This window comes from Elaeis guineensis, chromosome 9, assembly GCF_000442705.2.
Source record: "Elaeis guineensis isolate ETL-2024a chromosome 9, EG11, whole genome shotgun sequence".
Classification (NCBI taxonomy): Eukaryota; Viridiplantae; Streptophyta; class Magnoliopsida; order Arecales; family Arecaceae; genus Elaeis; species Elaeis guineensis.
In genome coordinates this window covers 13,394,824-13,466,912 of record NC_026001.2, presented here as the reverse complement: position 1 = coordinate 13,466,912, position 72,089 = coordinate 13,394,824, and the positions used below count along the sequence as shown (strand labels likewise).

The following is a 72,089-nucleotide window of genomic DNA, read 5'->3' as shown; positions in this document are numbered from 1 at the left end:
TATGAACTAAGTTAAGAAATTGATCAAACTTAATTAAAAGTTAATTAAGATTAGGTCATTTCTATAGATCACTTCAATAGTTGTAGTTAATCAAAGTTCATATATCTAATAAATGGACACTGAACGTGGCTCAACGACTGAGCCTGAGTCTTTAGGCAGACCAAATCAAAATTGATAAATAGTTGGTGTCTAAGGTAAATCAGATCGATGATTTTTAATTGCAGCCCACTTATCTGACCATTTCTTATGGTGTTTAAGGCAAGCTTTGGCAGACCCTCCCATCGATCATACTTACTTGGCCAATGTGGTTAATCAGGTCTTGATAGGTTGCTCATTGATTCGTGCTAACCCATGCCATATAGGAAATCAGTGAGTCTGATTTCATTCAGTGAGACTGATCTAGGTGCCCATAGACCAAAATTGATCCTAGTCCTTGTTAATGACTTGAGAAGTCAGTGGGAGGACTTGACTTGGTGAAGTCAGTGGGAGAAAATTGATCCATGTCCTTTCTATCCTTAAATCATTAATAATTTTAAATCTTCTAAAATTATTAGGTTCTTAAAATGACAAAGTTATGGAGATAATTGAATCGTAGCCTCCTATTAAGGTGTTTGATAATAGATCCATTAACTCAATAATCATTGCAGACCCAAAGGCCTGGTGCTTGTTGACTAATAAAATTATCACTCATCATATGACGACTTGAAAGTGTCTCTCTAATGGTGGTTAGATTGGCCAACTAAAGTTGGACTTAATCATTCATTGGTTAGATGTACCAGGTATGGTCATATTAATGATTGGACCTAACCGGATTCTTACAGTGGAAGCCAAAGCCTAATGATTAGGTTTCTGGGGTAAAATTAAATTACTAGAAGTTGTTTGAAGAAACAATTGGTTAATGAACCTACCCGTTGATGCAGATGGGTTAGCCGACTAAAGTCGGGCTTGTGTGTAGTCTATGTAAATTCTAGTACCTACTAGAAAATTAAAGTAATTCCTTGAATTGGAGGTAGAGACTACCAATTTGAATAAAATAGTGGAAGAACCTTGAGACTAAAATCCAAGTCTCTAGGCTTAAAATAATTCATATACATTAGGTCATTGTTCTCTTTTCTCAAAATAAGGCTAAACCTTAATTGCTCCAATCACTGTTAGACAGTGATGATTTATGGGATCCAACTTCGATAATTAGTATCGAAAGTTGAATTTAGTTCAGCAGTACGAATGGATTCGTATTGGGACTTTTTAGTCTAGTCAAAATAATTAGTCCAAAATTGATCCAAATCAGACATGTTGCTTCTACTGTTAGAAGCAGGATCATAGGAAGAAGAATTGTCTTGCTTTCTTTGACCATAATAGGCTGAACAGGAGAAAGGAGCAAGAGTTGCTCATCAAGGATGTTATATGATAATACCTTAAAGTTTTTCTATATAATTCTACTACCTAGGTATTAGATACCGATGGTCTTATGTAATTTATTGCTAGGACTACAAGTAAGTGGAATGTTTGAAAATGGTGAGAGATTCTTGAATGTTAGGGATGAAAATCTTATTCCAATCCTGACTTTAGAAATTGTAGAGCTTATTTTCAAATATTGTCATTTAGAGTAATTGTTACTATTGTCCATTGTTTATGATGAATTTAATCTTTGTTAGCCTTTTGGCCAAAGATGATCATCATTCATTAATAAAGAAAGATTATTGTGATATTATTATGAATAATTATACAATAATACATGGATAATAAAGAAATGATATTTAACATTTACACAGCCTGTTAAGTGTAATGTACACACCCAAGTTAGATAATGCCATGGATGTCTATCTTTGGCATTATAGGCTTAGTCACCTTGACAAGAACAGGATAAACGGATTAGCTTGAGAGAAAAATCTCGACATCTATGATTGTAAATTATTGATAGCCTGTGAGTCTTGTCTTCTTGAAAAGATGACAAAATCATCTTTTAATGAAAAAGGTGAAGGAGCTGATAAAGTTCTAAGTCTCATACATAGTAATGTATGTAGACCTGTGAACTTAAGTGCCAGAGGAAGATATTAATATTTCATTACAGACGACCTATCTGGGCATAGGTGCGTCTGACCTGAATCATTTAAATGTTCAAATGATTCAATAATGAAATATAGAAACAAACTGGATAAGGTGTTAGAACTCTTCGATCAGATCGAGGCGAATACTTATCCAGTGAGTTTGTGACATATCTAGGAGAGAATTGAATTCTCTCTCAGTGGATTCCTTTTCAGAACACAGTGTATCTGAAAAGAGAAGTTAAACTTTGTTAGACATGGTTCAATCTACGATAGGGTTCACTTCTCTGTCTATTTCAAGATTGTGCTCTTATGTGACTACCTATTTTACTCTGAAAATATACTGAGTAAGTCTGTTGTGCAGATTTCATATGAGATATGGATCGGACATAGACCTAGACTCTCTCACCTTTAGGTTTGGAGTTGATCGGCCTATGTCAAAGATTTACATACAGATAAACTTGGTTCTTGATCCAATAGGTTTAAGGGTTACTAATTCTAACATGCTGAAGAACATTAGATGCTCACCAACAGTAGGGCATTCTTTTTGAAAAAGAGTTTCTTGGAGAAGGAACTGATGCCTATCAAGTTGAACTTGAAAATTTGACTGGTAGAAAATAAACCGACATAATCTAGTAAACCTACAGAACTGAATTTGATTAGATCAAACTCGAAGCCCATTAAAGTAACACCTTTAAGGAGATCTGATAGAGTACCACATTAGCCGGACAGACACTTTAGTGTTTAGGTCTGGGATGGCGATCCTGTTGAGCTCGATGAGATTAACAAGGATCCGATCACCTATAGGGATGCAATACAGTGGTCCAACTTTGAGAAGTGGCTTGGAGCCATTAAATCCAAATTGAAGTCCATGAAAATCAATAGTGTATGGACACTAGATGATTCACCTGAAGGGATAAAACTCATTGGGTGTGAATAAATTTTTCAAAAGGATCAGAGTAGCGTAGATGGAAAGATGGAGACCTATAAAGCCCATTTCGCTATTATCCCAGAATTAAAATATACGTTTTGAACATATATCTTTGTTATGAACAAAGAAGAACCCTGCATTTATAAGTGGACAAAATATTCTGTAGTGTTATTCCTTGTGTTGTCTGTGGATGAAATTTTCTTAATCGAGAATGGCATTCCAATATTGCAAGGAATAAAGTTTGGGTGTCATCTAGTTTCTCCATATTCAAGATCAGATATGGTATACTCACTAATGGTAGTGAGCAGATACCAGTCTGATCTAAGTAAGAACCACTGAAAGATTGTATAGACAATCTTTAAGTATTTAAAAAATACTAAAGTCCAGTAACTCAAATACGAAAATATTGACTTTAAACATGTAAATATTTCAATTTCAATCAGATCAAGATGACAACAAGAAAGTATCAGATCATACCCTAATTGTAGGAGCAATTGCTAGAAAGATTTCAAGCAGGATACTTTAGTCTACTCAGTTAGTGATGTAGAGTACATCATAGCATATGATGCTGCTATGTAAGCTGTGTAGTTACTGAGCTTCATTAGTAGGTTAGGAGTAGCATCCTCCACCGATGGTCCAGTCCTATCATAGCACTGGAGCCATAGCTCTCGCTAAAGAACCGAAGGACCAGCATACTCTGTATTGCTATCACCGTTGATTTTAGATCAGGGTGACATCGATCTTTGGAAGATCGATGAAAAAGGAGAACTTGACCGACACATTTGCTAAGGCCTCGGAATTAAGAAGTTTTTTGAACTCAAGTGGAAGATAGGATATTTGATATCATTCTGATTGACTTTAGTATAAGTGAGAGTTGTTGAGAAATGTATCCTAAAATCAATCATCTAAGTGGTAGATGATTGAAATTAGTATATAAATTATCTAATAATAATAGTTATTTGGCAGGTTCATCATAAAAGTTCTATCTTCCTTAAATGAACTCCTAAATTATGATAAAATTCTTAGAACCACAATCAATCGATAAAGGAGAATTTATTGGATGGTTCTTAAATTGTTCACGACCAAATGATAAGTTATTAACAAGGACGATAACTTATCAAGTGTAAGTCGTTGTATGCCATATGCGTTGGTTGTCCTCGTAACCAAATGGTGTGGAGACACTGGTATGGCATCCAGGTGAGATGTAGGAGTACATCTGTACTGAATGTGATCAATGTAACACTCTACTGTCAAGAGTAGCTAGCTAAGGTCAATGGGTATAAGTGTCCCTCTGACCTGAGATCATCACGGTGACTTGCAAGCAACTCACTGTACTTTGGTGCCGGACTGTCTGTATTTTTAATATAGGTTCAAAAATTTTTGGGTACAGTCAAGTACTTGTGAAGTCGGTGTGTGAGCCAAGATGAGATTGACCACTCCTGATTAACTTCAAAAAGAGAATGTCTCGCTATGTTTCAATTTAGTAAAACTTAGGCCTGGATAATCCTCGTGAGGAGTCACGGGATTTACAAAATTTTGAGACACAATAGAGATGACTTGTATGAGTATTGACAGCATACTAGAAGTCGTCTTGAGCATTATTGGTCAAAGGGATGAATTATACGGTAACCATGGGTCAGGATTCTTAGAATATTGCTTTGCATACATTCGATCTATCTGGACGTTGGGAATCATTGCTAGATGGTTACTTCGACTGATACAGAAATTAGTTCCTGTGCTATCAGCTTAGGATCGAACCTATAGGATCACATACATAAGAGGTTATAACCTAATCAGATGGTTAATCGATGATTGAGAATCATTCTAAGGTTAAACGATCAATGTGATTGATGTTTGACCTAATGCAAGTGTTGTAGGTGGATCAATTAGCAATTGGATTGCTAATTGGCTCAATCTGATTGATCAATTAGGCTGAGATTAAGTCTAATTAAATTTGATTCAATTAGAATTAGTTTGGACTTAATTGGATTAAATCTAATTGATTTATTGGATAGGCCAGTTGCAAGGGAGAACAAGTCCTTGTTCGACTAGGACTTGTATGCACCTAATTCTTAATTAAGTTAGGATTTAAATCAAAATTAAATATAATTTAATCTGATTTAATTGGGCTTCTAGTTAGACTAGAATCACTCTTAATTTAGTTGTAATTAATCTGGATTGGGTTTAAAGAGTTTGACCTAGTCTACATGAGAATCCTAGTTAGACTAGGATTCCATCTTCTCCCTTGCGCCACCTAAGAAAGCCCACATCCACATATTTATTTTCAGATATTTTTTCTATGATATCTATATCTAAGGAATGTTATCTCACACTATTTATTCTAGAGATTTGAATCAGATTTGATTTGGTTCATTATGGAAAGTGGTTTGGGTTTATTTCTTTTGAAAAAGTCTCTCTTGGCAAAAACTCCTCTCCTCTCTCTTGCGCCAACTTTCTCCATGCCTACTTTTTCTTTTTGTCATCTCTTTTGTGCATGGTTTTTTGATCTCCATGCAGATAATAAGGGAAGGAGCGTCCAAGAGTTGGACTCCCCATAGTTTTCTTGTTTGACTAGGTCATTTGACCTAGTCTACCTTATCTAGTGGTGCCTCTTATATGATAGTAGGTGGGAGTTAGAAATTTGTGATATTTTTATAGAAAAAGCAGAGAAGAAAGAGAATAGCATAGGTTTTTTGAGGTGCAAATTTCTTTGGAGGAGAGTCTTCTATCAAGACATCAAAAGTTGATGTCTTGTAGAGACAAAAAGTAAGAGAGAAGATTGTCTTCTCTTATTATTTTTCTTTCAGTTTATTTTTTTTTTATTTTTATGATTTTTATATGATAAAAATTTGAAAGAGAAAGAGGGATGGCGTGGTGGATCTATGCTCCAATCAGTTGGGGCATGGTGATCTGATTTTAGACATGATCTGATCATGTCCTGATGAGAGAAGAAGAAGAAAAGAAGGTCATCTCTTAAGGTTTCTTTTAGAACCCTTCTTCTCCATCAATCATGAGATTTTTCTATGAGAAAAATCAGATAACATAAGATCTGAAAGTTTGAGAAACATCTAGAGGAGAAGGTCTCCTCATGTCCTAGCATAAAGATGTTCTCAGAACATCAATCGTTGATGTCCTGAAAGAGAAGATCTGTCTTCTCTTAGGATCTTTTCTATTATTTATTATTTCTGATTTTAGGAAGGTCCAAGGATTTGACTTCTCCCTTATTGTTTCTCATATTCTTTATCTCTTGAAATGTCCAAGAGATCCGAAGAATATTTTTAGATTAACCATCCGGAGGGATCCGCAAGAAGCTAGTACTTTGAGTGGATCTTCGTTCGACGAACCTTCGATTTTGTTGCAGCCTCATGTGGATCTTCTGTAGAGGTCGGACGTATGTGCGGGTCCAAAGATAACAAAAAAAATCAATCATGGAGTTCTCAACCCGTGCGAAGGTAAGAGATCCGATCTCTTCTCTTACATAGATGTGATCTAGGTTTTAGATCTAAAGCTGTTTTAGATCTAGGATATTGATTTGATCAATACCAAAGCTTTTATTTTCTGATTTATAAATACAATATGACATGTTATAGATCCTAGTTGTAGGGTTTAGTAATCTGATTACATGCATTTGTAGATTAAATTATTTAATTTATATATTTCATTGTATTATATTTCAAAAATATTTTGAAATTCATGCATGAAATCCTAAATTTTTTCCATCACTCGAAGCATTTTGTTGGCTGCTCCTTGATAATGAAAGGGCACGATTAATGGCTATAGCTGCTGGCGTTTCAAAGTTGGATGCATGGTATGACCTGATTGTTGGTTAGTTGGGTGTATATCACTTGAAATCTATATAAACAGCCTGCCCTTCTTGCAGTAGATGCATCCATCGAAGAGCTTTTGTTGGTCTTCCTTGGGTAACTCATAGTGATGGAGCTATCGTCAGACTAGTAAAGGAAGCAGCAAAAAAGAAAGCCCAATACTTGAGGGGGAGGCCTTCACCTAAGAGGGTGAAGGCCACCTCACCAGAGCCTCCAAGCATGGGTTGGGCACCGGCTCCTCTGAGGGCCCCAGGCGAGGGATCCTCCACTCCTGAGGGAGTGGCCTACCAGGGCACCACTGTTGATGCCTTTGTTGAGATGCAACTTTGCTGCATCATCAAGTACAAGGTCTCAAAGGCTTTTAAGGAGGAGCTCCTCGATGCTTCGACTGTCGGGTTCATCCAGGACTTTGAGAATTGCAAAGTCCGTATAAACTACATGATGCCTCAATTAGACTTGCGCCGCCTCTACCTAAGGAATAGCGATGAGGAGGTCAGAGCATTTTTCTCAGATGAGGATTAGGCCCTCCTCCTCATTTTCTTTGTTTCTACCTTTTTTTTTATTTTTCTCTCTTTCTTCTTTTGTACGATGCCTTTTTGGTACCATTTTTTTAAAATATTGAATGAATGGGGAAAGAAGGATTTTTGTATGTACCTCTCCAATGGATGACTTCTCCTTTATAATGGTAGTCTTCTCCAAAGTTTCTGAAACCACACCATTGCAAAACCATTAGGTAGCGCCTTCGGGATAAACCTGATCTCCATCATTGAGTAGACTCATAGATTAATTAGGTCTTCCTAGAAAATCATTGCTCATCGTTAAGCTATCATTGAGACTTCGCTCACAAAAAGTCTCATCTGGGGGATCGAATGACTTCATATCTTCAGCGACTAGCTGATCCACATCCAAACTCGTGAGGATTTGATCAGAATGCTTTTGGTAGGTTGATTGGCTGATCCATTTAATGATGTTCAGGTGTGTACCCAAATAATCCTTGCAGTGTTTGGGACAACGTCAGACACCTTTTCTTGGTTCTTCTTGGGGATTCGCATTGGGACCAGATCTTCTCCCAAGGACCAAGTGTTGGCGAGTTGTGCTCCTCTGGCTTTTGATGCAGGTGTCTCTTTGGTGATGGTGATATGTTGAAAGGGGATGATTGGTGCTCTGACTCCTGACAACATGGCTCTCGAGACCCCTCCCCTGGTGACATGTGTCTCATGTTAAAGGGGGGTAGTTGGAGGAGTTAGAAGGCAATCTCTCCATAAATAGAGCTTCCTACTACTTGTAGCTGAGACCATCCAGTTGTTTCTCCAAGATGTCACCTCTATGGTTGCTGGAGTGCCATCGTTGCTTGCTCATTCTGAGCACAGTCCTTTTGTACCTCTATGTGACCAGAGTTTGCCTTGAAGGAGTGCGTTGGAGAAGAGTGCATCTGATAGTGTCTCGCCTTGGCCTAGAAGGTGTTAGAAATTTTCACAGATCTATGGCAGCGGCTGTCAGAGCCGCTTTTGGTGTTGTTCTCTGAGAAGGCTCTGAGTTTTCTCTGAAGGACTCCCGAGCGGTCCGTGATTTTTCTCCTCACCACCGCTACTATCAGTCTGTAGTGGCAGCTGTCTTTTGTCCCTCCATGAAAGTTTGTCATGACGGCGAGCGCATCTTGCTAGGCCTTGAGGTCGATATCGTCGAGTCCCATAAATTTTGTGGTTCCGACTTGATGAAAGACCTCAAAGGTGGTAGGGCTTATGCTTCTTTTTCTTTCGTTGTAACAGACTCCATCTGGCTAAAGTCATCTTATAATGAGACTCTTTCTCTTAATGAAATATTCATTTTGCTATCTCTCTCGCATCTGATTCGGTGTTGTTGCAAACTTCTGCTTTGGAAAGTCTTCCAAACTTATTTGAGACCATCCTCACTCCTCGCCCGATTTGCTTATAGCGGGTGGTCATATGGAACTTCTAGTGATCTTTGGCTTCATCCTGATGATCCACTTTTGGCTTGAATTTGGATATTTATGCATGTTTGAGAGTGGGTTCTTCTAGTTGGGGGGCATCGGCTTCGGTGCTGGCATGGCAGCAGTTAATCGCTCGCTACCTACATAATGCCATTAGGCCTGGAGCTCATGCTCCGATAGCTTGTAATAGGTATTTGGCTCTGACCCATTTGTCAGTGTGATCGGCCATCAAGATCGGTTGCATCATTTATTCCGGTGTTGTTGAGGATGCTCGCTCTTGCTGAACAGGATCCTTTGCATTCTCACTTTCTATCCTCTTACTGCTAATAGGTTCCAAGATCGCATCCTAGGCTTCAGCCATCAGATTTTCACTGGGGTTATCGTACTCCACATCGATATTTGTCCAATATTTTCGAGGCATTCCTGGTGGGTGAAGTTCTTTGTCTAGTCCTTCGGCTGGTGACACCCCTTGGTGTTGTGGCCACGATCGCAGTGAAAGCAGTAAGACTTTTGGATCTCCCAGCTCGTGCACGCCTCATCTTTGGTATGCGAAACTTTGCCTACGAATCTCTTAAGGGTTGGGACGCATGAAGCTGGAAGAAGCTTGGTCGTCAGTACTATATGGAGGATTCTTCCCCCTCCTTTGTTTGGGAGCGATCTTCTCCTCCTTCCGTAGCTCTGCAATCATAGTCATGGGGCCATTTTTATTGCCATTCTTCCTCTCTTTTCCTTTTCGATGATGTGTTCTACCTTCCTCAGCCCGAGCATGCTTTTGAGCTCAGATTAAGAGGTCAACTTGATCTTCCAAAAGGTTTTCATTGGGAGAGAAAATTAAGCACTCATCTTCAAGTCCTCATCACTCTGTCACCACGGTGATGGACTTGTCAAGGTGGGGGACTTCAAGCATGGCAACGTTAAAACACATCATGCATTCTCTTGACAGCTCGCCTTCTCTCTATCACATAGAGAGGGGGGCGTCGTCAATCTTTGGTTGTGATCTCCAGCTACCGAAGCGTATGGCGACTATAGCATCGTCAGGGCCTCAGCGATTCCTAGCATGCTGTACAGGTCATTCGTGTCATGTTCAATGACTTGAACCATTCGACCTCCTAGGGGGGCCTCGAGAATCTCGAGAAGCCATTTCTAAAAAGCTATTTTCATGGAGTCCCAAGGATGTCAGGCGTTTATTGCTGCATGCCTTGGAAATGATGGTCCCAAAGAGGCGTACAATTCAGATTTTCGATCGACGATCGAAGCAATCTCTGTGACTGCTCTCTTGCTACCATCTGTTGCTAGTCAACAGGAGTCATTGGGGAGTGCTTGATCCCAGCCCTCTTTATATAAGAGACACTTTGCTACCTTGGGATGATGATCTGCCCGTGGTCCTCCATGGTGTGGTGGCGCGGTTTCCTTCACCATTGGTGAGTAGCAGACATCTTCTCCCTGACTGGGGAGCCAGTTTTTTCAATTGGGCCCCCACCAGTCATTCAAGAGAAGGGCGTTGTTATGCAGACTTCAAGTTGGCTTGGGAGGTATTGAAAATTCTTTATTGCACAGGAGGAGGAGTTGGACCTAGGCCATCAGAGGCCGCTCCTGCATAGCACTCAAAGAAGAGATCTTCTATCTTTCTATAGGGCCACTCCTCCTTCCTCGCAAAGATGGCTTCTTTCACAGTCTCTGATGAGACATTCGATGGGTGAACACATCTCTTCAGGCTTCTCCTAGAGGATGACCAAGGGATATGCACTCCTAGGAAGGATGGCCACTCGATTGCTGAAGCACCCTTTAAGGAGGTCGCAACCTTCGTCGGTGAGAGGATCCTCACACGGGGACCCTCAGTGGTGTATTGGTGTAGCTCGGATCGATCAGTGCAATTTGTCGATAAAATTATCAGTGTTGCACCTCTCTATGATTTTTCTTTTGTTGTCATTTTTGTTACAAAATCTGGCTTGCAAGGAATAAAAATTTATTTGTCTTGTATCTTTCTTTTGACTCTCACACGGTTGCTGTCATTATGCCTCATCCAGAATTTGGAAGGTCCTCAACTTGCTTACCTGTGGGTGGCCTACTCGTGTGTAGGCCTAAGATGATATCATTTCACGTTGGTGATGCACTCTTACTTAGATTGGAGATTACCTTTTCTATCAACGGTGCTCCCTCTTAGCTCACCTACAGATGAGTAAAGATATCAGATTGAAGTCAAAGATGATCCTCACGGTTGATGATACTCTCATTTCACTTACCTATAGGCGAGTAAGGGAATCGAACCGCAATCGGAGATGATCCTCACGATCGACGATGCTCTCACTTCACTCACCTACAAGTGAGTATAGACATCAGATCGAAGTCAGTGGCAATCCTCACGATTGATGATGGTCTCACTTTACTAGCCTATGGATGAGTAGGGATATCGGATCGATGTTGGAGATGATCCTCATGATCGATGATGCTCTCACTTCACTCACTTACTGGTGAGTAGGAGCATCAGACTGATATCAGGGACAATCCTTGCAGTTGATGATGCTTTCACTTCCCTCACCTACAGATGAGTAGGGGCATCGGACCTAAGGTGTCATCGATGTGATCCAACTATTGGAGTGTTGATGCGGGCCTCCGATCTTGGGTGCCTGTGGTGGTCGGGAGGACTCCACCATGATAGGAGTAGTGCACACATGCTTCCATGTGCACCCTTACTTGCTTGAGAGTTCTGTCCCTTTCCCATCGACACGCTATTCCGCCTTCTTCGATCCTCCTGGTTGCCCAAGAGGTTGATGGATGTACTAGGCAATTAGCTCGATGGCATTCCAAACCAATTTAGGTTTGACTCACTTGAGGGTCCTCTAAAGAGTAAAGGCCGAGTCACAAAGCCAAAGCCATCTTTTTGTTGATGATTGGCTCCCTGAAACTCACCAATTCAGCTCTCCAGGTTTTAGGCTTTCATCTTAGGTCTGCTCTCATGTTGGGAGTGACATCATCGTGGGGTGAGGATTGGAGTGGAGTCTCCCTTGGAGGACTCCAATGATCGGTCTCATTGATAGTCTCCTTAAGAGCTCCGAGGACATCAGGGCAAAGGGCACGGAGCTAATTCAGCTGACAGTGATCTTCAGTGTGAGACTTGGGTTACATTTGTGTGCTTCCGCCATTGCTTGAATCACTTTGCATAGGTTCGACGATCTCGTCAGGATGGTCGTCAGTGGAGCTTGCATCCCCTTTACATCTTGGGGGTGCAGCCACTGTCTAGTGGCAGTGAGTGCTTGAACTTGCTTCACTGGGATAGCGATCGAGTCTGAGCAGATGGTGGCAGTCTGTCAGGGAGCTTGACCCGTAATGCTCTGTCCGTCACTAGACTCTCACTGCTTCCTTTCAAAAAATGGAGCATGCCCATCCTTCCTCAAGCATCAATCTGTTACACTCCTCTCTGATCGAGGTGATGTGGTGTGTGCGGCATGATGGGATGACTGATAGACTGGAGTGGAGTATGTCGGACGGGATCTTCAGGTATCTGCAAGAAAAGTCCGCACGTCGAAGGGACCGATGGGGGTTTCTTTAGTGAAGGATCCTCTGATGCTTAATCAGTCATAGTTGGAGAGGGATAATAGTAGGGGATGAGTGATGAGAGCCTGAGAGAGTGAGAGAAAGAATCCCTTGTAATGTTGGTTTAGGCCCAAGAGGCCTGTCAGGTAGCAGGTCACCACTCGTCGAAGAAATAGCCATTAAAGGGCCAGAGGTAGTGGATGTCATCTGGTCCTAACAGGATCGGTCCTCTACTAGTGAGAAAAGGCTACTAATGCTGTCGACTATTAGGTCAGGATGCCTCGCACGCCAAAAATAATCCGAAGCTTCGACAGATTTCATAGAGGATTGGAGTAGAGATCAAGTTGGGTTGATGGTTGCCTAACGGTGCAGATATCGTTAAGCTATCGATCAAATCCGGGTAGTTGGATCATAATTGAAGTTTGTGGAGCTGTCGAAGGGGCCACGCGACGTCGCTCGGGCTGCATGGTCCCTATGGCTAAGTCATGTCGCCATATGTTCGCCATGTCATCAGAAATCACCACGTCATCAGGTGGACAAAACACAGTCCAATACTCTTCTTTGCAGGCAAACATCTTAAGATATATACAGCTTATCTGAGAGAACTTCTCAGTATTTACTATCCATAGTACTATATACAAGGGCTTTATTGCCTTAACCACCTTCGAGCACCTATCCCAAAAATTATTACTTAATATAATACCTTCAACACCTCATCTATTATTGGTTTTTATATATTTAGATACTCTTCATTATTCAAAAGTCATCATAGCCTTCAAACTAGGCTTATTATTAAAAAGACTCTTCAATACTATATAATTAGTGATAAATCTTGTCAACTCTAGCCTAATTAGCTCCCTTTGTATATATTTTCTTATAAGAACAAGTATTCAAATGTGATTGTAGATATATTTTAATATTGCTTATTTACTGTCTACTATGAATTTTATCTTAGATAGCTGTCCAATATCCTTCATCATCAGGTCTATACAATGTACTACACAAGGAGTCCAATATAAATATCATTTTTCTAGCATAAGATCTTTTCTTATTTTCATATAGTTTATCCCATTGTCTATGACCACTTGGACAATCTACTCTTTATTAATCTCATCAACTATATCCTTCGTCAATCCAAAATATAGATATAGTCATGTATTTTGTTTGAAGCATCAATTGAAATATGAAAGATGGTCACCCTATCACAATAGACTAAAAAATTGAGAATGTTCCTCCCAGTAGATTCAGACTAACCATCATACATCAATATCACCCCATAAGTGTTCTACTCTCTTTATCTTTCAATTTAGGATTTGATATTTATAACTTTTTGTTGCAAATACGGTATATGTATCTTATATGGTGTAGGAGGATCAATATTTAGACTGACTTTCTATACTATACTAATCATCAATCGAAAGTCTATATTTGCCACTGCCTATACTGAAATATAGCTAAAGTGAAATTAGTTGAAAATTATCCTTCTTGTTTTTTATTATTATTATTTATTTATGTAGTCATCAATTCTCAATTGCTGGGACTCTAGATCTAGATATATTGTAGGATCTAAATCATGGATGCTAGAATCTCTTGAACTCTTCTTCGATTTCTTCCTAAATATGCCGAATAAAGATTTGATTGAAGATAATTTCCTCCTCGTAGAGTAACTCTTGATATCACTGATGCCATCTATCAAGTGTTACTTCAGTTAGATGACTCCACCTTCTCTATTTTCTAACTCACAGTAATTACATTTTTATTGATGTTGGTCCTTCCTCATTTTTTTAAAATGCTATCTAATATTTAGATCTTTTTGTTGCTTGCTATCAAGATCCATATAGTTTTAAAAAAATTATGAAATTAATAATTATAAGTATCTAAAAATTTGATTTAAGTTGTATATGCTATATCCATATTTATTCAGATTTATTATAATTTTTTAATATTTTTATTAATTCATGTTAAATAATAGTTTAAAATTTAATAAAATTTTAAAAGAAATTACTTGAACATTTATATTATTTATATTCATTATTTTCATTAATTTTCTATATTTTTTGAATAATTATATAATTAATAATTATTATTTTTATTATTTTATGTACTTACTAAAATTAATCAAAAGTAACTAAAAATTGGATTTAAGTTGTTTATGCCTTTATGGTATATCCAGTTATCTATCCTTTTTTAGGTTTAGGATTTTTTATAATTTTTAAAATATATTTTTATAATTTCTAAATATTTTATAATCAATGATATTTATTTTAATTATCTATTATATTTATTATATCCAGTTGTCTCCCCAATTCTATGTTTAGGATTTTATAATTTTTAAGATATATTTTTATAATTTCTAAATATTTTATAGTTAATCAAATTTATTTTAATTATTTATTATATTTATTACATCAAGTTATCGACCCATTTCTATGTTAAATATTTTTTATAATTTTTAAAATATAAATTATAATTTTTAATATTTTATAATTAATAAAATTTATTTTAACTATTTTATTATATTTATTACATCCAGTTATCCACCCATTTCTATGTTTAAGATTTTTTATAATTTTTAAAATATATTTTAATCTTTCATCATCTTTTCATTTATTCTTCTGAGAGTTCATGTTGTATATTTTGTTTAAATGTATTGTTTACTTGCTTTAACTTAGATTTTAGACTCTTATATCTTAATATTTCAAGGGAGAAATTATTACATGAACTAATGCACTATTCCCAATCCCAAAGCACATGTATGGTAGATAAGAGGCATTGTTATATGATTTTGAATTGCTTGAGTGTAAGGGTAACGTGATGGATAATTATTGGACTAGTTCACTGGACCTAGTCGATCTAATAACTATATATTTCAAAGGACTAAAAAAATTTGAGCCAACCATTTTAATGTGACATATTGTGATAACTTTAAACCAGCCCTTAATTAGAGTGGTCACAATTTTGATATCACTATTGTAATGAAAAATAAAATGCAGTAAGAAAAACAATGACAATAATTTTTTAAATAATAATTTATTAATTAAAAATATTTACAAGTTTGATGATAAGCATGAAACATAGAAATAAAGGGTGAGCATGGAAATACCATTTGCGAGCCCCATCAGTTTCTCTATATAAGTTCTAAAAAAGTGGGAGTGGTGGCTTGAGTTTTGATTTGAGCAATCTTTTTCTCTCTTTTTCTTCCTTCTCAAGTAAGTCTCGAGATGCTCAAGAACAATATCACCATCAAAACTCACAACATAACTCTCGACTCTCGTGAATATTATGGCTATAAGAGCTAGATGCAAATATTTATATTACTATAAGTAAAAAGAGGTTGTGGACTTATGGGATTAAACTACATATTAGGTGTTGTGTTTTTTCCGAATACATTATTACTTCAAATCACGTCAACTCTAGATGAATAATTTTTTGTATGGTTTATCCTTCTTCACATAAATAGATGGTATAATTGATATTTCAAATCATATCGAACGTCGGGCATGTGAGGGTCTTATGTTTTTTAAACTCTCTCTCCTTTCAAAGCATATATGTTAGTTTAGTCCCATAAAATTAGTCTCGTAACTCTTTGAATACGTACATATTGTTGTTGTTTATGGGATTCTTCTTTACATACATGATATTTTTTTTAAAAAAAATTCTTTTACATCACACTTTCAGGTTGTCAGTCTATCACCATATCATGGGAGTACTTTTAGAGTTGTGTGGGCATGATCTGATGGATGATATTGTGAAGATCAATCATTCTGTCACACAAAAGATACAGCTCAAATCCATTTCTACCAATGGATTGCAGACAACCATAAATTCGAGTGCTTTGAGAGTTGTGTGGGTATGATTCGATGGATGACTTTGCGAAAGAAGATTAATCATTCCATCATGCAAAGGATATAGCCCGAACCCCAAAATGGCCTTAGGAGTTAGGGTTTTGACTATTTCTTCCCCTCCTTTGGTCTTCTTTAGTCTCTCCTCCCTCCTCCCTTCTCCTTCTTGCTTGGCTCTTTGTTGAAAATCTGAATGCCTATCTCCTCCCTCCTCATTCTCCTTTCCGAGCGGTCCTCCCTCCCAGTGTGCTATACTCTCTTCATGGGATAATTGGAATCAAAAAGCGAAGGCCATGCTCCTCCCTCCTGGCGTGATGCCGATGGCAATACATCAGTAAAAAAAGGTTAGTGACATCAATCCTTCATTATTCTTTCTTCTAGTGATAAATCGATCATTTGAAAGTAGAAAAAGAATTAGGAGAAGTTTCGATCAAGATGACTATACTGGCATATGATTCAGCCAGGAGGAAGATAGGATGGCTAGGACAAAGGCCGGAAGTATGTTTTCAGATCCTACGTTTGTTTTAGGTGCTAGGATCTTAAAGGAACAAGACGGGACGACCCCCATCCTACTGGGACTTAAATCATTGCATGTGAGTAACCTTTCTATGTGGTGATCATGGTATAATCATGAAAAATCTAGGGTGCATGAAGGTAAATGATAAAATAAGGAGCAGAACTCTCAAATAATTGTAATGAGCAATATTAATTGGTTGGAAGCGGTGCATGGTTAAGATGCAGGCTCCTCTGTAGGTAGAACTTTAAAGTATTCTGTTATTGCTTGATTAGGGTTTTTAGGAAGGGTTATTTGTTTTCATCCAAAAAAAAAGAGGGGTTATTTGGTGGTTAATCATTCACGAATGTATGGCACTTTTTCAAATTTTCATCATGCCCTCTAGATACGTGACTTGTGTTAACTATGGTTTGTTTGGTTGTTGGCAAGTGAAGATATCCTGTAGACGAAGTGTAATGTAGATGGAAGTACAATAGTTTTGATTGCAAAGCTCTTCATTTAAGATCAACCTTTTTAAAGCAAACTCCTTGATTGCACTGATGGATATCGTGTATGTTTTTCTTTTTTCTTCTCCTTCTTCTTCTTTAATAATGATCATTTCTCTCAAAATTGATAGAAGAAAGCACAACAGAGTTCATATCTAAGTTGAATATCATAGAGATGAAGTCCTCAAATTCTTCCTACAGTTTCATTGTAGATACGTTCTTCTCTAAACCAACGTGCCCCCAAAATAATGTATAGAAGCTAAAATAATGTCTATATTTATTAAACTAGTTGTAGTGCATGTGATTACTCAAAATCTTAGATATAGGGTAAGTGTTAATAAGATTTGAAGTGTGGATGAGGTAGTAACACGTCTTCTTTGTAGATTTTAAAATTTATTTTTTATATTATTTTAAGTCTAAATAAATTTGTAAATTTTATTATGACCATGAACTACTATGAATTTCAAGGATATGGGGTTCTTGTTGAGTATCAATAATGTTGGAATTATTTTTTTTTGTAGAAACTTAGCATGGCTGAATATTTTAAGTATTTGTGGTAGAAATCAAGCAAAGGTTTTGTAAATATTGAAAATTGAAGAAATGTAGCCACTATTACAATCTATCTTTACTTGTAAAATAATTAATTTTCAATTAATTCATCTTTTTTAGAATTAGCAAATAAAAAATTGGAGATTCCAAATTCTATTCTTGATTGGTGGATTCACAAAAATTTAGAGTTGGATATTCATAGCATATATGGATCTTGTTTGGAGATGGCAATTTTAGTCGATCTATCGGGTACTCAATCCGATCTAATCTGATTAGAATTTAGGATAGATATAGGTTCTAAAAAAATATCTGAAGTGTGTTAGGATCATATATAAGTAATGACATACCTTGTCTCCAATCCAATACAAAATAACCTTAATCTAAATTTATCTTTTAAAATTATAATTATTTTATAATATTTATATGATGAGTTCTTCATCTAACTCGATCCGATTCCTCTTATCTATTAGACTCTAATTGACTCGTACCTTTGCTTGATCTGAGCTGATCGGACCTGAGATGGGTTCAGGACGGATATAGATAGAAGTTTCTAACTATGGAGCATATATGGGTATTAGCTAATGTGACTGATATCTGATTTGTTACCATCCCTAATATCATTTGTTTCTTTCAAAATATTTTTTTATAAAAAAATTATCAATTCACTAAGAATGTATTTGGTCCACGATCGAAATTGAAATTAAAATGGAATCAGAATAGCCACATTTCCTGATATATTTAGTTTATGATTAAAATCATAATTAGAATGAAATTTGAATATAAGAAAAAAAATAAAAATTATATTTGTGATTGAGATAGTTTTATTTTTTTCAAAATTAGAATAGGAATAGGGCACCCTCAACCTTTAATGAAAGCCATTTTTTTTCATTGTGAGCCCCCACTCCTCCCAACAGACAAGCCCTGGCACCCTCAAATTAATTATATGTTACAAAATTCAGGCATATAAACATACCTTGCGTTTTTCTAATATTTTGACTATTTCTTTCAGCCTAGGTAACTGCGAAATTTGCAACAAGGGCAACATAAAACAAAACTTCTAGCGGCTTGCAGAAAGCCATTCACATGCAAGCGGACACTAACCGGTCCGTATCTTCGCAGCAGCATCTCTGCCGAATCAAACAGTCTTCTCTCGCCGACAAAAAAAACCCTAATTATTCTCTCCCCTCCTTCAGTTCTGACTCCAAAACCCGAGCTTTTTTTCGCTTCTGCAAACTCCCTTCCCTTCCCTTCGAATTCTCTCGTTGTCGTCCGGAAACCCTAGATTCCTCCTCCTCCTCTTCCATGGCGATCCGCTCGTCCCTTTGCTTCTGTAGACGCTAATTCCTCCATCATGGAGTCGATCCGATCCAAGGACCGAGCGGTCATCGAAGCCTTCGCCGAGTTCGATCCCGCGAAGTCCGCCGGCTTCCCTCCGTCCGTACCTCTCACGATCCGGTGCGTCTCTGTCTTCGCTGCATCGGATTCCCAAACCCTAGTCTATATCGGCACAGGTGGTGGAAAGATCATCTTGGTCTTGTTGAATCCATCATCAACTCTTAGTTCAGCTCCCAATCCAGCAACGGTAAATGGAAACGGGAAGGATTCCCCGGGTTCTGGTGTTGATTCGACGGAAGCTGTGGAATTTCTGAAAGCCGTGTCAGTCAGCAATCGTTTGATCGAATCTATTCACGTTCTGTCGGAGATTGGTAAAGTTCTTGTGCTCTCTGATGGGTTTTTGTTCTTGTTGGATCTTTTTCTCGCGCAACCCGTGCGGAAGCTGGGTTTTATCAAGGACGTGACGGCTGTCTCTAAGAGAATTCCGTGCCCGGAGTCATCTAGTTCGGATCCCTTGGGTGATGGAGTTCCGAAAGGTGAGATCTTGAGGACAGGGCAGAAATTTTTTCAGAAGTTAGGTGGAGGCATTAGGGCAAATGGGATAGGGTCTAGGATTTCCGAACCCCATAGAGGAGGTGCGAACAGTTGCATTATAGCAGTGGCAGCAGGGAAAAGATTGGTTTTGATCGAGTTCTTCTTACCTGGAAGCGGTGATGTGGACTCTGATAGTGGTGGTGTTTCGGTACTTCAGAAGGAAATTCTGGGCATTGATGGAGTCAGGACCATGGCATGGCTCGGGGATTCGATAATTGTTGGCACTTCAGATGGTTACATACTATTCTCCACCAGTGCTGGGAAAAGCACTCCAATCTTTATGCTTCCAGATTCTTCAGGCCCCCCTCGTTTAAAATCTCTATGGAGAAGCAAAGAGGTGCTGTTGTTGGTGGACAATGTTGGTGTGGTTGTCGATAGACTTGGTCAGCCAGTTGGCGGGAGCTTGATCTTTCAATACATCCCAGAGTCCATTGCAGAGATGTCTTCTTATGTGATTGTGGCAAGGGATGGTAGGGTGGATTTGTATAGAAAGAAAACAGGTGCTAATGTGCAGTCACTATCATTTGCAAAGGATGGTGTTGGTTCATGCATTGTAGCCATTGATGATCGAGGAAGTGGAGAGGTTGTTGTGGTTGCAACGCCTTATAAGGTAGGTAGGTTCATAGCTTTAAATCTTCCAAAGCTTCTCCTTGTTTTGGTTGAGTTTCATGTAATGAGATAAATGCTACTCCAATATAAAAGTAGGATCAAGGATCACCGATTCGAAATCGGATCTTGTGTTGGCCGGTCGGCAGTATGAGTGGTACTGGATCATGCTGGACCTGAACCGACAGAGAAACGTGGGATTAACCGGAAAGGAAAAGAGAGAAAAAGAGAGAGCGGGGAGGGAGAGTGTGGGAAGGAAAGGGAGGCCGACAGAGATGCTGGAGGGTCGGGTAGGTGACTAGAGGGCTACCGAGGCCTCCCGGGCTCCGCGGTTCTCTACGAGAGAAAATGAGAGTAGAGAGAAAGAGTGGGAGGGGAATGAAGAGGAGGGAGGGGAAGGTGGCCGGGAGGCCACTGGAGGGCCGTCGTGGCCGATGGATGGCCCAAAACAGCTTGCGGCCATCATGGGTTAGAAAAAGAGGCATAGCCCCTCTTTCGTCGTATTTTTTTAAAAAAGACAATGCATAGTGAAGTCCGCAAATCTTTTTTAAAAGGACGATATGTAGTGAAGCTGGCAATAGGTTTGCTAGCTTTACTTAAAAGCTGGCAAATCTAATGCCAGCTTCATTGCGTATCGTGTTTTTTAAAAAACATGAAGAAATAGGGGTTTCACCTTTGTTTCAAATCTACGGCAGCCATGTGGGCCGTCTGGCCACCATAGCGGCCCTCCGACAGCCTCCCTATCGCTTTCCACTCCCTCCTCTTCTCTTCCTTCCCCTCTTTCTCTTTCTTTGTATCTCGTGGAGGACTGTGGAGCCCCGAAGGTCTTGGTGGTCCTCCAACGGCCTTGATGGGCCATCGCCGGCCCTTCCCTGTCCTTGACTCTCCTCTTCTCTCTCTCTCTCTCTCTCTTCCTCTCTTTCTTTCTCTCTTGCTCCATTCTCGCAAGCGTTCCGAATCGAATATCCGAACCGTACCGGTTTGCCACCAGTATGGTTCGACATGTCCTAAATTGTCCGGTTCAGAGCTGTTCAGTGAACCATGAGTAGGATATTACTGTGCGTTATGTTTCGTCCTATCTGTAGACCATTTATGAAGCATAAGCATGTCTCTCTTTTTTCCTTATTTTTTTCTTTTTTTTTTCCTTTTAACATTTTTGAATGTGTATGGTGGGGTGGTGTTGGGGTTGGGGGTTTGTAGGGTTCCACTGATGGGTTAGAACTTTATATTATGAATCAGATGCCATTGAACAAAGAAAGGAGGCATAACATATTGAAGTAGGGAGGATGCAAAGAAGTTGATTCTGTTGAAAAATTATACACTTTGGGAACAAGATTTGCCTACCTACTCTTGATTGGTTGGGAGTGGGACAAGGTGGAGGTGGATTGGATGTTATTGGAAAGGTAAACAGAGGTATGCGATAAGCTAAAGACAATACTCTAAGATGACTTACAAAAATATGTAATTACACAAGCATCTCTTTAAGCCTAAAATTGGATTAAACATAAAAATAAATGCGGAAAACTCATTGGTGAATGGTTAGGGAGCTGATGAGAAGAAGGTTATGCAGGTCACTTCAAGCTACTTCCTGCATCTACAGAGGGAGCAAAGGTTAGTGTTAAATTGAAAAGACAAAGGACTGGTGGTGCCATAATGATGATTGGTATTTATTGAACTCTTGAAGTCCAATTTTGATATGGTGCAAAGTATTGTTTGAAATGGTAATGTATAGGGCAAGGGGGATGAATTTTGGTTCATCATTATTCTGTCGAAAGAAAATGTGAAACATGGCCAAGGAGGATGCTGCACGGATGGTTGATGGACTCCCATTGCAGGAGGACCTATAGAAACTCAATGATATTTGTATCACTCATTCCTTGTAAGGTGGTTGTTAGGCAGTGCAAGTATGAGGTAGAACATTTGTGGAAATTTTGATTATGTGGCCTGACATATAGGTAAAGCAAATGGTGTTCATATAGCAAATAGCTTTTGTAGCTTTGCAATGAAAATTCTGCAAGTGGAGGGATTTTTAATGCTTTTGAGAACATTGTTACTATGAAGCTCTAATTGGTCCCAAATTAAAAAGAGCATGCTGTTTTAACTACCTGTTTGATTTTCTTACTTTTCTTTTTCTGCGGCATAGTGCTGGTGGGGTGGGTTTAATTATATTATATGGTTAATAATCCTGAAAATAAGGATCCTATGCTTTGAGGAGCAAATGTTTCAAAGGATGCAGCTGTTATATTATTCAAATGTAGTCTTGCTGAAATGAAATTCCAGAATAGTAATTCGTAATTGTATGCTTCTTCTTCTTCTCCCTCTTCTTCTTTTTCTTCTTCTTTTTATAGCTTGTTTATTCATTTGTTTCTTAAAAAATTCTTTATGATGTGGAGCTTCTGTGTGTTAAATTGGCTGCTTCGTTATGCTTTTTTTTTTTTTTTTTTTGTGAATTTTGAACTTTTTCAAATAAGCGATGATAGTAAAAAAAGAGTGTTCTGTTCTATGTGTAATTAATAGAAAAGGTAAACTCATATTATGCATCCTTCTGGCATGACGAAACATTGATTTGCAGTTTGTTGATTGTTTTATCAGTTGCCTCTTTATTCTATCCTTGCTTTACATTAACACTATTATTATTTGACTTTTGCAGGCTCTTTGTTTCTGTAAAGTCTCTCCAGAAGAACAGATAAAAAATTTATTGAGGAAGAAGAATTATAAGGAAGCCATCTGTTTGATGGAAGAGTTTGAGTCTGAAGGTGAAATGACAAAGGAAATGCTTTCCTTTGTGCATGCACAAGTGGGCTTCCTGTTGCTTTTCGATTTGCATTTTGAAGATGCAGTAAATCATTTCTTGCTTTCAGAAACCATGCAGCCATCCGAAATCTTTCCTTTCATTATGCAGGATCCAAATCGCTGGTCACAACTGGTATATGGGTGCCCTTTGAATTCCGTTCAGTATTACTTCCATTTTGAATATCAATCTTCTCTGGATTATATGTATTCTGCCTAAGATTTTGAAGCCACTGCTGTTATATGATTAAATAGAAGAATTTTAAATTCAAACCCTAATTAAACTCATTTTATGCTTGTGAGAGCATGGAAATGGTTAGAAGGGCTGCTTATACCTTGTGTGAGTCTACTAATCCTTTAAATGTTTCAATTGACCTTGTCATTAATCTGGCAAAGAAAAATGAGGTTGCATTTATATTACAAGAAATTTACGTGGTCAAGTGACTGGATTGTGTTTCACAAAACAAGATTTTTCTTTATTATTTTCTCAATGTCATGCATTTAATTGCAAAATCTCAACTTCGAGCATACTTAGAATGAAATATAACTTCTTTGTAATATATGACATGCATGACATGCATGTCCAGTTGCTTATAGCTTTCTGATTATTTGAACAACATCTGGGGTTTATTTTCCCCATTCCTTCCTTTTTCTTCTTATTACATTTGTCACGTTTGACGATACATATTTCTTGACCAGTACATATAAGCATTTTAAGGGAAGTTTGTATCATACCATAGAAAGGTTTCACCATTTCTGGTCATAGTTGCAGTAGTAACTACTTCTAGAGATCAAGTCATATTTACCTGTCCTATGGGCAATCTTGTGTGGCTTTTAGTGCATTACTATAGTAAACAAATGCATATATTTCATACTTGTCTTTAGTCTTTTTTTGTCATTCAAGAAGTAAAGAAACATGTGTTCCAGGTTCCAAGAAATCGCTATTGGGGATTGCATCCTCCTCCAATGCCTCTTGAACAAGTCATTGATGATGGGCTGGTAGCCATCCAACGTTCTATGTTTCTCAGAAAAGCAGGGGTGGATACTGTTGCAGATGAGGATTTTCTTCTAAATCCACCGAGTAGAGCTGAGCTATTGGAATCAGCTATCAAAAATATAATCAGGTTTTTGTTATGAATGACATATTGGAGTCTCTTAATCCATTATTACATGGCAGTTCATTCTTTATCTATACGTTCTACCTGCTTGTGGTCTGTCAAGAGCTTTGACTTTTTTCCTAGAAATTAACTAATACTATTTTTTTACACGTGTAGGTATTTATGCATCTCTCGAGATAAAGATTTGATTCTTCCTGTGAAGGAAGGAGTTGATACTCTTCTGATGTACCTCTATAGAGCGCTAAATCTTGTTGGTGATATGGAGAAGCTTGCGTCATCCCAAAACAGCTGTGTCGTGGTATGTTTACCGTACATGTTTTTTTTTTTAAAAAATTACACTGTAGAGGTAACTTGAGGCATTTAGGTTGTGTATTAGTTGCACAATCAAACTTGAGTAGAGGCCTCAAGACCATGTACTATCTGTATATGTTGTTAAGCAGCGGGACCTTGTGTTCCTATGCATTGCAAAGAAGATAAGGATGTTGTCAGAAAGCTGCTTAAAGGATGACCCTGCAACTTGCATGGGCGGTGCAGGAGGAGTTAGAATCGTTGTTAGATGACTCTGGGCATTTACGGACGCTTGCATTCTTATATGCTAGTAAAGGGATGTGTTCAAAGGCACTTACCATCTGGCGTATATTGGCAAGAAACTATTCAACTGGACTATGGAAAGACCCGGCGGCTTCAGCAGAATGTGACTCTTTGGATATTTCTACAGATTCAATCTCCGGTCAGAAATCTGCTGCTAGTGAAGCAGCAAAGCTGCTTCAGGAGTCATCTGATCAAGACCTGGTTCTGGAACATCTTGGATGGGTCTGTGCACTTGGACCAATTTATTGAATTTTATAAACATTTACTAGATTAATTAAATATCCTGGTTTTCTACTGTATTAACCGCAGATGGCTTTTTTAACTTTAGATTGCAGATATTGATCAGGAGTTTGCAGTAATGGTTCTAACATCTGAGAAAAGGGTTAATCAGCTTTCACCTGGTAATTCTTATGTTTAATAGAACTGACTAGTTGATTGTTCTCTAGATATGCTATATTTTTTTCTCTTAACTATGATAACTCTTGATGTTCACCACCTATCAGGAAAACATTTAAGAACAAAAAAATTAAAAAATATCACATATAACATAATTTAATATCACGTATAACATATTTTAATATCACACACAACATATTTTAATATCAGATGATTCCTAACACTTATAAATTATAAAATCTGTTACCTACAGTGACGAAGCTTTGACATCATGCTTGCAAGAGAATGGTTACTATTGCCTCATCAATTTGTGTTGTATGTTTTTTGGATTTTTTGTTGCCACAACTTGTCTAAGCTTATATTCTCTAAAGTGTTTTTGGTTCAGTTCTTCACCAAGTTTCTTTAGTTCCTTTTGTTGGTCTTGCTCTCCACTTTTTTGACCTTTCTATTAGCAATTGTATTCCTCTCATTGGAGAAATCATAGGCCTTCATTGGATATGTCAAGCCACCTCAGATGATTTTTCTTTACACTTTCTTGCAGTGCTGCAAATCATCACCTTCCCCAATGTAAAACTTATGCTCTCCAGGATTACAGATTTTCTGTCTCATCATCCTTGTCCTTGTTATCCTCAGCTTGTGTTTGGGCTCTTTCCTGCATGCGAGCCATATGATAAAGCTTGGATAAGAACTCCAAGACCTTAGTCTACAAGCTTCATTTCATCTGTATGGGTATAGTTTATTATTGAACTAATGACAACTTCTAGATCCACATTTCACCTTTTACCTGCCAAGTTAATTCTGTTGTGATCTTACATCTGTCCATCATATTGTCTGGTAGAACTTTGATGCCAAGCACATTTTTCTTTGAAAAATTTATCTCTCTTTCTCTTCGTGTGTATCCACTCCAAGAATCTTGCTAATTCTTAACTTCACCATCATTTCCACCAAAGATACATTCTTCTCCTTTTTGGATGACAAAATCGGAAATCCCTTACTCTGTAGATTTTCTTTCATAATTACATCATACTGTTCAGTCCTTCCCTAGTCTCATCAACCAGATATCATTTATAAATGACATACATTTTCGGGTCATACTTTGAAGCTTCATACACTGTGGATCCATAAGATCTGGAGTGATAACCCTTGCTTGCTTTTCGCTTAGTGTAGAATTGAGGGCATTGCTTTTAGGGAGCACCTTATTGAATCCTGGTCAAATTCTCATGATGGTCTTTTAAGTTCTGTCATGTTAAAGAGCACTAATGATGTCTGGGACCTACTTTATGTGAAGAAATCTAATAAGAACAACACCTCTATATCATGCTATGTTTGTATGATTATGTAAATTCAAGCAACAATTTAGATGAAAATGACCAGATATTCAATTGGCATTTTCGCATCTGATATAAACAATTAAATTTTGAAGATTCTTTCGGTTTATAGTTAATTCAGAGATCATATTCCATATGGCCTTACATATCATGCTTTCCTGGAATTGACAACATTTGTTAATTTGCACAGGTATAGCACTTTATTATCACTTAAAAAGTTAGTAATATATTTTCCAATGGTTGCAGAAAAGGTACTTGCTGCAGTTGATCCGAAAAAGGTCGAGATTCAGCAGAGGTATTAATCAGTTAATACTGTGGTGTTGTTTTCACATTTGTGTACACATCAATTTTCTTTTTTTAATTAATAAAGAATTGATTGCAGTGGTATCTTCCTAATTTATTCTACATTGAAACAGCTGTGGAGCATTTATTGGTATCTCTCTGATTGGTATCCCTTTGTCAAGTTGTCACCCTTGCATGCATAACTTATTTAAGAAGCTCTTGGATGCAGTATCAGGTTGCTCAACATTTTAATGTCGAGGATGGTGCCACTTCTGGACATTCCTTTTAGCAGAAATTTCTGACTCATGTTGCTTAGGAATGTTTGTAGACTTGTTCTTCTAGTCTCAGGTTCTTTTGAATTAAAACTACATCATGAGAAGAAATATTTCAAAATCCAAGTCTCCACAAGTTTCATGTTGTCAATTGCATATCTTAAATATATACATTTTAGTGTTGAGGATGGTGCCACTTTTGTAGGGATGACAATGTGTAGGGTACTTGCAAAACTTGCCCTACCTGCATCCAAACCTGTTTAAAATCTTACTACCTAAACCCGCCACAAACCCGATTACAAAATTAGCCCAAAATCCTAAACCTGTCCCACTTAAAATCAGGTATACCCGCCAGGTACTCAAACCTGTCTGATGGGTTTAGTATCATACCATGGATTTGGTATCATATTCATGAGAATAGAACTCAGATTGAAAATTTTAGAGCCAAAGAAGAATCCTTTCAATCAAAAATCCCCCAAATCACACAAAGCATCATGCTTCTACCAAGATTAAGCTCTCAAAACCTCAAGGGACCAATCACACCGCCATGACTCCAACAAAATCCCATATGCTCGAGAAAAAACCCCAACCGGAACCTAACAAACCCCTCTGATCTCTCTCAAGTGCTCTCCTACCACGCAGATCTCCAAAAAAGAGAATGAAATGAAAAAAGAAGGAAAAGAAAAAAAAAATGATCAATCTATGTGGGGAAAAGGTCTTAACTTTCAATTTTTGCTGCTTTTCCTTTGTTTTCTTTTATTTTTCCTTTGTTTTTCCCCAGTGGTTCCTCTGGTCTCTCAGTCCTTTGGAGTCTCAATTGGGTGGGATGCTTGGAGTGGCTAGGCGATGATTCCAACTTTCCAAGGAGTCTTGATTGGGTGGGAGGCTTGGAGTGGTGGCCGATAGGGAAGGCTTAGACGATAGCTAGGATTTTATGTTAGTGTTTATATGTAAATGGGTTCAAGTAGCAGGTACCCGGGGGGCAAATCCTAAACCCATCCTAAATCCGTTTGGTTTTAAATTTTGAATCCCAAACCCTATAAGGTATTCTAAATCGGTCCTATTAGGGTTTGGGACCGATCGGGTACTCGGAAATACTTGCCTGACTGCCATTCCAACACTTTTGGATAGGATTTACCATATCGGTCCGAACCGATCGATATGGGGTGAACCGTGCCGGACCAGCAGCTAGCCGGTCCGGTTCGGACTGTTTTTTTTTTTGAAAAACAAGGGGAGCCGGACCAAGCTGGTCTGTTCGGTCCGGTATGCTACCTGAATCGCCCGAATCGGATAGTTCAGTCTGGTTCGGTGCGGTACGGATTCGGTTCGGTATGGTTCAATATGGTTTTTTTTTTTTAAAGTGGTGGTGGGTGGAAATTTTTTTTTTGATTTTTTAATATTGGTATAGGTTGGTATGGTACTGTACCGTACCGAGTAAGAACCGGTACGGATCTCGGTACCGGTTCCTGAAACCTTGCTTTTGGATATTCCTTTTAGCATAGATTTCTGATGCATGTTGCTTAGGAATGTTTGTCCACTTGTTCTTCTACTCTCAGGTTCTTTTGAATTAAAGCTACACCATGAGAAGAATATATCAAAATCCAAGTCTCGATGAGTTCCATGTTGTCAGTTGCATGTCTTAGATATATTCATGGATCATGAACAAGTTAAAGAATCATTGCATGGCCATTTATGATTGCGAGAGAGGGAGAGAGTCAAGGAGCATTCTCATTGCATACGATCTTTTATCAGCAGTTTCAAATTTCAGTCTCGTCTCATTTGAACAATTTATAAATGTTTGTGATTTGTGCATAATTTATCTTTATTGATAAGCTTATCCTGTAGTTTAGAGCTTTATGATTGGAATTAATTTTGTGTAGAATTTGTTTTTGCTACATGTAATCCATATTCTTAAACTATGTTAAAGTGGCTTCCTGTAATCCATATCTGTAAACTATATGAAAGTGGCTTATTTTCCCAATTTTCAATTCAAAAGATACCCTGACTAGATTACTTCATTCAAAAATTTAAAAATATTTTATAATAACCCCAATTAGATTTCTCTTTTAAAAAGTTGAACATGAGAAACTTCTATAGGAGGGATTCCAAAAACTTCTAAAAAAGAAATCTTAGTATATTTGAACTCTGGAAATTTTCAAGATAGGAGGAAAAGTACATATAATGTGCCAAAAAAAATTATAGGTGGTCTTTGTATAATTTAAATTTTTCCAAATCTAAAATCTTTAACAGTCATGTGCATCTACATGCCGCATGTGCCATGTGCATTATAACTAGTCAATGAAATGTTCATTTACTGCATGTTTGCAGCTAGTTATTGTTGCCCAATCCTGGCTACATATGGTAAATCATGTGCTGTGAAAGAGATTGTCAGTTCATTTCTGTACTTCTCATAAACATACCAAGTTTAGGTCAAAAGTTTATATGAAAATTGGTATTCTATATTGACTGGTTAATTTTGATAAAGATTGTGCTTTCTGCCTAAACTTTTAGCTGATATATGTAAAATATTGTAGATATTTGCAGTGGTTGATTGAGGATCAAGACTCGGACGACACTCAATTTCATACTTTATATGCTGTTTCTCTTGCTAGATCAGCACTAGAAATAGTGGAATTGGACTACAGCAGTGAGGTTAATGATGCTAGAAATCATCAGGAGGTGATTTTGGTTTCGGATGTTGAAAATGCAAACCATTGCAGGTATCCGGTCAGGGAGAGATTGCAGTTATTTTTACAGGCTTCAGACTTGTATGATCCAGAAGAAGTACTTGATGTGATAGAAGGATCAGAGTTATGGCTGGAAAAGGTTATTGCTTATTACCCTTCATAGCAACTTAGTCTTGGAACAACTGTTAACTAGAGTTGTGTCTTATTTTGCTTATACACTGATTGTTCATATAATTTCGCATAATTCCACATTTATGTCAAAATATTAAAACATATATTTACTATGTTTTGAGTCGCACTCTGAACAGCTTATGTTCAGTTATCTGAATATTGATTATGTTTGCTATTTGTGGTTTTGCTTTGGTCGATATGTTGCAAGTATATGTGCCATAAGTTCACATTTTGTTTCTCATGTCTATGGCCAAGTGCCTTACCAAGCATCCAGAGTCAAGTGATTAAAGAAAATGGTGGCTCTAGTCTCTTCTTTATCAGGCCACAAACAAGTATACTACCTTGCAATATCTATGACCCTGATAGCCGTAGCCAGTAATAAACTAGCAGTTTTAACTTTTAGCTTATGCAACAAGCAGAAGGGCCCCACACCTTTATTTTTTTAGCCAAATTGAGGATCAAACCAGTCTGCAGAGAAACCTTCTACTAAGTCCGTTAAACACAAGCGTGACTTTTATTAAAACATTTCACATTCAAGACACTACCATGTTATGCATATTCCTTACTTCAGCACCTTCCCCCCAACCAAAACCATATTCTTGCTATGAGAAGAAAAAGAAATCCAACCATGTTTTATTTGTCAGATATAATACCATATAATTTGAGTTGGCATTATAGGACATGCTATACCATGGTGAGTATTGATATGCACAAATCAATACAAATGCAATGCCCAAAATCACAACATGATGAAGAGGAATGCATCAAGATGGTAAATCGCTAACTTCTAGATGTGTAGAGTGCTCCACCTTGTATAAGTCATTTGACGTTGGTGGACCCGGCACTATGCTGTTTGCAATTGTGTGAAAGTAAAACATCATAAAAAAATCTTGGAAATTCTACAGTCTCAAATTGTTGTTTTTGGTCTTAAATATTAGTATATGTTATTTGATCATTGTCGCATCTAACACTGAATTTTGTGACACCAGTTGTCTCAACGTGCAAAGCTTGTATTTTCTTCTCTGGTATGTCAGTAATTTCATGTGGGACCTTCTCAGATATCTAAATGGCAGCGTTAACGTACTTATGATATCCTAAATCAGAGATTGTCTCTTCTGTTATTGCCAATAATCAGTATATGCATCCATGTCTAGAACGCTATTTGATACTCAAAGAGTGTTGTTTGAGAACTTTTGCTTTCTTGGTCAATTTATTCTGAGTGACATATGACAGCTTTTGTTGTTTCATTCAGTTTTGCTTAATAGCATTTCTATTTCTATGATTAAGACTAGTTAATTGGTTGACTTATATATGTATAATTTTGTCTGTTGGATATTCTGTTGTAAATTTTAGGTTGTAATAGGTATGTGCTCACTCTTGTTAGCTGCATGTAACAGGCAATCCTGTACCGGAAGATGGGGCAAGAGACAATGGTACTGCAGATTCTGGCCTTGTAAGAGTCAAACAGATAGGATGCCTTAACAGATTTCAATCATAATAGAAGAATTGCAATTTGCTTGTCAATATTTTACCAGTCAGCATGATAGAGGAATTGCAATTTGTTTGTCAATATTTTACCAGTCAGCCCATATGCCTTTGCCTGATTTTCTAGTTATGTCTGATTCTTTTGTGCTGAAGGAAACTGGAGGATTGTGAAGCTGCTGAACAATATTGTGCAGAGATTGGTAGAAATGATGCCTATATGCAGTAGGTTTTTGTCCATTTCTTAATGCATTCTTAATGCACTTTTTTTGTTAATCATATAATAAAGTCTGTAATTTCTCACAAGTTCACATTTTCCCTTCATGTGCTTTGTCCCTCAGGTTGCTGGATATGTATTTGGATCCGCTGGATGGCAAAGAACCCATGTTCAAGGCTGCAGTTCGTCTTCTCCATAATCACGGGGAATCTCTAGATCCACTTCAAGTGCTGGAGGTACCAAACTTGATGCATTCTTATACTAGAAACATGCCTATTCACCTGCTAGGAATCCAGAGAACTAGAAGTAATATAATTTTTTTCCTCATCCAAGTGGCACCAAATAATGCATCCCATGTCTGACATAAATAACAAGAAGGTTTCTTTTTCTTTTTTTTTTTTTTTTTGGATTTTAACGTGGAGAATGTTCTATTGCAAATTGAGACAAATTGTGATAAGGCAAAAAGGTCTAATTTTGATTGCTTAAACACCTTGTGCATCATACCCTACACATCAAGTTGTCTTCCAAACCTCATTAGCTAGAATTTCTTCATCTTCAATTAGCACAACCTGGAGGATGTTTCATGGCACATAAATTTGCATGCATTTCATAGTTGTCAAATAGCCTAGGCAACCCTAGGCGATGGACCATCCTAAAGCCTATGCAATTAGGCAACTGCCCAGGCAACATGATTTGTAAAAATTTTGCAAAATAACTTATGCCTTCATAAATTTCAATTATTGAACAGAATTGCACTGTTTTCAAGAAATTATCCATATGAAATGATCCTAAGGTTCATTGGTAAAACTAATACCAGGATTCTATGTAAAACATAACATTTCCAAGTCCTTCACAGTTTTATTGTGTATGATAGACTTATAGGAATGAAGTTAAAGGGTTAAAAAAGAACAAACGAAAAAAGAAAAAAAATGGCTAAGGTTTTTTTTTATAGAAAAAGGCAACATATGTAAACTATATTGGTTGTACGTGATCTTAACATTAGTAAGTTACACTACTAATGTAAGAAAATGCAAAGAGCCTAGAAATAGAGAATAGTACAATTTTAAAAATAGCAGAATAATGAAACAAATAAGTTAACAACATTTTTCTAAAAGAGCCAACAAAATGAAATTTCACTAAATAGCTGATTGACTTAGAAATGGTTACAGAAATTCCCCTGTTAATGCCAATATAACAGCACAGTAGATAAAACCTGATTCAAACATGTATTTTGGAATTCCAAATCATAGTCAAACTAAAGAATCTTCCATTATCAATCGGGAAAACATAAAAGATTATCAAAATCTAGCAGAAAAGATATATTCTATTGGTGACATTGGTTGTATCTCCAAGGGGGGAAGGAAATAGAGAAACAGAGAGAGGAAGAGAGGAGAGGGACAGAAAGAATCTCTAATTAGTGATGAGGAATCAGTGAGCATGCTCCCTGGATTAGTCTCTTGAAGCTCCCTAAAAACATGGCCCTTCACAGAACATTTCTTGGATAATCCCCAGCACACTCCGTGCTGAGCAGAGGTGAAACTCTAATTAGTAGAGCATTTCTATATAACTATATATAGAGGATTTTTTTTTTCGGGTTGGGGGGGTTACAATGGATCTCGATTAAGAGCTGTTCCTTGCCAATCCTCAACGCCCTCGTGTCATCTGAAGAGTGGAGTGGAATGGAGCCTACTTCTAGCCCAGGTAGTATAGCAGAGATGGAAGGACGAGAGGGCTACAGTGTGATGGCGTGTTTTATTATTTTGTATTTATCTATTAATATCTGATGGGGTTGAGTCAAGCCTAGGCTCAATTGGTTGGGTTGATCTAGCACTAGGCTGGGTTGGGTGAGCATCTGATGGATATAGGTGGCCCAGTTGATTCCTAATAGCCTAGGCAGATGTCCTGTTTCGTAGGCCAGTGCCTAGGTCTTGGCCTAGGCACCGTGCACCTAGTTGGATGCCTAAGCGACTACCTAGGTGCCTAGGCACCGGACTATAACAACTATCTATGTATTTCTGGTTGGAGCAAGATTAAGTTTTATTAGAAGTCCAGCCATCTTTAACCTGGTCAATGCTTGAATTTTGTTGTGCGAGTAGCTTGCCTTAAGTGGTTACGGTATTGAGTTTTGACAAGGCTGCAACCTTTGATTTAGAATTAATAGGCTTAGGTGTTGTTTGGCATCACTTTCATCTTTTTTATTTTGAGAAATCAAAAAAATAAAAATTTTGTTTCAATTTTTCTTATTTGTAAAAAAATATATAAACATATTTGGTAAAGTCAATTAGTTTTTATAAATAAACATATTGATGCTGATGGGCACGATGGTAGTTACAGCAGAGATAGTGGAGACAGTGATGTTGGTGGTAGGTATGATGATGATATAGTGGAGATGGTGATGATGACAGTGATGGTGTGGTGGAGGCATGGTGGTAGCGGTGGCGGTGATGACAATAGTGATAATGGCAAGGGCACCAATGATGTGGAGGCAACAACTATAGTGATGGTGGTGTGGAGGCAATGATGGTAGTGATAATGATGGCGATAGTAGTAGTGATGGAAGTATTAACGATTTAGTGAGGTGGTGATGATGATCGTGGTGGTGACAATAGTAGTAGTTGCCAAGGCAGTGGCAGTAAAAATTATGATATTTTGTTTTTAAAAATATTGAAAGTAAGGATTTCTTACATTCAATTTTTGTAGAATTAATGAAAGCAACTACTAAGAAATAGAAAATAAAAATAGTAGTATCAAACATATTTTTGGTCTCAATTTTTGTACTTTTGTTTTTGAAAATAAAAAATAAGAAATAAAGGCAATGCCAAACATATCCTTAGAAGAACTATACTGCCATATTTTTGGTGAGTCATAATCCTATTCCCTAGTATAAGGATGTAAAGCAAGGTTGGTCGTACCACCCCAAACTATCTAGTTTGGGGTATATCGAATCAAACTAGTGGGAAATTGGGACTGTTCACCTTGTTGGCTAAAAGAAACACAATTCTAACCATTCAATTAAATCGACCGTGCCCTTCCCATGTTTCACCCTCCCATCCTCTACAGTCACACAAGAGAAGCACCCCCCCCCTTCCGACCTCGCAATGAAGGCCCCTCTCCTTCAGTTGCATGAGAGATGCAGGCTCCTATTTGATCATCCACTCCTCCTCACTCAATTGTCATTGGTAAGCATTCCTTCTCCCTCTCCCTCTCCTCCCTCTCTCTCAATCTATTAGGATTAGGGTTAAGGTTTCCCTCAGCCCTCCCTCTTCTTCTCTCTCTTCCACCCTCTCCCTCTCCCTCTCTCTCTCTCCTTCCTGATGACGATGGCAAGGGCTTTCAAGCCCCCCATCTCTCTCGCTCCCCCTCCCCCTCCCCCTCCCCCTCCCTTCCTCTCTGACTCTCTCTTTTCCTCTCTCTCTTGCTCCCTCTCCCGCTCTTGCTCCATCTCTCTCTATTACGTATATTTTAGAATGGCATGTTATGGATCTGTACCATGCTAAACCAGTCTCTGGCCATATGATCTCTGATATTGGTTTGGTGAACCTTATTGTAAAGTTTCATGTGTCATGTCTGTAGCAGCCAAGGGTTGGCCCATTGCATTGAAATGTATCATACCCATGCTCAGCATTGTCATGCAACTTGATGGAAAGGCAGATTGCTGGAAGATAAGCTTTAGACATGCCAAATTTTTTTTGTCTTACCAAATTTTATCTATTGTAGTTCTCTCATCTTGTGGATTTGGAAATAAGCTTCCTAGATATCTTTATGTTAACATACATTTTATCATATGCAGAAAGTGACGAAGTTAATTTTTTTGGTGTCACCAAAATATAATGCTTTGCAACCTAAAGTTTCCTTATTTATCACATAATGATTACGATATCCTGCTTGATGATGGTGTTTTGGTGTGCCTGGGTGTCTGCATGTGGCTCATCATAAATTTAGAATATGACTTGTCTATATGTTCTTGTTTCAACTTCTGTTTAGAATTCCACAGCCTTATGTCACAACCATATTAAAAATTTGGTGATTTTAAATATTGCCTCAACATATAATTATTCCAGGAATAACTGCTATTATATCTGTAATTTGCATTGCAGAAATTATCTCCTGAAATGCCTCTCCAGCTTGCAGCAGATATAATATTGAGAATGTTGAGAGCTCGAGTTCATCACCATCGCCAAGGACAGGTAAAGTTCTCACGCTAAGAGATATGACACAAGTTTATTACTTTTAATGTTTCAACCCGGGGAAATTTGTCTATGGCAATCCTCCAATTTTGGTCCATGGATTTAGGTGTGTATAAGAATTTGTTGCTCGATCGAAGTATATTCCATTATGCTGCGTTGAACGGCCTACCTTATTTATGATTCTTTTTGCATGTTACTATTGATTCGGCTTCATGATTTGTGATTGTTATATTCCTGATGCACCATCAGATAGCTTATGAGAAAACAAAGTCAACTGCATGTAACCAAGAATAGACATCATCTCACCCGAAAGCTTTTCTGGTTATGCTGCAAGGTTCATATTGTTTTGTTCCATCCTCCATGCTGTTTTACATTTACATGAATCCATATCCTAGACAGAAAATCATCATCATAATTATGGCAAATATGTTCTGCTTCATCTATGCCCTCTTCAATGTTTAGTTTCAAATATGCTGAATTCTCCCCTTTCAGCTGGTGTTTTAGATCCTCACACAACATAAATTCTGATAATTTCCTCCATTATTTAGTCATTTCAATTAAATTGGAAGATCCACTTTCAATGGTCATATCTATCCTTGATTTTTGCATGTAAAATCATCTTTTCTGGCTTTGTATATGCCCACTTCAAGATATTTCATATGTGCTCATCCTTATCACATATACTCTCTGAAGGCTGTCGTTGCTTTTTTAAGTTTTCAATTGACACCAGGCAACATGTATTTCCTGTAATGATTACAATGTTCTGATGCAACATCTGATGGTAACATATCCAGTAGCATGGACCCCTCCATCTACCTAGTTTGGCTCTGTTGAATTCTGCATTTTTCTTTTCATTATCAACAATATAGACAAAATCATGAATATATCCTTTTGAATGTTGTATAAATTGTACACAGAGACTTCAAATAGGCATTCATCTTTATGTCTCTAAACTTGCATGATATATTTTATCTAGCTTTAATGGCTTTACTCCATCACTTCTAAATAGGTACTTCCTGTCTGGCAGTCAGAATTGGCTCTAGTCCATAAGAGGATAAAACCCACATGAATTCAGCATATTTTTCTTTCAATGTCGAGATAAAAGAGATGAATAAGGCCTGTTATCTTTTCCAGTGTAACTGAAGCTGAAAACCCACAACCGTACCAAAACTATTTAGAATTGTCTACTGCATGCCTTTAGCAGCATATCCATTTAGGATGCACCCACGCCTCTCCTCTGCACCCGGCAGCCTGCCCCAAAAAGGAAAAGCAAAAAAAAAAAAAAAAAAAAAAAGACTCTTGTTGCTCTGTCATACCTTTATATTTGAACAAAATAATGTCAGATGCTTTTCTAGATGAGACAATTGCATAGGTCACTATCTCCTGGCTGAAGGAAAAAGGGGAAAAAAATATGGAATGCTGACTATGTGCATTCTCCCAGACCAGATGGTCACCAAGTGCCAGGCAAGTATGTTGGGAATGATTCATGTATCTTTCAAGGTTTCTTTTCAGATTTCTCTTACCAACAAAATGTTCCATGGTGCAATCTCTTTATTATGATACAACAGCCATTTTTTTAAAAGAAAAAAAAAAATCAGATTACTGGTATCGGTTAAAATATTTATGCCTTTAGCCACTTGTGTCCGAATTTTCATTTGGGTTGCTTTGAGACGGGCTAATGGGTCTGGTGGAATGTTTTATTTATAAAATATGAATTAAGGTTTTTGGTCTCATAATCTCATTGGATATCTGAAAGTTCCCAGTTAAAAGGTAAGTGACAATGCAGCATTAGTTTCTTCCTCATTGCTGGGAATTTCTGATAGCATTTCTTTTCAATTCTAGTCATGGCAATACATTAAAATGATTAGTTTTGTTGATTCCTGGACAGACTTGCTTGTACATATATCTTGCTCTTTTTATGCATTACAGTCCATGCTTAACTGTTATAATACTTGCTATCTGATGAAGAAAATTTTAACATTCTTTTGGATGGGCATGGTAGATTGTTCATAATCTATCACGTGCAATAAGACTAGATGCTCAGTTGGCAAGATTAGAGGAGAGATCGAGGCATGTTCAAATAAATGATGAAAGTATTTGTGATTCTTGTCACGCTCGCCTCGGTACCAAGCTCTTTGCAATGTATCCAGATGATTCAGTTGTTTGTTACAAGGTATGCAGAGTCCAACAATTTGAATATCAATCAGCACCATTAGTGAACTAATGAAATTGTTAGATAACGGCCTCAGGATCTCATGTGCATAGGGGGAATATATTTGCTTTTCGGCACACTTTTAAAACAAATGCTTTCATTTGGGATGTGAAACATAAGTATGCTCTGTATCTGTGCATTTTTTGGTAAATGGATTTTCTGAGACTATCCTGCTTACCTTTTACAGTGTTATCGTCGCCAAGGGGAATCAACATCAGCTCGTGGTCGTAACTTCAAGCAAGATACCGTTTTTAAAGCAGGGTGGCTTGTAAGCAGATAATCAGGGGACATCTTTTGCTTGGTCAAGGTTTCTGTTCAGGTACCTAGTTATCTTGGGGCCTAAATCAGAGTCAAAGGTGGCCTACTCCACATCAACAGAACATCTTTGGTCGGACTTTACACCAGTTCCTTTCCAGCATATGCTATCACCAGCGAAGCTTCATTCTGCTAATTTGAAGAAGGCATGGTTGCTCATGCTATGATATTGGAAGATCTGCATTTTGATTTGGTGATGAGAATGATGATGGATTTGTTAGGCCATGCAGCATCCTATGATGGAGTTTCAGCTGTCGTGTTTGCACAGCAATCGTCAAAAACTAGTTCAAGATTTACATGGCAAATGTTAGATGCCTATTTATATTGTGGTGCCATTCCAGTTATGAATTTTGGAGGGAGAATTGTACACAACGGTCAACCAACAACATCATTCATAGTTTTCTCAAAAAAGAATGTCATGGATAGTATATTATCAATGTCAATCTATATCCATAATGCTTCTAGAGCATTTTCATATCTTTTATATCCAACTCTTCTACTCTCACATAATCTATTAATGGACACTGTTGAAAGTATATGAAACAATATTTTCGGTATATAGATGTGACAATATTTTTCTCCTTGGATTTTTCATGACAGTTGCTAATCAAACTTTTTCTTACAGTTATTTGTGCAGTGAGAGAGGTCTTCCGCAGTCTATGGGAGCTTTATACGATAAAGGAATGATATCGGATTTCTGCTTGATTTCTTAGTTCAGCCGAGGTATCCTAGCAGCAATAATGTAAGAATGATGGCCGTATGGATGTCTGGGGAGCCCGGTTTTTACTCGCTATTGAAAAAAAAAAAAAAAAAAAAGATTGAGATAAAATATTTGAATGAGATATTGGGAATGAAATGAAATCGTAAGATGGGTGTTTGTAGCTGAGGAGGAACATACCTAGGATGATTAACGTTTGAAATTCATGCAGGTTAAAAATTTTATATGCAATAAGAACGAAGGAAAAGCCAGATATTATCATTTTTCTCCCCTGAACTCACAGAATGTCCATTTTATTGACTTGCATGTCATAGTAATTTAAAGTATTCGATTAATCCAATTAACTTTAAGAGTTTTCTTATCATCTAAATCCATACCATTACCGTCTTCTGGAGTAATTCTTCATCTAGGTGGAAACGTATCAGTGGTCGGTAGCTCGTGCTTCTGTACGTTTCAGCATCAGACGACTCATTGTATAATCAACTATAGTTCTTAATAAGCTTGCATTACTACAACGCAGCACATGGTCAAGCTGCCGTTTGTTTGTCCAGGCATGACAATGTTCAGAATCCCAAAGTTCTGGACTGAAAGGCTTTCCTGTTATCTTGGTGGTTGCATGAGAGACTTGGGTGAAGATGCTGCCTTCATCAGGTACCGGGTGAGGCTCTCTCCTTTTCTGTAGTAGTGACTTGCAAATGGACTTTTCTCTATCAAAAGCTTGTGGCATGATAACTGCAATAAACCTTGGTTTGCATTTCCTTTCTTTTTTACAATACTTAATGTTGAAGAAGAATCATCTTTCTAATTCTTTCCAGTTAACCTTCAACAAAGTCTATCAGACGAGAGCACATAAATTTTTTCAGTTCTCAGTAGTCATATGTTATGATACCCAGTTTACAGCTACAAGCATTTCAAATCAAGTTATTTTCAGACATACAACTCTCAGTTATGACAGTCTTTTTATCAATATCTTGTACCCCAAATAACTCAAAACAAATGAACCCCATGACCAAAGTATACAAGCCCAAGACTCCCTCCCCAGCCAACTTACACCAGTGAGAGCTGTCACGGCTTCCATGGTGCTGGAGGGGGTGGTGATGCCGGGAAGAGCGGCGGCACAGCCGAGAAGATGGTGTTCTTGTCGACGCCAGCACCACCACTGCTTGTTAGTGACACAAGTGCTGCAACAAGGCCTGCATTACCAGCCAGTGTGGGCTCGGTGTAGCCATAGTCCTTTCTCACGTCCATGAAGCCATCAAAGCGATCGGGCCCGCCGACCATGGCGCCGGTGATCACATTGGGGTTGGAGGATTTGGCATAGAGCCACTTCCGCCCACCGGTGCACGAGTACTTGACGCCATTGTCAGGGATGGATGCGCCACGGTGATGGACCTGCTTCGGGTACTTGTTGCCATAACCCACCACATAACTCATCTTCTTTGGGTTGTCTCCTAAGATGTAATTCATCTGTGATACAAGGATGGCTAAATTAGCTGCAGTGGAAAGGAGGTCAGAGTGATGGAAACGCCGGTATGTATACTAGGAGAATCATGGGAAACGCCATGAGAATCGATGAGTTTCCCAGCATCATTTTTTCCTCAGAATAGATTTTTGCATGAAAGCAATCTTATTTTTGATGATTTAACACTGTTTTGAAGATGCTGGCATCAAATTTTTATAATTGGTGGAAATGAATTGAGCCAAAAAAATTGAGTGCTGCATCAGTGGAAAAGATCAGAGGTTATTAAGGGGGAACCTGGGAAGCAGCGAAGCTTCGGAGGGAGCTGGTGGAGAAGTAGAAGGGCCCGCAATACCATCCGGGGACATTAGCAGCGTCCATATAGTCGGCATACAGGGATGCCAGGAATGCCGTAGCCGCTACATATTGTAGCGGCTGAGGTCTTCCGTGGTTCAGTTGGATCATTCCACCTGCATGCAACCATATCTTGTTAATTAATAAGCAAATGAGTGTGTGTATATATATATATTACAGAAGGTGTCAGCTTGTCAAACTCGTAAACTTCTTGGTTAGTAATATTCAATATTTTTTGACTATATCACATTTAAGAGTTTGTATTCTATAAATCTAAGGTTTTCTGTATTGAATGAAAGCCATTTCCAAATCATAAAAAGACCCGTGGAGTTTTCTTGGAATCTGTAAGGCAAAAGACTACAACATTCTGAAAAATTATGTTCTCCATTTTTTTTTTTTTTTATTGTTCTATTTCTTAGCAGGCTTGTATCAGCACTGCTGCACTCAATAGTGTCATTGTCTCCCATGACTCATGTCATTGTTATCCTGGCTTCCTTCTGTAATTATGTTAATGACCTGAGGTTTTTGTCTTTTTCATAAAGACAACTTGGATTCGAGTAACCGGTAGATTTTCATCATTAAACAATCTCAGATATTTTAAAGATTCAAAATTATTATTATGTTGCTGCTGTTGAGAAATTATTATAATTTCTGAAAGATGCCATCATGTTACCACTTACCTCTGGTCCAGTTGAAGACATTGAATTGCTTAAAACATGAGCACATGTCGAGCCCTGTAGCATTATGGTACTGAAGGAGAGTCTCCTCATAAGGGTAGCCCGGGCTCAAGAACAACCTGAACCTGGTTAAAAGTAGCATGGCAGCAGGGAGCTTGTTGTCCCAGCTGAGAACCCCCAGGTCTGTGATCTGCATGAAGGCCTGGCATTCTTTGGCAACCTTGGGTCGGTCGCAAAGTTCATGTAGCTGCTGTTGCCGGTGGCGTAGTACATCCATGCAGCACTCCACATGTACTCGTCCCAGTAGCCTGTCGAATTGTAGAAGGGCTCAATGTATGGGTTCCCCCGGGAGTAGGGCGTTCTGCGGCCCGAGGACCTTGCAAACTTGTAAACTGTTGCTGCACCATTGATGAGCTTCTTGGAGTAGGCTGCGTCGTCGCGGAATACAATGGAGGCAGCAGCCAGTGCTGCAGCCATCTCACCTCCCAAGTCAGGGGCAGAGCTTGCAACTTGGGTCTTGCGGGGGTAGTCCATGTCTTCAGGCCTCATCCAGCAGTAGTGGTCATCCGGTGTCGTCGACGAATTTGTCGCCTCACCAACCTGAGAAAGAAAAAATAGAACATATGAAGTTAAGAGCCTGAAAGAGGAGGGAAAGACCTAAGCTAGCTAGCATGGATTCAAATCTAAGAAAAGTATTAGAAAAGTGTTAAGTAGCAATGGAGGTCAGAGGTTGCTCTCTATATGGGAATGATTTGCAAATAGGATTCATAAAATTGATCCCACATGGTAGGGACAGTATCTTAATTAATGATTATTTGATGCCAATGAGCATGATGAGAAGTTCTCTTTTAGTAGATAAAAATATTCTCAGGCTGAGCTTATGCATTACAAGAATTTTAGTGATTGAATGATGCAAGGTTATTGTAGTGATGATATGCAATGGCAATCACCAATATGTGAGCTTTCATTAGCCTTTGCAATGTGGGACTTGTACATTTAAATCGCTTCATGAGCAGTAGTGTATTGGATGAATGCTGAATTTTTTAGAATTATATTGAATGGATTTTTTTCCACACTTAAAAGAGATGACAACAAGATCTTAAATTAGTCGTACAAAAGGAAAGGGCTCTTCCATGTTCCAAATCTAATAGATGATTGAAGTCACATGGGATTGTCGAGAGGATTGAATTAGAAAGTTTAAAAACACTGCTTATTATCATGTAAGAACGGGATCGCACTAATACTGAAAAGATGAAGAATATCTTCTTTAGGATAATTGTATTCCTAGGGAAACTTAAGAAATTGTAATTTAAATGAACATTTTGAAGAATTAATCCAGTGAACAGGAACTTAAAGAAATTGTAATTTAAATGGAACATTTTTGAAGAATTTAATCCAGTGAAACAGGACCGACTTTATGAGGTAAACTATTTGGAGGAGAATGCAGTGGATATCAGAAATATTATAGTTTTGAGATATATCCATATCTAAAACAAGTCTGAAGTAATGAGATTAGAACATTGCAAATACTTGATGGATCATGTCATCTTGTAGATCATATTTTACATTTTCTAATAAAAAATTATAGATCACATTTTATAAAAAATAAAGAAATTGAATAATAATAATAATAATAATAAGTCCAACCTTCCATCCAACCAGAATAGAGATTTGATCCAATAAGTTTGAATAAATTGTCTCTCATCTTGATAGGCATTGTTTCAAATACAGCAGAGCTTTTTCCAACAAATTAGAGACCTAAGAGGATGTAGCATCAGATTGTAGCCACAATGATAGCTTACTTCCTTACCTGGCTATAGATTTTGTCAATGGTGGTGGCAGAAGAATTGAAGGTTTTAAGCAAGTAGTCTGTGCCCCATTTGATGAGTTCTCTGATGTGGTCATACTCTCCAATTGCTTTGTACTTTTGACTGTATTCTATCACCGACCAACTCAGGAGTGTCATGGAGTAGGCCATTGGGAAATGAAATTTTATGTTGTCCCCTGCATCATAATATCCTCCAACAAGCCCCCCCTTAATATCCGGTTGATCAAAGCCATCTCTGAGGCCAGAATTTCCACGCCATGGAATACCATTGCTCTTCGGCAATCGACCAGCTGATCGAGAGTCAACGAATAAAAAACAATGAAACAGTTAATCAGTATCTACAATCTTTATCGGAGATATTGAATTCTAAAAGTTGCTTTGGTGTCTAAACCAAGTACTCTGAGAAAATCTCAAGTTTCTGGTGACTCGAAATGGATTTCTAAGGCACACTTCTTATGCATGTCAAACACCTTTAAAATCTTGATCATTGGATCTGAAAAAACAGAGGCCATTAACCATGCGGCAATTGGATTTTTTTTTTTTTTTTTTCCCTCTCGCCATCTTATTTTGAGAAAGTCCTCATCCAGGAAAATACAGAAGTCGAACATAAAGAGTGAATTATCAGTTATCAGAGTACAAATTTAAGGGAGAAGAGTAAAGCTTGGCATATGATTTAACTCATCTTATACACAAATAACCAGAACAGTACTCTTATGAGGAACATATATGCTTAAGTATTTGATTAGCTACTACCTAGCAGTGTCAATTTCTAATTTATTTACTTCTTCCAATTAGAAGTATGATCTAATACAAGATCAAGGCCAGAAAAATGATAATGAGATCAGATCATCTAGCTCTGCAGAAAGGCCAATTCTATCAACCCACATTTCAATCATGGAAGTCAGAATTAGTCTTAAGATTATATATCCACAAAAATGTATCAAACCAGAAATAGTTTGCCATTTGACTTAATATCACATATGATCCTACTTCGAACCAATGTGGCAAATGAAATAGAAACCTGAATTTGCCAAATTAATGACAGAATTGTGTAGAGCCAGGAATTAAACAACCATTTTCCCTCCAAATTAATCGATGCAGATCCATCAATCATTTGACGAATTCTTGGATGATCAATAGCCAAACATGAAGCAGATACCAGAAAAATTTGAAATCACTAGAAGAAGAAGATAGGAGTGTTAGCATCTTACACTTCTGTGCATTGAAGAATAGGAGGGCCTTGTGGAGGGCCATGGCGTACTGGTCCGGCGGCGGCGCCTTCTCCTTGTGCTTGGGTAATGACTTGACGATGATGATCGGAATTCCGATGACAACAAATGCAATCAGAGCCGTCCATACGATCCACCACACCACCTTGCGCTTGCAGATGATGCAGCCGAGGTCAACGTACTTGTCCTTCTTCTGGGTGCTGTCCTGCGGGCCCAGCAGCCAGCTCTGCTGCGTCTCGTCGAGCTGCTGCCGGTACACGGCTGCTCGGTCCAAATCCATGTTGCGGCTGTGCTCGTCGTCGGTGGAAGGGTCGGCATGGATCTCGAACGAGCCGCCCCATTGGTTCCCGGAGTGCATCTTGGTATTAGCTTCAACTCAATGGATATGGAGTGTAAGTAGCAACGAAGTCAATGGGACAGCACCTGGTTCATGCCCTGGAGGAATTGGCGTCGATCTAAAATGGCCTAATTTGCATGGAAAGGATGCTGCGAGTTAGAAGTCTCAAATGGAAATTACAAAAAACCAGCTCTTGAAAGACATCAAGGTGATGAATGAGAAGATGACTACCAGATGCCGTTGGGCAGTGATCAGGGGCCTTCAAAAACCAACTTTTATGAGTTCATGGGGGGGGGAGAGAGAGAGAGAGGGCTCTCAAGCTCTGAGGAAGGGGTAGGAACTCTCTTTCCTCTTATTATTACTCCACATGAAGGTTTCTTTGGTCACTTTTTGTCCTTTACTCAATGGGGATTGGGCAAGGGAGGAGGGGCAGAGAGTTGACCTGAGGACGAGAGAGAGAGAGAGAGGAGAGGTGGTGGTTCCATAGATTTTGAATGTAATAATTCATTGAGATTTCCTGGAAGTCGTTGCTGTGGTTTTTTAGAGGATGCAGCTGGAAGGATGGTAGAAGCGACCATCGCGGGTAGGCAGGTGGGAGGGCTTGACTGGGGAAATTTAAAGAAGATTTTGGCTTCCAGGTGCATGTGGTGAAGGTATGCTACATTAAAAGTTTGCGGTGTTGTGATGTGGGGTACGCTTTGTTAAATTCTTGACTCATATGGAAGCTTCCATGCTGAAATAATAATATGTAGATCTTAGTATGCATGTGAAATTTGTGCTCGTGACTTCGGGATTCTCACTATGATTTTTATTTATGGCCATCCACCATGCTTCATTCTTTCGCATATTAAAACAAAACCGATACTTATAAAGCATGCATGTATATACGTGTGTCTGAGTGTGTGTTGTGTGTTATGTATGTATGTATGCATGCATGTATAATACTTATATAGCATGTATGTATATATATGTGTCTGCGTGAGGGTTTATGGATACATACATACATATATGTATGTATAGATAGATATATAAATAGATATACACATGCATGTGTTACGTAAATATAAAAAAATAAAATATCAAAAATTATTTGAAAACAAGTAAAGATATTATTTGTTTAAGGAATTATTATTTTAATCAACAATTGTATATAAATCAATGATGCCGATTTGGGCACTCTAAACACGACTACAGTGCTGCTTTTTTCTTTTTTTTTTTTTATTTTGGGAATTTGATTTGATACTAATTTGGGTAGCATAATGTCAATGCAAGCTCTTAAGACTTATTGGGAAGTATAAACATGCTAGAGTGCTTTCCACTAAAGTTAATTTTCCCAACTTAAAAAGTTTACCTACAAATCAGGCAGAGATGGGAGGAGATGACCATGTGGAATGGAAGGAATTTTTAGGTTAATTACTCGCATTGTGCTGTGCAAGCCCCCAATGGTGGCATACATTATAAGCAATAAGAGTCCAGAGCCTCAGCCACCAGCCATTTCTTTCAGGTGCCCGGTCTCATCAAACGCGTAGAGAGCTGATGGATTCCTTCTCTATTATTTTCTTCCACGGCATGGCATTAAAAGCTGGCAAGAAGTTGGCACCAACTAGGATATAAATATAAGGGATCCAACTTCTGGTCAAGAGACCGCCATATAGTGATATTTCACCAGCTCATCAGAACAATCAAAGCATACCTTTCATTAGAATTAATTACGATGAGTTCATACTAGACTATAAAAGGCCAAAGAAACGAAGCCAACATTGACCACAGCTAAGAAAAAAGAATGCCTTATTCCTGGATTTTTTTTTCTTTTTATTTGTACTTTCTTAATAATTCTCAGAAAAGGATAATAATGGTTAGCACAGGGTCAACACCTATATATACAAAGCCCAACCCAATTATTTCATTTTGAGGTTCCTACTTACAGAAGATGGTCTCTTCTTAATTCATTTGCCATGCATCAGCCATAACCCCAGCAAATCCCAGAAAAAAGGAAAAGCGAGCGAGAAACAGGTTCTGAATACAAATTATATAAATAACTGGGAGGTGAGGAGGGAGCCAATAAATAATGAAAACAACGCAAATATGAACTCTCAAAAACAATGCAAATCTGAGAACGTTTAATAACTCTAAACGCAACCTTCATTTGGTCAGCATTCCTCCCAAACAACTAGCCATCAGAAGAATTAAGAAAGCTGTCAATTGTATGATGCAGCACATGTTTGCTCAAAAATAAAAAAGATGGATCACGTCACATGCTGGGACCCCACGAAATTAAAAATATAATGAACGGAAGCTCGCTCTCAGCACTGGCGTTTCATTTGAGGTTCAAAATAAACTGTATTAAGAAGTCAGTTTAAAAGCAATTGAAAATGCGAAAACTTTCATTGACTAGATTGAAATAATATATCATAAGGAGGCCAGGAAGCTTTTCCAAGCATGTTTAAAGTATATGTAAAGCAAAGTAGCTCATGGCAAGCAGGACTTCGAAATTCTAATTTGCATCAGAATAAAAAGAAGGCCTTCACCAAGTCATGCTCTTCAATGACAATAATGGAAAGCGAATCAGCAAGCTTATTGGATCATTGCATATACATTCACAAATTAATCCAGACTCGAGACATAGCACCCCACCTACCAGGGATCTCCCCTTTGAAACAAATTTACCATATGATTTTTCACCAAAAAAAAAAATCAATTTAAAATAAGAGCCTTGTGCTGTGGTTTCTGTTTGAGGAAAATATGGACATAATTGTCCATAACAGACCTTGGCTTACAATATCTGTTTGCAACCATAAATGTAAGATAACAGGCTAATCAATTATGATGACCCAGCAAAATGAGGCCTGTCCGCACATCAAAATAGATGCTGCTAAATGAAGTTTTTTGAAGATCATGCAGCATGTGTTAATTTGGTGAGTTAATTAGACCACAGTTTCCTATATGAGGTTTCAGACTTGGTATCAAAAATTGACATTTATAATCAAAAAAAGTATGGCCATGAAACAAGGCAATCACAGAATTTATATACCAGTCACATGTTGTAGCCCCAACATTTGATACAACAAAGGCCCGACTTCCAATATGCATACCTCATCTTGTTAAAACAAAAGGAGGACAGAAGAACTAGAAGTCCCACCTCTTCTTCACCCGGAACATGAAAATTGAGTTACCAATATCATCTTGAGGGACTTGGAGCATGAATTGAACTTTCATCTTCATAGGGGCGGTTTTTGTTTTGCCTTCTTCCTCTCCAACCTTAAAACAGAATTGCAGTCAAACAGTTCATTTATCTGTCTTATGCAACTAAAACACACACACACACACACACACACACACACACATATAATTATGTATGTATGTTGTCTGTATGTATGTATGTATGTATGTATGTATGCATATATATATATATATGCATTGCATATGCATATGTGCATCACACACACACACACACACAACACAGATATACATGCACGCACGCACGCACATGCATATGTATATATGTATATATGCATAAATGTATATATGCGTATACATATATCTATATACGCTATATGTATATACGCTATACGTATATATCGTGTGTGTTATATATATATATATATATATATATATATATATATATATGGATATATGCATATGTATATATATATGCATATCCATATATATAGATATATATATGCATATCCATATTATATATATATATGCATATATGCATATGCATATATATGGATATATGCATATGTATATATATGTATATATATATATGCATATCCATATATATAGATATAATATGCATATACATATATATATATGCATATCCATATAGATATACATATGCATATACATATATATATGCATATCCATATAGATATAATATGCATATGCATATACATACATACATATGCATATCATATACATACATACATACATATATATATATATATATATATATATATATATGGATATATGTATATATATATATATGTATATGGATATATGTATGTATATGTATATGGATATATGTATGTATATGTATATGTGTATATATATGTAATACATATATCCATATACATATACATACATATATCATATACATATATATATATATACATATATCCATATATATATATATATATATATATATATATATATATATATATATATATATATATATATATATATATATATATGTATATGTATATGTGTATATATATGTGTATATATATATATGTATATGTATGTATATATATATGTGTGTGTGTGTGTGTGTGTGTATCTATATATGTATATATATGTGTGTATATATATGTATATATATATGTGTGTATATATGTGTGTGTGTGTGTGCGCGCGCGCGCGGCGCGAGCTAGGTCTATATAATATGCCAAGTCACATTAGATCGAGCTATCTTTTGATCAAGAATATTAACTTTTTACTCCCCATTTCTTTTACGAGTATATGCTAATTTTAAAGGAGGTAACAAGCTACAGTGAACTTACCCAAAGAGATGCCCATCCAAGTCGCACACCAGAATCATAACCAGCTTTAAATTTAAGGTCCTTACCAATGGTGTGCTTATAAACTGTACTCCACTCACTGGAGTCAAAGTGGTACCAGTAGCTGGAAGGAAACAAAACAGATAAACATTTGTATGAAAAAAAAAATTGAAATCTAAAAATTATACATGGTAAAGAATAGATTAGGAAATATGACGACCATAAAAGCACACGCTCAAAATCACTAACAGCATATAATAGGACTAATAAATAGTATGAAAGATAAAGAGCATGCATAACATTCTAAAATAAATTAAGCTCTACCATATTGCTAAATGATCTTCATATGCTATTAGTACAGATAATACAGCAGTTCTCATAGTTCTCTCTCTCTCTCTCTCTCTCTCTCTCTCTATGGTAAGATAATTATGGTTTTCATAATAAAAAATCTAACCAATATTTTAAACTATTTCCCGATATACTTCAATGTCACCATAATGCGAAATGCTGCACATATTACAATATACTGTATGAAAACTTGAGCACAACATCGATAGCGCATCAAACCAAACATGCAAAATTACAAGTGTTTAACACCTCACATCTAGAATACCATAACATAAAGATGCTAGTGTATGACTCATGTATAGTCTCTTTAATGCCCAATTTATGTACAAGTTCTTGAAAAAAAATGAAACAATATTTAATTAGCTACCTTATACACATGATCGTGTTGTATTGTATGCAAACCATCAACCCCTCCCAATTATTCATTTTCACAAGAGAAAAACTCCAAGTGGATCAGCCACCAAGAATTCATAATGCAAAAGACAGACTAATCATATACACTACAGAAGTATTTCCACTAATGGAGATAGAGAACAATAGTAGCAGAGCATAATTAGTACAAGTAAAAACTACAATTTAATTATTTAGTTGCCAAGATGTTGAGTCCATAGGATGATCTTGATGCATAACCATTAATCTGGGATAATTGATCAGAGAAGTGCTAATGCATCTCCTAGAGTACACGATGTGTTTCCACTAATACCAAGGCATGTTAAAAGGAAAGCTCAAATGGTATCGGAAGAAGCCAAGCATTCCTGAACCATTCACCAGAAAAGCAAGAAATGATGGCAAACTGATTGGTTACAGAGAATGTGATTCCAGCTTGAAAGGAAACCATTAGTGATGTTTCACACTTATCTAGTGAACCTCAGGAATGGTAGCCTTAGAATATTGATTTACAAGTTCAATAATGACATACTCTAATAAGGAACATGGTGTTAGCAAAGCTAACCGACAGCATATGACAACCTAGTTGATCAAGTATGACCGAATGAAGCAACTCAATGCAAACAAAGGAATATGATTAGGAAAAAAAAAAAAAAGGATGTGTGCAATATTGCAATTTTGATGGGAAGCAAGCCAAGACACTCTGCAACATGGTGAAAATGTATGTCTCTCATGGAAGATGTCCTAAAACAAGGAAATAGTTCTGTGAAAGCCCGAGGTCAATGCATATAAAGCAGACAGATATTCCTGAAGCTATGTGGACCACAATAAAGATCCAAGCGATGCTGATGTTATAGGCCAATTATTTGGTGCATATAAGATGACAAAACAGATATGATCAAGTCTCATGCAGAAAGAAGTGCTAAGGATCTCTATAATTAAAAACAAAGGGGCTCCAACATAATGAAAATGCAAAGGACCAAATAAAGATGTTTTCTGTATGTCTTAATCATAAAATAATCAGGGAAAGAAACTGGCTAGCTTAGCTCAGACAAAAAATAGACAAATTGTTAGAATCATTAATCCTGGGAAAGATTCCAAAAGACCATATGAACATGAAAACAAAACGGAACTATGGAAGTCTAACCATTATTCCTAATTTCCTAGAATGAATGGTGACAAGAACATCTGGAAAGACTTTCTGGCATTAATACAATGTTTCAGAGGAATCTAGTCTTTTTTATTTTTTCCCCTGGAGAGATCAATTCAATGAACAAAGGCTGTGAATAAGCAAAATATTATGCAAACAAACCCCTATATTTTTGTTTGATTCTGAGATGCTGGTGTAAAATGTTCTCGGTGCCATTGAGCACTCGATGAGATGCTAAAGGCTAGTAAAGGATTAGCCAATAACATGTGATCCTCAAAGCTTCACAAAGGTTTGAGAATATTAATCCAAGCTCTGATATTACAAATTTTATGAAGGTATTGTTAGACACATGTTACATCTAACTAAAGCATAGCATTATATACTTTTATAGGTGCCAACAAACAATAAGAAAGGCATTACCTATAGTGTGTGTGTGTGTGCGCGCCGCGCGAAACATATACATACACAGAGTGATAGGATTCATAAGCAATACAATTGGCTACTTTAGAAACTTAATTTAAAAAGCAAAATATGTTTAATGTTTCCATATTAAAGACAAGTACATTATCATCATGTAGTATTATGTATATAACATAGTACATACACAGAATGATAGGATTCATAAGCAGCAATGCACTTAATGTGTGTGCACCGTACACAATACAACTGGCTACTTTACCAGCTTAATTTAACAAGTAAAAATATGTTTAATGTTTCCATGTTACATACAAGTATATTATCATCATATGGTAATATGGATATAACATAGTACATACACAACGAACATAGGATTCATAAGTGGCAATGCACTTAATGTGCATGCACTGTATGCAAAAAAATTTGCTACTATACCGCCTTAATCTAACAAGTAAAAAAAAAAAAGATTTTTCCATATTAAAAACAATATATTAGCATCATATAGTATTAACAGTATACTACTTTACCCATTTCTAGAGGTTGATGTCCGTTGACAACTAGTAGTAAATTTCTTCAATTCTTCCATGGAGTGTTCTCAACTTATTGCGCTCAATAAATGGCCTCACAATTGACAGGAAAAGGCTTGAAAGATGATGGAATAATGATTATCATCAAAATATAGTCAATTTATAAGCGCAAATGAAGCAAAGTACCTAAAACCTATTGGGCTATCATCACCTTAAATGTTTTTATTTATTGTCATATAAGATCTTAGCAAACAAAAATCAAGAAATTTTTTTTTAACAATGTTCATAGCATTCCTCTCCCAAATTATCACTTACAAATGCTGATTCATATGTTCATGCTATATTTAATTTCTTATGGTCCGACATATTAAAATGCTCTCATATTTTGTTCTTGTTGCTACAAAAAATTTTGATATCTAGGCATCCCAAGGGTGCAAAATTATGAAACTTTGTTTCTTTGCTATAGAATGTAGATGCCTTACCTCTTTAACATCCTTTGTTTGCATATTCCTTCAGCAAATTCAGGTCCCACAGGCCCAAGTGTGTGAATGCATACACCTTTTGCACCCTAGAGTCTTTTCTTTGGGGGGATGGGGGCCAATTGGGAAGAAAAGCCCATTAATCCCCTTGTGTTTTATGTCGGTACTATCTAATAAAACAATATGTGATGGTACCATTCTCAAAGACAAAACAATATCTACAACATATGCATACTTCAAACATAATGAAAATGATAAAAAGTGAAAGTACGCAACCCAAGATAATGTACTAGTCAAAAGTGATAATAGTTTACGAAAAACTGATATACATGACCTATCATGGATGTTACTAGGAGTGGGTAACATAAACATGCTAGAGATTCTTTTAAATTTGTTTTTTCCAAAAATTTGCAAGCTATACAAATTTCAAGCTACATAGATAGTGACATAAAATATAAAATATCATTATAAGAACATAACATAAATATGAAATCAAGTTATATGTTTTAAAAGGAAATTGATGAACAAAGATATATGGCAAACCTTAATTTGTCTGAAGGACTGAAACGCCGTTTGAATGCAAAGGATAGGGCATTTGAAGGTAAGGAGACACTGGGAATAAATGACATTTCCTCATCCTACCATAAAACAAATTTAAAAATATACATTCAAGATAGTTTCCTGTAAGATGTGAAATGGAACTTAAATTATTTCAAAAAATAATTTCCAAAATATATTGCATAAAAGTAAAGAACAAAGTGTTCACAATGATCACCTTATAACAGTATCTTAGGTTCAAATCATTGTCCTTATATAATGCAGTACAAACTCCATTCAACATATGACTTTTCAAAATCCCATTTACTGATAGTACGTTCTCAACTTCCTCAGTTTTCTTCTCCTCAACTGATACTTCACCAAGGGGAAAATGAATAGTTGCTCTTGGCTGCATAAAAAATTTATTGTCATTATGTCAGTCGCTATATGTGCAACAAGGAACTTCTTCTAACTTGTCTATGAAGGAAACTGCTCAAGTATATATGCAGACTATAGATCTGGAAATCAAAGCATAAACTGGATCCAGCAATCATGACTAATATAACTAAATCAGAGTGGCAGTGAGAGCAGATATAAGAGTCTAAGCTGGTAAGAGAGTTCACAAAGGATTTAGGAAGTGTGAATGGTAGGAGTCTATGTTAAAGATAATATAATGTAACAAAAGAAAAAGATATACCCTTTTGGTGGTTGTCTAAATTGATGAATAATAGACAGATTTATCAGGAAATAGGAGAGTGGTAAATGTGTGATTGCAGATCAACATGGCAAACAATGAGGACAGCAAGTTCGAGGGGTGGTTGCAGCATCCCAGATAGAAAATCATTATCGAGGTTCTGATACTCATAGCTCAAACAGCTTTGAAATAAATCGAGAGAATTTTAAAATTCTACTAAAGGAAATGCCATGAACTGATTAACATTTTTAATTAAGGAGAAAAGCACTTCTGCCTTTGTTTTGTTCTGGACAGTCTTACAATATTTATCTCTTCATACAACCACCTCGCTACACTCACCAATCCCACCGACGGAACCAAAGAAGACAATTCCAGTTTATATGATGGATTAGCCAGGCTTGCTACCATTGCCACTTCTCCTTGTTGCTCCTGAGAAACAAGAGTACAGGTAAGAAAGCTGTAAGATGGTTTTAAGGGAATTATAATAGTACAATTAAATATTTTACAGAGCAGACACCAATGTTGCATGGCAGACATCCCACTTTAATTAAAAAAAAACACACAAAAAAGTTTGAAGAAAAAAATGGGCACCAATCAATGATAACTATAAATTTCCCAGTTGAAAGACCGAGCACACATTACAAGATTATATACATCATTGATCTTGTCACTTTCATTCTATAATAGAATAAGGTTCATGTGCCGAGCATATTATAAATTTTATCCTGCTAATAATTTTCTATAGCAAATGACAACAAGAGGAAAAGCATATATCAGCAAAACTTTCAGTTATTCCCACCAACAGGGACCTCTTAAATGGTGGTCCTTGCATGCAAAGAGATTACTAAAGTTCAGATAGTTATATCACTTCAGAAATTGTAATTAAGACTCTTTTTGTGGAGGAGAACACAAAAAGCATCTCATATTTACTTCACCAACGCTCGTCCAGCAAGCTGTTAATTTTTTTCATACTTTATGCAAGCAAGAAAAGAATAACATATCAAGCAGATAGTCTCATTTCAGACTGATCTTAAACCAGGGACCTAAGTAGTCATTTTCCATTTAATTTTGGTTTAAGCCAAGTCAATCCCTTCCTAGTTGCACCATATAATCTCATAACATTCTCTGGGTTGTAATAGACCAACCAAATCAGAAAAAAAAAAGTGACTATTTAAAAGTAAACCATTTAACCACTTGTGTGTAAAATAAAATTGCATAATAAAAAACATGCACCCAGCAAAAAGTTGTAGGAAGCCACCATTATTCGCAATTACTTGTAACAAGATGAATAAGTCATCAGGTCATTATTTACCAATGATTAACCCAAATCTTATGAGTTTGTGCTAAAATTATTATGGTCTTTTTATGAATTAACAAAACAAGAGAACAGCATACAATTACAATTGTAGAGGAAACTTAAGGCACAAGCATTACTAATAAGAGTGGCTTCTGTGGTTTCTAAAGCAAGTAGTTGGAAGCATATTTTTCTATCATATGCATAAGCTGTATCAATAATGGATGAACTTATAAAAAACCAATAGAGATGGCATGGCTATGCATGATGAGAACAAAGGCACCCTAGGTAAACCTATCTCAGTGGTTCCTGCATTAGGATAGAAACTTAATGGAGGGCCTGGAAGAGTCTGCTTGAATTGACAAGAATGAAGCTCAAAATAAAGCTTTTACCTAGAACCAATGAAGGCCTTGATAGAAACAAGTGGTAAACCATTTCATACTCCAAGCAGGTTGAGCATGGCCTGTGATCCATGTCTGGCTAATTATTTACATTGCTCATTTAGTAGCAAAATATATCTGAAAAGTTCATAATTACATAAAATAAATGACAAGAAATTGCAAAAATGACATCACTGGAGTTGTAATAGTTATTGAAAATTTGATTAGGGCTGAAGCTGTAGCAGAGAGTAGAATCTTTAAGCAGAATGGGAAAAGCAAATCAATCAACGCAAATCAATAAACTGATGTGAGCTAAAGCGAGTTGCTAGCCAGAATATGATCGTTACCCACTGGGACAAAGAGGAGGTAAAGATAAATGGTTTTTTGGCAAAGATTTTATTATGCCAGTAGCCCTAAAAGTAAAAAGGTTGGTCTTCCCTCTGGACATACAAGATAATTCAACATATCACTTAAATGCTTGAAGGTATACGAACATTTTGGTTGATATAAGGAAGTAAGTTCAGTTTATATTTCCAAAAAAAAATACTTTAAAAAAAAGAAAGAAAAGGAAATCTAAAGCAATTAAATTAAGGAGCATGCATTAAGGTGAATATTGCAAAAGAAACAAGAAGTCGCTTGGTACTTTAACCCATGAAGTTTAACAAAGGCAACAAAAATTGAATTTATGCATACAAATGGAAACAAAAGTAATCAGCATATATGTCAGAGGAAAATGCGCCAAAGTGTGCAAGGGCAATTCCAGCATCAAACTTAGACAATGATGAATGCATTATCATAGTTCTAATACAGATAGATAGAAGCTTTTGAGATGAATCACTCAAATAAATGTCACCACTTTGAAAATCAATTGGAATGGTATGCCATATTTTGCCTATTTAAGTAGATGATTTGTGCTGTTCTGGATTATCTTTAGCAGCCTATCTAAAAGTGATGAATATCTTAAATTGGAACAGCTGTAGCATTGCTATAAAAAAATCAGAATATTTCATACCAAAATCAAGAAAATGTATCTGAGCAACATAAGTAGATAATTAGTTTATAAATGATTATCACAAAGACACCTTCAAACTTACAACTCCATAAAATGGGACTTTGGGTTAATGAGATTTATGCATCTGAAAGTAGGAAAACTAGTAATTTTTTACATATTGCAGTTGCCACATTATCTGTTTCGTAACTCAACTTTCTCAATTGTGGATATAAGTTTTAGCTCAATGTTGCCAATGATGCTTAAAAATGTAACTACAGTATCAGAGTATCCATCTTGAAAGGACTTTCACAGGCAAGTTTGTCACTGGATGTCTTAATGCAAACAAACGTCAGTCTCCTCCACTTATCCCATTTGCCAAAAAGAATGGCATTTAGTATGCCAGCTTTTTAGTGCACTTAATAAAACAAAGTCTCGTGTTAATGGTTTTTGGTCTTTGCAAGAGCAAAAAATTGTTCACATATAAACATGAAATAAATGAGAGTTGTTCGAACTAAACTGATAAACATGATGCCTATAAAGAACTCGATAAGCATAAACAAAGAATGAAAATGTCAACCAAGCCCATTGCAACAGAAACCTTATATTATGAACATGTAACCTTGAATATAATCGAGTAACTAAAGTATGCTACAAAATTAAGTTTCACAGTTGTGTATGTTGTATAACCTAACAGTTATCAGATGACACCATTTGTCTGGATGTGATAAAATTCAATCTCTCTCTCTCTCTCTGAGAGATGGGGGTTGTATACAATACAAAGCACGCACCTTTCTATGGTGATACTTCAATAAGAAGCAACTGCCCAAGTGAATGCAAGAAAGAACAGACTTGCTATTTTCAAAAGTGCAAGATATAGACAAACACTGTGTTGAACAGCCTATGTGAAGATAGTCTGGCTCTCCAATCTGATCGGTCTGAAACATAAGCAGTCTTATAAAAATAATTGCACAAGTTTTTCTTTAAACAACAGCTACAATTTCGGGAGGAAAGTTAGAAGGGAATAGATTATGAAGAACTTTTATAGTAGCATAGATTATGAAGAACTTCTATAGTAAGAGGAAATAAAGAATGAAATAGAATATGACAACCTTAAACCTATTCTACAGTTTAATCATAAGATGAGTGAGATATGAAGGACCAAGAGAACTTTTGATGCTTATGGGCCATAATAAGCCAAGACAAATTATATAAGGGTTTGTGAGGGAAAACATCATGATATAACTGCTTTGGAAAGTTTTACATATCACAAAATTAAGTCGTATATATAAAATGGTGATGCAAATTTATAAAATTCTTTAATATACAATTACATGATTTGACAAAGCTCCAAGAGAAAAGATAAGAGCTTACTTATTTGATGTTACCTACAGCTTATCCAATATTATCTAATCAAGAGTTACCACCACAAAAGTAATGAAGAAAGCAATACTTGAGTTTATCAACATAGACTAGATAATGGGAGGTCAATATGGCAGCACTATGAGCACAAAAAACAATAACTTCTATCCACTACCTACTCCCTCCTATTAAATGTGCCTCACAAGCGCATTCCTCCATGGAATATACCTTTACTTCCTCTGTTGCTAACACATAGCCTCAACAATTATCCATTGAGTCATTCAGCACAGACCAAAGCACTTTAAGTTTTAGCTCAACATAGTTATTTGCTCTCAAGCTATCAGAAACACAAAACGATCTCCCCCTGACAATTCCTGATGACAATGACCCCAAAATGTTAAACTGGCATGTGAAGATTTCCTAAAATTTCAATAAAGTAACATCAACAAGTTTCTTAAATCCCCTCATATCATATTCACCCCCCAACCTTGTAGAACACAAACGAGAGAGAAAGAGAGAGAGAGAGTGCAGATCATAACTACCCAGCTACCCCACCTCAAAAGATAGTGAAAGTAGAAATGTCTGCCTACGTAAGAACAGGCAGCCCGCTTAGGCAACCGTGGCAACCAGGTCACTGCATGTAGATTCTGCTTCAGCAGCTTAGCCTCAAGTAGGGCAGCGTGGGCCTACCAAGGCCTTCACAGTCGCCCAGCTGCCTTCTAAAGACTGTTCCTAGAATGCACACAAGAGGAGCTCCCTGTCAACACTTTGATATAGAAACCCATTTCCCACCTAAGCCCTTCCTCTTCCACCTTGTTGATCTCCAGTAATACCTCAGTTTTATCAATTGATCAAACCTCTCAACCGCAAATTTATCCTTGCCCAACATCTATTGCTTTGCTTAGTCCGTGGTATTACTGATGGAAAGGAAATGAAAATGGGGGAACTAGGCCTGTAATTTGCAGAGGTCGATACATTCTACCGCTATATCTCTCACTTCCATGGCATCACACCGTCATATTCCTGCCTTCAGTTACTCCATCTAAATTTCATGAGAGATTACCAAACCAGATTATCATTCAGACAAGTAATGCAGAAGAAAACTGAACTGCAGATGATTCAATTCAATTGCCAGGTGATCAAAACAACGGAGAAAAAAGTCAAGAAGCGATCTTTATGAAACAGAAGGACGAAGGGAGGATCAAAAGACGGACCTTGACATCGTGGGTGGCCCGGACTTGCAGGAAGTTGGCGAGATCGAAGGAGCCCCTGAGGAGGGCGTTGCGGGACTCGAGGTCGTAGAGGACGGCGAAGTGCTTGGTAAGGAAGCCGAACTGGGGGAAGGCGATCTCGCCGCTGGGATCGTTCTGGAAGGAGAGCTTGAGCTTGGCGAGGCGGTCAAAGAGCTGGCAGGAGACCTTGTGGAAGAACACTGAGCTGTCGCTGTCGAACTCCGACGTCACCCGGATCGCGGGCCGGGGGACAGAGAAGAAGCGCCGGCCGGAAGAAGGGGGCAGCGGCGCCGTCGCCGGTGGCGGGAGGGACGACGGCGGCGATTGGGGCGTATTAGGGTTAGGGATTGGAGGGATTGGGTCGCCCATGACGAGAAGAACGAAGAGAGACGAGAGGGGAGGAATCTAGTGTTTTTTTTTCGTCTTTTTATTTTGAATTTGTTATTTGTTGCTATAAAAATTGTTTGAATAGGAGGCTGGGAAGAGCGGAAAGAGGTTTTGGATCCTTTTGAACCAAGGGCGTTGGAGAGGGAGACTTTGGAGAAGGGGGGAGAGAGGTGGTTTTGGAAGTTTTGGGGATAATGACATTTTGGTCCAATCTGAGGCCTAACATGTTTTCTTTTGGTCCCTGCTCTTTCTCTCTCTAAATGGGCAAACGAGGGTTGAGATCAAATTGAATGATGATAAGTCGGAGAAAAAATTGAGTGATAGTCTCGAGAAAAAAATAGTGAGATAGATAATTATTGGTCATCAATTCATGTACATCATATTTTTTACTTGCTGAACTAATAGTCAATTCTAAGTTTACAACTCAAGAAACTTTATATGAGTTGTCAAACTATTGGACTTTGCCTTGAGATAAATTTAGAAAAAAATGATTAGATGATGATGAGATTTGGATAAGACACAAATTTATCTTTAAAGATAATAATTATGCGTATAAAATTTCATGCATGTTGAAGAAAATAATGTACTTACATTCAAAGTTTTATGTCGTAAAGGAATAAAGACATCCCAACCATCCCATTCTATTTCTAAAAGAAAATAGAATCAAAAAGGATTTCGAGACTTCAAAATCCATGTATATAGTGGGACAAAAAGAAAAAGAAAAAAAAAAAAAAAAAAAAAGATGATGAAAAGAAAAAAAAAAGAAACGAAGAAGAATAACAAAAAAAAGATAAGAAAAGAAAAAAAATAAAAGAAAAAAATAAAGAAAAAAAAAAGATGGAGAATATCGACTGAGATGTATGACCAAAACTACTGCTGAGATGGGATAGGACAGTACAGCATTCTGTTCTATTGAGAAATTAAAATATCTTCATCCCATAAAATTTAAAACTTTATTTTTGTTTCTTATCATATTTCAAGCTCAGTTAGCTTCCCTTCCATCCACTTTATTCTCATCTAAATGTGTATTTAATTCATTCTTATATAAATGTCTGTATCCAAACTATAACAAATGAAGTAAATTATTGCATGAGATGAAGTGGTTAAGTCATTAAGGGTTGGTACTAATGATTTGAATTTGAATTCTACCCTCATCAAATTAGTATGGTATTTATCAAAAATTAAACACTTATTTAATGAAAATTAAGAGCTTTTATGATAAGCATAATATTGATTAAAATTATAAAGTCTATAGGACCAAGTTATAAAAAAAAGTTTATATCTATCATGCATCATAACCTACCATTACAGCATTGCTTAAATATCATTATATTGCTAAAGCACTATAATAATTGGCATGAAATTATTTGCCCATTGACCTTATATTTTTTATGTATTTTTTTTTGTATTGCTAAATATATATAGTGTTACCTATATATAAGGTTGCCTAAAAACCATTATATTGCCTAAATCTTAGGCCCAATTTAATAATGTTTCCTAAATATGATTAATATTGCTAAAGCACTATAATAATTGTTATGAAATTACTTATGTATTGACCTTGTATTTTTTATGTGTTTTTTATATGTTACGAAAAATTTTTATTTGAGTGTTTTGCTTTAAAATATTGAATTGCTTATGTTCAAAATTAATTTACCTTTGAACTTTTTCTCCATGAACTTACCATTTGGGATGAGATGAACCAAGTTCTTGATTCATCTTGCTCCCATCTGTCCATTGAGATAACCAGATATCAAGATTTACAAACCTTGAGTAGCAATTAGGTCATTTTCTATTTGTCTCTGAAATATCTAAATTAGCATCCTTATGGAGGCTCCTTCATCCCACTATCTTCATGCAAATCTACACATTTATGTAATCATTTATTTTGTTCCTAATATGTTTTTGTAAAAACTATGGGTAGAATCCTGTCGAAGAAAAAATTGAATGGTAGTCTCAAAGAAAGAGTAGTGGGATAGATAATTGTAGGTCATCAATTTATGCACATCATATTCTTTACTTGCCAAACTTATAATCAATTCTAAGCTTACGACTCAAGAAACTTTATACGAGTTGTCAAACCACTAGACTTTGCCTTGAGATAAATTTAGGAAAAAATGATTAGGTGATGATGAGATTTGGATAAAATACAAATTTACCTTCAAAGATTTCGCATTATTAATTTAGTAATATTATCAATTAGTATTAGAATATGTGCATAAAATTTCATGCATGTTGAAGAGAACAATGGACTTACATTCAAAGTTTTATGTCGTAGAGGAATGAGGACACCCTAACCATTCAGTTCTATTCCTAAAAGAAAATAGAATCAAAAAAGATTTCGAGACTTTAAAATCCATGTACATAGGGAGACAAAAAGAAAAAGAAAAAGAAAAAAAAAGAAAAGGAAGAAAATATGATGAAAAGAAAAAAAACAAAGAAAAGAAGAAGAACAACAAAAAAAGATAAGAAAAAAAAAAGATAAAAGAAAAAAAAAAAGAAAAAAAAAGAAAGAGATGGAGAATATCGACTGAGATGTATGACAAAGACTACTGCCGAGATGGGATAGGATAGTGCGGCATTCCATTTTGTTGAAAAATTAAAACATGTTCATCCCATGAAATTTAAAATTTTACTTTGCTTTTTTATCATATTTTCAGCTCAGTTAGCTTCCCCTATCTCCACTTTATTCTCATCTATGTGTGTATTTAATTCATTCTTATATAAGTGTTTGTATCCAAATTATAACCAATGAAGTAATTTATTTCATGAGATAAAGTTGTTAAGTCATTAAGGGTTGGTATTAACGATATGAATTTGAGTTCTATCCTCATCAAATTAGTATGGTATTTATCAAAAATTAAATACTTACTTAATGAAAATTAAGAGCTTTTATGATAAGCATAATATTGTTTAAAATTATAAAGTCCACGGAACCAAGTTATAAAAAAAGTTTGTATCTATTATGCATTATAACCTACCATTATAGCATTGCCTAAATATCATTATATTGATAAATAAAGCACTATAATAATTGGCATGAAATTATTTGCCAGTTGACTTTGTATTTTTTATGTATTTTTTTTGTATTGCCAAATATATATAGTGTTACCTATATATAAGGTTGCCTAAAAATAATTATATTGCCTAAATCTTAGGTCCAATTTAATAATGTTTCTTAAATACTATTAATATTGGTAAAGCACTATAATAATTGTCATGAAATTACTTATGTATTGACCTTGTATTTTTTATGTATTTTTTATATATTATGAAAAATTTTTATTTGAGTGTTTTGCTTTAAAATATTGAATTGCTTATGTTCAAAGTTAATTTGCCTTTGAACTTTTTCCCCCTGCACTTACCATCTGGGATGAGACGAACCAAGTTCTAGATTCATCTTGCTCTCACCTGTCCATTGAGATAACTAGATATCAAGATTTAGAAACCTTGAGTGGCAATTAGGTCATTTTCTATTTGTCCTTGAAATATCTAAATTAGCATCCATATGGAAGCTCCTTCATCCCAATATCTTCATGCAAAGCTACATATTTACGTAATCATTTATTTTGTTCCTAATATGTTTTTGTAAAAAACTATGGGTAGAATCCTGTTGAAGAAAAAATTGAATGGTAGTCTCAAAGAAAGAGTAGTGGGATAGATAATTGTTGGTCATCAATTTATGTACATCATATTCTTTACTTGCCGAACTTATAATCAATTCTAAGCTTACGACTCAAGAAACTTTATATAAGTTGTCAAACCACTAGACTTTGTCTTGAGATAAATTAAAAAAAAATTGATTAGGTGATGATGAGATTTGGATAAGATACAAATTTATCTTCAAAGATTATAATTATGTGCATAAAATTTCATGCATGTTGAAGAGAACAATGTACTTATGTCATAGAGAAATGAGGACATCCCAACCATCCCGTTCTATTTCTAAAAAAAAATCGTATCAAAAAAGATTTCGAGACTTTAAAATCCATGTACATAGGGAGACAAAAAGAAAAAGAAAAAAAAAGAAAAGGAAGAAAAGATGATGAAAAGAAAAAAACAAAGAAAAGAAGAAAAATAATAAAAAAAGATAAAAATAAAAGATAAAAATAAAAGATAAAAGATAAAAGATAAAAAAGAAAAAGATGGAGGATATCGATTGAGATGTATGACCAAGACTATTGCCGAGATGGGATAGGACAGTGCGGCGTTCTATTTCGTTGAGAAATTAAAATATCTTCATCCCACGAAATTTAAAATTTTACTTTTGTTTCTTATTATATTTCAAGCTCAGTTAGCTTCCCCTCCCTCCACTTTATTCTCATCTATGTGTGTATTTAATTTATTCTTATATAAGTGTCTGTATCCAAACTATAACCAATGAAGTAATTTATTGCATGAGATGAAGTTGTTAAGTCATTAAGGGTTGATACTAATGATTTGAATTTGAGTTCTACCCTCATCAAATTAGTATGGTATTTATCAAAAAATTAGATGCTTATTTAATGAAAATTAAGAGCTTTTATGATAAGCATAATATAGTTTAAAATTATAAAATCTATGGGACCAAGTTATAAAAAAAGTTTATATCTATCATGCATCATAACCTACCATTATAGCATTGCCTAAATATCATTATATTGCTAAAGCACTATAATAATTGGCATGAAATTATTTTCCCATTGACCTTATATTTTTTATGTATTTTTTTTGTATTGCCAAATATATATAGTGTTACCTATATATAAGGTTGCCTAAAAACCATTATATTGCCTATATCTTAGGTTCAATTTAATAATGTTTCCTAAATACCATTAATATTGCTAAAGCACTATAATAATTGTCATAAAATTATTTATGTATTGACCTTGTATTTTTTATGTGTTTTTTATATGTTATGAAAAGTTTTTATCTGAGTATTTTGCTTTAAAATATTGAATTGCTTATGTTCAAAGTTAATTTGCCTTTGAACTTTTTCCCCATTCACTTACCATTTGGGATGAGATGAACCAAGTTCTTGATTCTTCTTGCTCCCACCTGTCCATTGAGATAACTAGATATCAAGATTTAAAAACCTTGAGTGGCAATTAGGTCATTTTCTATTTATCTCTGAAATATCTAAATTATGGAGGCTCCTTCATCCCAATATCTTCATGCAAATCTACACATTTATGTAATCATTTATTTTGTTCCTAATATGTTTCTATAAAAACTATGGGTAGAATCCTGTCGAAGAAAAAATTGAATGGCAGTCTCAAGGAAAGAGTAGTGAGATAGATAATTGTTGGTCATTAATTTATGTACATCATATTCTTTACTTGCCGAACTTATAATCAATTCTAAGCTTATAACTTAAGAAACTTTATATGAGTTGTCAAACCATTGGACTTTGCCTTGAGATAAACTTAGAAAAAAATAATTAAGTGATGATGAGATTTGGATAAGATACAAATTTATCTTCAAAGATTATAATCATGTGCATAAAATTTTATGCATGTTGAAGAGAACAATGCACTTACATTCAAAGTTTTATGTTGTAGAAGAACGAGGACATCCCAACCATCTCATTCTTTTCCTAAAAGAAAATAAAATTAAAAAAAAATTGAGACTTTAAAATCCATGTACATAGGGAGACAAAAAGAAAAAAAAAAGGAAAAGGAAGAAAAGATGTTGAAAAGAAAAAAAATAAAGAAAAGAAGAAGAACAACAAAAAAAAGATAACAAAAAAAAGAAAAAGATAAAAAAAGATAAAAAAATCAAAAAAAAAAAGAGATGGAGAATATCGACTGAGATGTATGACCAAGACTACTGCCGAGATGGGATAGGATAGTGCGGTATTTTGTTTCATTAAAAAATTAAAACATGTTCATCCCATGAAATTTAAAATTTTACTTTGATTTCTTATCATATTTTAATGTCAGTTAGCTTCCCCTCTCTCCACTTTATTCTCATCTATGTGTGTATTTAATTCATTTTTATATAAGTATTTGTATCCAAACTATAACCAATGAAGTAATTTATTTCATGAGATAAAGTTGTTAAGTCGTTAAGAGCTGGTATTAATGATTTGAATTTGAATTATACCCTCATCAAATTAGTATGGTATTTATCACAAATTAAATGCTTACTTAATGAAAATTAAGAACTTTTATGATAAGCATAATATTGTTTAAAATTATAAAGTCTATGGGACCAAGTTATAAAAAAAATTTGTATCTATCATGCATCATAACCTACCATTATAGCATTGCCTAAATATCATTATATTGCTAAAGCATTATAATAATTGGCATGAAATTATTTGCCCGTTGACTTTGTATTTTTTATGTATTTTTTTTGTATTGCCAAATATATATAGTGTTACCTATATATAAGGTTGCCTAAAAACCATTATATTGCCTAAATCTTAGGTCCAATTTAATAATGTTTCTTAAATACTATTAATATTGGTAAAGCACTATAATAATTGTCATGAAATTACTTATGTATTGACCTTGTATTTTTTATGTATTTTTTATATATTATGAAAAGTTTTTATTTGAGTGTTTTGCTTTAAAATATTGAATTGCTTATGTTCAAAATTAATTTGCCTTTGAACTTTTTCCCCCTGCACTTACCATCTGGGATGAGACGAACCAAGTTCTTGATTCATCTTGCTCCCACCTGTCCATTGAGATAACTAGATATCAAGATTTAGAAACCTTGAGTGGCAATTAGGTCATTTTCTATTTGTCCTTGAAATATCTAAATTAGCATCCATATGGAAGCTCCTTCATCCCAATATCTTCATGCAAAGCTACATATTTACGTAATCATTTATTTTGTTCCTAATATGTTTTTGTAAAAAACTATGGGTAGAATCCTGTTGAAGAAAAAATTGAATGGTAGTCTCAAAGAAAGAGTAATGGGATAGATAATTGTTGGTCATCAATTTATGTACATCATATTCTTTACTTGCCGAACTTATAATCAATTCTAAGCTTACGACTCAAGAAACTTTATATGAGTTGTCAAACCACTGGACTTTGCCTTGAGATAAATTTAGAAAAAAATGATTAGATGATGATGAGATTTGGATAAGATACAAATTTATCTTCAAAGATTATAATTATGTGCATAAAATTTCATGCATGTTGAAGAGAATAATGTACTTACATTCAAAGTTTTATGTCGTAAAGAGATGAGTACATCCCAACCATCCCATTCTATTCCTAAAAGAAAATAGAATTAAAAAAGATTTCAAGACTTTAAAATCCATGTACATAGAGACAAAAAAAGAAAAAAAAAAAGGAAGAAAAGATGATGAAAAGAAAAAAAACAAAGAAAAGAAGAAGAACAACAAAAAAAGATAAGAAAAGAAAGATAAAAAAAAAAAGAGACGGAGAATAACAACTGAGATGTATGATTAAGACTACTACCGAGATGGGATAGGACAATGCGGCATTCCGCTCCGTTGAGAAATTAAAACATCTTCATCCTATGAAATTTAAAATTTTACTTTTGTTTCTTATTATATTTCAAGCTCAGTTAGTTTTCCCTCCATCCACTTTATTCTCATCTATGTGTGTATTTAATTCATTCTTATATAAGTCTGTATCCAAACTATAACCAATGAAGTAATTTATTTCATGGGATGAAGTTGTTAAGTCATTAAGGGTTGGTAGTAATGATTTGAATTTAAGTTCTACCCTCATCAAATTAGTAGGATATTTATCAAAAATTAAAAGCTTATTTAATAAAAATTAAGAGCTTTTATGATAAGCATAATATTGTTTAAAATTATAAAGTCTACGGGACCAAGTTATAAAAAAAGTTTGTATCTATCATGCATCATAACCTACCATTATAGCATTGCCTAAATATCATTATATTGTTAAAGCACTATAATAATTGGCATGAAATTATTTGCCAGTTGACCTTATATTTTTTATGTTTTTTTTTTGTATTGCCAAATATATATAGTGTTACCTATATATAAGGTTGCCTAAAAACCATTATATTGCCTAAATCTTAGATCCAATTTAATAATATTTCCTAAATACGATTAATATTGCTAAAGCACTATAATAATTGTCATGAAATTACTTATGTATTGACCTTGTATTTTTTATGTATTTTTTATATATTATGAAAATTTTTTATTTGAGTGTTTTGCTTTAAAATATTGAATTGCTTATGTTCAAAGTTAATTTGCCTTTGAATTTTTTTCCCATGCACTTACCATTTGGGATGAGATGAACCAAGTTCTTGATTCATCTTGCTCCCACCTTTCCATTAAGATAACTAGATATCAAGATTTAGAAACCTTGAGTGGCAATTGGGTCATTTTATATGTCCCTGAAATATCTAAATTAGCATCCATATGGAGACTTCTTCGTCCCAATATCTTCATGCAAATCTACACATTTATGTAATCATTTATTTTGTTCCTAATATGTTTTTGTAAAAACTAAGGGTAGAATCCTGTCGAAGAAAAAATTGAATGGTAGTCTCAAGGAAAGAATAGTGGGATAGATAATTATTGGTCATCAATTTATGTACATCATATTCTTTACTTGCCGAACTTATAATCAATTCTAAGCTTACAACTTAAGAAACTTTACATGAGTTGTCAAACCATTGGACTTTGCCTTGAGATAAATTTAGAAAAAAATGATTAGATGATGATAAGATTTAAATAAGATGTAAATTTATCTTCAAAGATTATAATTTTGTGCATAAAATTCCATGCATATTGAAGAGAACAATGCACTTACATTCAAAGTTTTATGTCATAGAGAGATGAGGACATCCCAACCTTCTCGTTCTATTCCTAAAGAAAAATAGAATCAAAAAAAAATTCGAGACTTTAAAGTCCATGTACATAGGCACACAAAAAGAAAAAGAAAAAAAAAAGAAAAGGAAGAAAAGATGATGAAAAGAAAAAAACAAAGAAATGAAGAAGAACAACAAAAAAAGATAAGAAAAAAAATGATAAAAAATGATAAAAAATAAAGAAAAAAGAGAAAGAAAGAGATAGAGAATATCGACTGAGATGTATGATCAAGACTACTGTCGAGATGAGATAGAATAGTGCGGCATTCTGTTCCATTGAGAAATTAAAACATCTTCATCCCATGAAATTTAAAACTTTACTTTTGTTTCTTATCATATTTCAAACTCAGTTAGCTTTCCCTCCCTCCACTTTATTCTCATCTATGTGTGTATTTAATTCATTCTTATATAAGTATCTGTATCCAAAATATAACCCATGAAATAATTTATTTCATGAGATGAAGTTGTTAAGTCATTAAGGGTTGGTACTAATGATTTGAATTTGAGTTCTACCATCATCAAATTAGTATGGTATTTATCAAAAATTAAATACTTATTGAATGAAAATTAAGAGCTTTTATGATAAGCATAATATTGTTTAAAATTATAAAGTCTACGGGACCAAGTTATAAATTTTTTTTGTATCTATCATGCATCATAACCTATCATTACAGCATTGCCTAAATATAATTATATTGCTAAAGCACTATAATAATTGGTGTGAAATTATTTGCATGTTGACCTTATATTTTTTATGTATTTTTTTTGTATTGCCAAATATATATAGTGTTACCTATATATAAGGTTGCCTAAAAACCATTATATTTCATAAATCTTAGGTCCAATTTAATAATGTTTTCTAAATACCATTATATTGCTAAAGCACTATAACAATTGTCATGAAATTACTTATGTATTGACCTTATTTTTTTTATGCATTTTTTATATATTATGAAAAATTTTTATTTGAGTGTTTTGCTTTAAAATATTGAATTGCTTATGTTCAAAATTAATTTGTCTTTGAACTTTTTCCCCGTGCATTTACCATTTGAGATGAGATGAACCAAGTTCTTGATTCATCTTGCTCCCACCTATCCATTGAGATAACTAGATATCAAGATTTAGAAACCTTGAGTGGCAATTAGGTCATTTTTTATTTATCCCTGAAATATCTAAATTAGCATCCATATGGAGGCTCCTTCATCCCAATATCTTCATGCAAATCTACACATTTATGTGATCATTATTTTATTCCTAATATGTTTTTGTAAAAACTACGGATAGAATCCTGTCAAAACAGTATTTGGATATTTCCCTTTTTGTTGTCCCAATATATTCTCGCAAATCTAACCAGATACACCTACTAATTATTAGCACTGCTATTTACCAAAAGCAAAAAAAAAAAATATTAACACCGCTAATAATTGGCAATCTCTCCCTATTGCGGCCAACTCTCCGTAGCCTGTCGTCGGAAATGAACACCTGCAAAACAACATCCACGCAGATCGGATTTGTGTCCGGCAGAGACCCTCCAATGCCTAAGTCAGAGAGAAAAGTTGGTGAATAAGAGTTGAATGTAAACAATAGCAGAATTTTGGCCCAGAGTTGGCTTACCAACCCTGTTTCCCTTATCCCCTTTTATAGATAAGGTTTTCGTAACAGTTGAATGTGGTCCCGTATTTTATGATGCTAAATCATCGGGCCATAATCACGTAGTGGATCGTTTATTCTCCCTGATTATATCGTGATAGGCAGCCGGTAATCTTTCATGACGGTTATGGTATATTGAGCAGATTAGCTGACCATATGTCGGTAGAACCGACAATATATCGGTAGAATCTATGAGCGACCGTCGGCTAGTAGTTCTGTTATGCTGATGGTCTAAGTCGTTTGCTGTCGATCGATAATAGTCGAATTATTAGTCGGTCAATCGGCAATAGGTCGATACGGTTCGCTCAGTTGGTCGATGAAGAGTCAGAATCGCACATTCAGCCGATGTAGAATCGGAGTTGTATGTCCGATCAGTCGGCTGTTGTTGAGTCGAAGTGGGTAGTCGGTTGATCTGAGTCGGAGATTGATTGACTTATCCCAACAGTTACCCTCTACTCTCAAGTTCAAGATGAGTCGACATGTATATTACCATGTAGTTTATCACGTTAGATGAAGGGAGTTATTTTTTATCACATCGAATCTTGATTTTGATGCCATTTTCTTCGAGATACGGATGATCGACTATTTTATCGTGTTGGTAGGTACAGTTATCTGTCACACTGATCAAACGATTCGGTATTAGTTGTCAGTGTCAGACATCATTTCAGAAAGTCGATTCGGTGTCTGATGATATGATTCTGACAAGTAGATTTGTTCCACGTGTCTGAATGTTATTAGATCGAAATTGTTCTCGCGGATAAAGGTGACGTGGCTCAATTTGGGACAAGTGCGTCGAACCGTCCGATCAATGGTCGGTTCAGATGTTGTCACATGTCATCATTTGGTAGATCTGCGATTTGACCGCCTTCATCTTGGCCGTTGAGGGATCCTATATATAGGGTCACTCTCAGTCAAATTTTTACTTTCCACTACTTTTGGTACTAAAATTCTGCCAGATTGTTGCCCCATCGCCCAAGATTATTGTTCCCAACTTTCAGATCAACTTCAACTTTCTTTCGAGTCCTTTCTTCTAAAGTCTCTATCTTCTTCAGAGTTGTTCTCATGGCTAGGGCTTCTCCTTCTCGGAAAGATCAGTCGGAGAATCTGACTGATGAATCCCAATCGAGTTTGGATGTGGAGGCCTCTTCACTTTCGAAACCGAACGTTGAATGGCTTCGGGAGCAATTTTGTATCTTGGAGCAGTTTCAATTTTTCATCTCTGGAGCCGATGGTTGGGTGAATAACCCACCTTCGGACCAGGTGGCCTTCTACGTCGAAGCTCTTCGAGCAGATCTTTGATTTTTGATTCTGAAATTTATCCAAAATATTTTGGATTATTACGGGCTTTATCCGGATCAGTTGGCACCGAATTCAGTCTGACTGATAATTAGCTTTGCTTTGCTGTGTCAGATATTGCCGACCATGCCCCATCCTCTTTTTTGAGCCTTCTTCATCCTCCGATTTCATCCGAAGATCCGAGGGTGATGGTTTTTCAACCTCCGAAAAAGTCTTTCTTTTATTATCGATCTTCCATCATCCATTCGTGGATGAAAGAACTAATTTTTCTTTGCTTCTTCTTCTCTTCCTTGAGATTTTCCTTCTCATTAGGGCGATCCTCGAACCAGTCCCAACGACAACAGCTGGGTAGAGATCGACGACCAGGAGGACTTTCACTGGCTGTAAGACATGTCGGTGCCGAAGCAGAAAGAACTTATAACCAAACAGGCCCTTTATGATGCCGACCTTAGTTCAGTTTCTTGTTTAGATATAGTATAGTTGGCCAGTTATTTCTGATTTTTTGTTTAGTTGCTGAATTGTACTGACCTTTATTGTAATTACAGCCATGCAGCAGAGGGTGCGAGTATCGAATGTTGACATTCGTCTGCACGCTGCCAAAAAGAAGGCAGCATCTGAGGTCAGACCTTCATGACCATCGAAGAGGCATCAAGCACCAGCTCCAGTCGGCGTTTCAACATCGATCGTGGAACCCGATGCCCCATCGGCATCGGTTCCTGAACCAATCTTGGCACTATCAGCTTCGACAGTGTTCTCTGCTGCATTGTCCAAGGAAAGGGTAGTGAGGG

General features: G+C 36.2%; 3 protein-coding genes across 6 annotated transcripts; 1 reads left to right on the top strand and 2 right to left on the bottom strand.

Annotated features, from left to right (window-relative positions):
- Positions 1 to 18,747: 18,747 nt before the first annotated feature.
- LOC105051515 (vacuolar sorting protein 3) lies at positions 18,748 to 38,742 on the top strand. 3 transcript variants are annotated; one of them, XR_002165517.3, is made up of 14 exons: positions 18,748 to 20,214; positions 22,861 to 23,136; positions 23,928 to 24,124; positions 24,275 to 24,416; positions 24,653 to 24,931; positions 25,038 to 25,110; positions 26,680 to 26,728; positions 29,522 to 29,813; positions 31,243 to 31,298; positions 31,484 to 31,552; positions 31,669 to 31,780; positions 35,642 to 35,731; positions 36,741 to 37,904; positions 38,131 to 38,160. XR_002165517.3 is itself a non-coding variant. In XM_073242988.1 (14 exons), the coding sequence occupies exons 1-14, from the start codon at positions 19,027 to 19,029 to the stop codon at positions 38,221 to 38,223; spliced, it is 2,901 nt and encodes a 966-aa protein (XP_073099089.1). In that variant the 5' UTR covers positions 18,749 to 19,026; the 3' UTR covers positions 38,224 to 38,742. The 3 variants fall into 3 exon arrangements, 2 of the variants coding, with proteins under 2 accessions (XP_073099089.1, XP_010930300.1); XM_073242988.1 differs by having other exon boundaries at positions 18,749 to 20,214; positions 29,708 to 29,813; positions 37,734 to 37,904; positions 38,131 to 38,742; XM_010931998.4 differs by having other exon boundaries at positions 18,750 to 20,214; positions 37,734 to 37,904; positions 38,131 to 38,742.
- A 1,112-nt stretch (positions 38,743 to 39,854) lies between these two features.
- LOC105051516 (endoglucanase 12) lies at positions 39,855 to 45,334 on the bottom strand. The gene is given in 7 exon segments (XM_010932001.4): positions 39,855 to 40,443; positions 40,733 to 40,905; positions 41,470 to 41,691; positions 41,694 to 42,066; positions 43,277 to 43,584; positions 44,506 to 44,988; positions 45,092 to 45,334. Coding segments are annotated over 6 exon segments (1,854 nt in total). The 5' UTR covers positions 44,882 to 44,988; positions 45,092 to 45,334; the 3' UTR covers positions 39,855 to 40,041.
- Positions 45,335 to 47,817: 2,483 nt separating this feature from the next.
- LOC105051517 (outer envelope pore protein 37, chloroplastic) lies at positions 47,818 to 59,671 on the bottom strand. 2 transcript variants are annotated; one of them, XM_010932003.4, is made up of 7 exons: positions 59,137 to 59,671; positions 57,352 to 57,498; positions 54,238 to 54,327; positions 53,443 to 53,613; positions 53,211 to 53,305; positions 49,363 to 49,483; positions 47,818 to 48,118 (listed from the first exon to the last, which is right to left on the bottom strand). In XM_010932003.4, the coding sequence occupies exons 1-7, from the start codon at positions 59,521 to 59,523 to the stop codon at positions 47,987 to 47,989; spliced, it is 1,143 nt and encodes a 380-aa protein (XP_010930305.1). In that variant the 5' UTR covers positions 59,524 to 59,671; the 3' UTR covers positions 47,818 to 47,986. The 2 variants fall into 2 exon arrangements, with proteins under 2 accessions (XP_010930305.1, XP_010930307.1); XM_010932005.4 differs by lacking the exon at positions 57,352 to 57,498.
- Between the last annotated feature and the right edge of the window lie 12,418 nt (positions 59,672 to 72,089).

Excerpts from the sequence above, each read along its gene's own strand:
- LOC105051515 (XM_010931998.4), top strand. The coding sequence starts at position 19,027 with ATGGAGTCGATCCGATCCAAGGACCGAGCGGTCATCGAAGCCTTCGCC. Across the intron at positions 25,111-26,679 it reads GGTTAATCAGCTTTCACCTG|AAAAGGTACTTGCTGCAGTT; the intron begins GTAATTCTTATG and ends CAATGGTTGCAG. Across the intron at positions 37,905-38,130 it reads ATTCAGTTGTTTGTTACAAG|TGTTATCGTCGCCAAGGGGA; the intron begins GTATGCAGAGTC and ends TACCTTTTACAG.
- LOC105051517 (XM_010932003.4), bottom strand. The coding sequence starts at position 59,523 with ATGGGCGACCCAATCCCTCCAATCCCTAACCCTAATACGCCCCAATCG. Across the intron at positions 53,306-53,442 it reads ACCTAAGATACTGTTATAAG|GATGAGGAAATGTCATTTAT; the intron begins GTGATCATTGTG and ends GTTTTATGGTAG. Across the intron at positions 48,119-49,362 it reads TTGGATGGGCATCTCTTTGG|GTTGGAGAGGAAGAAGGCAA; the intron begins GTAAGTTCACTG and ends TTCTGTTTTAAG.